The following is a 72089-nucleotide window of genomic DNA, read 5'->3' on the forward strand; positions in this document are numbered from 1 at the left end:
ATATATAAGGTGTTAGAGCGTTGCACCAAGTGCCTAGCCACTTTCACGAACGGCGGACCATGCGCCGGGTGCGCCATTCATGATCCTAACTTCATGATCATACGCGAATGTGTGCGCTGCCACACCAGGATCATGGGCCTGGATACCGCCTGTGCGGTTTGCGTGTTCGGGGGATCTTCATCTAGCTCGGGGTGGTACGTACCCACCTCCGACGAGGAACTAGACTCCCGGCATCGGGAACCAAGCCCCCCCCCGACGAAGCGCAAACTCATAGCTCGAGTAGAAGGGCCCTGACGCCTCTAGATTGTAAGTTCAATGTAGGTGGGGTGCAAACTTTCGGGCCAGCCATGGTGGGGGTAGACTAACCATGCATATTCTCCCTATTCTCATCTTCCCCGTGCTCCCCCACCACTCTCCCAAAAATGTTTGTGCCTCGCCCTCCCGGGGTATAAAAACCCCGGGCAGATTCGAATTCGGACTCATTATTTCTTTTGCTTTAACTATTATTACTGCTGTCTGTACTTTTGCTAAATTCTTGATACATTTGTATTCGCTATCATACGTATTATATAAAAAATGTCTAAACCATAAAATCAGTGCTTCTATCATTCCATTCGCTACCCTTCTCAAACAAATTGATCATCACGAGCCTAGGAGACGTCCCGTTACTGCGCCACAGACAATTTTGTCCAGCATCTTCAAAGGTAAGTTCCAATATCATCTCCCGAATCGCTACCGACCCCGGGTTTACTAGGTGAACGCATAGTGCCCGAAACGGTTAAATTCCGAAAGCTCCGCGCTTTTATACTTCCTAACGCGAGACGTTACAGTAGTTGAGTTCGGAATTAAACTCTTTTCACTCCGACGGAGTTTTCCCTAGAATTCCCTATTCACTCCGTCTAGTAATTCTGTGTCCGGGAGCAAGTTAGAGAGTGAATAGGGAATATGGAAGAGCTGTGATAGCTAATTGCTATTCTATCCCCACTTCTAAAAGGAAAATAGGGGTAAGGATAAATAAGAAATATTGGCACTAATTGGGAGCTCCGTCTGACTAGTTTAAGCGGGAAAGAAGCAAAATTGACAAATGTTGGTTTCATTATTTTGGAATTAAATTTCAAACGTTTGTTTATATAAATCTAAGGGCCTGATAAAGTAGGTGAAATAAAATTTAAAATAATACAATATCGTGTATAGTTAAAAAATTAATCTTTTATTTCTTTTTAACAGTTGTTATGAATAATGAATTTAGTTCGTGTAGACTCTACCAATTTTAATTTAATTTATTTTGATAAAATAAAAATGGATGTCCTACTGCAAGAAAAAAGTAGTGAGTAGTTTATAAAATTATATTAAAAATTTATGGAGGGATAAAGTTGCTACTGGAATTTTTCATTTTCGCTGTACTACTAAATTATTGCAATTAATTGAAGGAAGACAGTTATCAAAATAAATTAAATTAAAATTGGTAGAGTCTACACGAACTATATTCATTATTCATAACAACTGTTAAAAAGAAATAAAAGATTAATTTTTTAACTATGCACGATATTGTATTATTTTAAATTTTATTTCACTTACTTTATCAGGCCCTTAGATTTATATAAACAAAAGTTTGAAATTTAATTCCAAAATAATGAAACCAACATTTGTCAATTTTGCTTCTTTCCCGCTTAAACTAGTCAGACGGAGCTCCCAATTAGTGCCAATATTTCTTATTTATCCTTACCCCTATTTTCCTGTTAGAAGTGGGGATAGAATAGCAATTAGCTATCACAGCTCTTCCATATTCCCTATTCACTCTCTAACTTGCTCCCGGACACAGAATTACTAGACGGAGTGAATAGGGAATTCTAGGGAAAGCTCCGTCGGAGTGAAAAGAGTTTAATTCCGAACTCAACTAGTATATTCAATTCTCGCCAACAAACTATACAGCGTAGTATCTTCCAACATGGCGGACTTGGCAACGCTGCTCCTCACCAAGGTTGCCAAGTCCGCCATCTTGAATAGTACACAGTGGGAAATTGAATTGAATCGTGTGTGCTTTTAACTATAGTGTAGTATATCATTTTCCATGTTAAATTACAGAGTGAAACTAGCCGAACCACACACGATTCAATTTCCCACTGTGTACTACGCTCTATAGTAAGTGAATTTTGATATAAGGAATGCAGACTGCACAAAGTATACTGCCAGCGGAAATACATCAGTAGCCATCTTAAATGCAGAACGTAATATATCAAAAATTATATATAGTATATTCACAGCCTGTCACCGTGAACGGCGTGAACGAAGACAAATGTTAGTATACGGAAAAATAAAGTGTAATAAAGAAATAAGGAGTAGTGACAGCTTTTATCTATCTGACAGCTGAAGTACTTATGGTATAAGTGAATGAATAAAATAAAAATGCTTTTCCTAAATTGATTTTTAAATTTTATAAAATGGTCAAATGTAGCCATTAATTAATTCGATTTGGTAATAAATACAAAAAATGCGTTTTATTATAACAAATGAGTTGAGGTAAAATAAACTCAATGTTTTTATATTAATCTGTTAACAAATGCACTTTTTTTATTTATTATTGAGTCCAATAAGTTAATGGTTATTAAAAAAAAAATTCCTTGTAATGAAAAAAAAATGAAAAAATTTTAATCTTCACCAAGACTCGAACACGAGCCCACCGCATGATAAACGGCAACCTTACCGCCTGCGCTACAGCGCTCACTTGATGTACCAAGAGCAAAACAGGCTTTTTAAAGACTGACTACAATTCTTTTATTAATTCGTCATAAATGATCAAGAATTAGCTGTAATAAGAAATACATTTATCTATATAGCATTATTGTACTAAATTTTTTGTTTTTAATTTGAAGCATACATTTTGCATGAAGATATGATAATTTAAGGGTAACCATTCAGTACTCTATATACAAAACTATTCATATGCTCAACTATCATAAATTAATTAAGTAATATTATAATATTTGTTATATGTAGTCGAATAACTATGATAAACGAGCATATGAATAGTTTTGTATTTAGAGTATTGCATGAACACCCTTAAAGTATCATATCTTCATGTAAAATGTATGCTTCAAATTAAAAACATAATAAATATAGTGCAATAATGTTGTGGAGATAAATGTATTTATTATTGCAGCTAATTCTTGATCGTTTATGACGAGTTAGTGAAAGAATTGTAGTCAGTCTTTAAAAGGCTGTTTTGCTCTTGGTACATCAAGTGAGCGCTGTAGCGCAGACGGTAAGGTTGCCGTTTGTCATGCGGTGGGCTCGTGTTCAAGTCTTGGTGAAGTTTAAAACTTTTTCATTTTTTTTTTTTTTCATTAAAAGGAATTTTTTTTTAATAACCATTAATTTATTGGACTCAATAATAAATAAAAAAATGCATTTGTTAACAGATTAATATAAAAACATTGAGTTTATTTTACCTCAACTCATTTGTTATAATAAAACGCATTTTCTGTATTTATTACCAAATCTAATTAATTAATGGCTACATTTGACCATTTTATCAATATTAAAAATCAATTTAGGAAAAGCATTTTTATTTGCTTTGAATTTTTAGGTAAACGCAGCACCACTTCACTCGGATGACACGTAAAAATGTCACGGTTACCGGTAGTCGCTCTTCTTCTGACGCCAATGTTGCCTGAAGTCCAAATCACACCTATGCTCTCCAGGCATAGTTGTGTTTGTACCGCTTCCCTTTAAATTTTCTATACTGCTGCTGGCTAGCGCTTATCTTCATTTTTGTTGCTAAAAGCTTGATTCTGGCATCACTGCCGTGTGGAACTATTTGTTTGCTAATAAAAGCAGAGGCTTAATTTTAAGAGATTGCAACATATACAGGGTCTTTTCCTAACGGCGGCATATAGGAGATTCATGTTAGTTGACTATAGCGCTCAGGATGATGGTATCTGAGAGCGCTGATTGGTCAATATCATGTAGTGCCAACATGAAATGGTCCGTTACCAATAGATGAATAAGAAAAATGAGACCCATCCGCCATTTTAGAGTGGAGAAGTGTTTACATGCTAGTTGTAGCAGAAAGAGGTGTGAAATGGAAAAATGTCAAATAGTGAGGTTACTAAAGTAAAAATAGAAAATAATGAATGGAAAGTAAGAATATTCGAACTTTCCATTCATTATTTTTCATTTTTACTTTAGTAACCTTACTATTTGACATTTTTCCATTTCACACCTCTTTCTGCTATAACTAGCATGTAAACACTTCTCCACTACAAAATGGCGAATGGGTCTCATTTTTCGTATTCATCTATTGGTAATAGACCATTTCATGTTGGCACTGCATGATATTGACCAATCAGCGCTCTCAGATACCATCATCCTGAGCGCTATAGTCAACTAACACGAATCTCCCATATGCCGCCGTTAGAAAAACACCCTGTAGTAATTAATATAGATACAATTGTAAAAAGAAAAGAAAAATTTTATTTTACATATATTAACTTTAAATAAAATCCCACAAAGTACTGTAAAATATCTAACATGTTATATTATATATCTAATCTGTCAGCTTCTTTATTTTAATATTCATCTCAATTATCACAGTTTGATCCTCAGCGATGACACAGTAACCACATTATGGTGAATCTACTCTTTTTTTTTAATGTTCGATCCACATAGCTTCATCCTCAGCAGTGATACAGTAAACAAACGTACATTACTATAATTTAATCTGAAACAAAATCCCACAAAGTACTATAAAACATCTTACATTTTATATTATATATCTATTCTGTCATTTTCTTTATTTATTATTGCATTTACCTAAATTGCTGACTCATTTATTTTAATATCTGTCTCAATTAACACAGTTTGATCCTCATCAGCGATGACACAGAAATAACATTATGGTGAATCTATTCTTTTTGTTTTAATGTTCAATTCACATAGCTCCATTCTCAGCATTGACATAGTAAACACTTTACAATAATTTAATCTGAAACAAAATCCCAAAAAGTACTATATAAAATCTTACATTTGAAATTACAAATGTAATCTGTCAGCTTCTTTATTTGTATCGTATTTACCCAATGTGTTGACTTGTTTATTTTAATATTCATCTCAATTAACACAGTTTGATCCTCAGCGATAACACAGTAACCATAATATGGTGAATCTATTCCTTTCATTTTAATGTTCAATCCACATAGCTCCATCCTCAGTAGTGACATAGTAAACACATTACTATAATTTAATCTGAAATAAAATCCCAGAAAGTACTATAAAATATCTTACATTTTATATTATATATCTAATTTGTCAGCTTCTTTATTTATTATTGTATTTACCCAGTTTTTTCACTCATTTATTTTATTATCCGTCTCAATTAACATAGTTTGAATCTCAACGATGACACAATAACCACATTATGTTTAGTCTATTCCTTTATTTTAATTTTGAAAATCCGCATAGCTCCATCCTCAGCACAGTGACATAGTAAACACATTACTATAATTTAATCTGAAATAAAATCCCACAAAGTACCACAAAATATTTATATCTTACATTTTATATTATAAAATTTATTGTTATACTTATCTAAAATGTTCAGTCCTTTATATACTTTTAAAAATTATTTTTATGTACATTTTACAAATTTCGTCACTTTATTTATTCACTTATACCATCAGTATATCAGCTGTCAGTAAGATTAAAACTGTCACTTTATTTCTTTATATTACTTTATAACTTGCGGTATGTATATTGTATGTACGATACAATAATACTAACATTTGTCTTGGCTCACGGACCATGCATTATGTATTTTGAAATTAGTAATTAGAAATATCTATATTGCGGTCCCTCTACAGTCTCTACCCTCTGACGTATTTCCGCCGACCAGTAGTACAGTTGGGTGCAGAAATCTTGTGTCGGGCGAGGGGAAGTAGGAATCAGAGGGGTGAAGGGATTTCTAGGGAGTTTGTCGGTAGCTGTCAAATGGCGCGATTAACCCTCAATTTTGGATCGTAAACAAAAATAATACTTTCGGAAAACGATTACGAAAAAGAAGGAAGGATTTTAATACATAACAGAGAAGACAAAATATATCAGATGAATATAAAGTAATAACGAAAAATGAAAATTATTGTGAATTTATAAGGAAATATACTTTGTGGTTATTTTATTTCTGTTACAGGCTAAATCCTATTCTTCAAGAGTTTAAATCGCAGGAAAGAAATACTTAAAGACCAATGAATGAAAAAGGACTAATTTACAAAGCATTTCTGTGTGGCCCAGTAGTTTCAATAATTGTGACATAATGTTGTAATAGTGAATGTGTAAGCGATTACCGCGATTACTGTCTATACAAAGAAATTTTATTATAAAACAATAATGATGTATGATAATGTTTTGATTCCTATTATTACAAAATAAAGCTAGTTCAATTAAAATTTATTATTTTAATTTCTTCCTTATCCCCACAAATTCTATACGTACATAGTAATTACATATTCTTGTAGAACCTATCTTTAAGCTACTCTAACTAAATTGCAACTACTTTAAATCTGCAGGTCATAACTATTTACTTCAATAATTTGTATTATTCAATGTGAGATAAATTGTATAAAGTTTCTACTAATTTCTTATTCATTCGTCACATGCTTCCACATCTCGTATGACATTTATTTGCCTTGATTGCTCCTTCTTCTTCTAGATTTGAACACATATACCAATAATTCTCTAGATATTTTCAAATATGCTCAGATATGCTTATTCTGCTGTCTAATTGTTTCTATAATAATTAGGATGATTGGTAAACTATTGCTGTATTAAATTTGAAAAATGGACACTGGACTTATTGTACTTAAATATGTTTGGCACTTCATCCACATGATATCTTTTCCTTCCATTTGAGAGGATATTGTCGACCAATACGTTTATGTATACTGCTGAGTTCATCTTGTTTTTAGCTTCAAATTATATTTTCAAGCTATATATTTTGGATATCCATTCCCAATATGCAATACTTATTTTATTATTCCTATTTGTTCATGAAACTTATCTGTTAAAACCTTAATTTATCCAGTCGCCATGTATATCCTATCATTTTCAGATGATTGACATATCTTTCTATCAATCCTGACAACATTGTAATAAGAGTAATGAAATAAGAGTATTCTATATTCAAAATGTATATTCAAACACGTTGCTGGAAAACTACTTGAAGCTAAAAAATAAGATGAACTCAGTATTATACACATAACTTTTAAGGAACTTTATCTATTTAAGTATTATGAGAATATATTTCACAGAAGAGAGGCCCACTTTAAATAGCATCATTCAAATGCCCATTTTCCAAATTTAATAAGACAATGGTTTAACAATGATTCCAATATTTATAAAATTAATTACAAGTCAGCATTATCATCTTATCTGCGTGTATTTAAAAATGATAATAAAATTATTGTTATGTGTTGAAAACTAGAAGAAGAAGGAACAATCAAGACAAATAAATGTTATACGAGATGAGGAAGCATGTGACGGATCAATAAGAAATTAGCAGAAATTTTACACAATTTGTCTCACATTGAATAATAAAGATCATTGAAGTAAATAGTTATGACCTGCAGATTTAAAATAGTTGCAATTTAGTTAGAGTAGCTCAAAGATAGGTTCTACAAGAATATATAATTACTATGTACGTATAGAATTTGAGTGTGGTTAAGTTAGAAATTAAAATAATACATTTTATTTGAACTAGCTTTAATTTATAATAATAGGAATCAAAACATTATCATACATTATTATTATTTTGTAATAAAATTTCTTTGTATACACAGCAATCGCTTACATATTCACTATTATAACATTATGTCACAATTATTGAAATGGTTAGGCCACAGAGAAATGCTTCATAAATTAGTCCTTTTCATTCATTGTTGCTTAAGTATTTCTTTCCTGTGATTTAAACATTTAAACTCATGAAGAATAGGATTTAGCCTGTAACAGAAATAAAATAACCACAAAGTATATTTCCTTATAAATTCACAATAATTTTAACTTTTTGTTATTAATTTATACTCATCTGATATATTTTGTCTTCTCTGTTATGTATTAAAATCCTTCCTTCTTTTCCGCAATCGTTTTGCGAAAATATTATTTTTGTTTACGATCCAAAATTGAGGGTTAATCGCGCCATTTGACAGCTACGGACAAACTCCCTAGAAATCCCTTCGCCCCTCAGATTCCTACTTCCCCTCGCCTGACGCAAGATTTCTGCACCCAACTGTATCAGCAGCGACTATAGCGTAGTACCCAAAATAGTACTACGCTATAGGATATGTCGCTTTTGGGTACTACGGTACTACGATAGTACCGAAAGTACTACACTTGGCAACCTTGGTGTAGATTGGTGGGTAGAGGGTAAAATGCAAGCGAGCAGCATATGCCGACGGGAGTGAAGCAAGGTGGTGGGGGAAAATGGCTGGCCGCCATCTATGATTGTTGATATATATATTATATATAGCACATAATAACGTATATATATCATATATATATGTTATATTCTAGATTCCACAATCCCGTGAACCAAACCAAACCATTCCATTGTGGACTCAACAATCCCGTGACCGAAGACAAAACCATTCATTAACGTGCGATATCAGCGAAATCGTATTTGTTAAAATATCTTCGAAATAGACAGAACTAAACTGCGGGAGAAAAACGGAACGATGAAACAATTTAAACTTCCAAACCTTTTTCCTACTTTGATTCCGGTGTATGTGCATCCCAGTTGCCGCCAATTGTTAATTATTTATAATTATTTCATTTTCTGATCTGCAATTTGAAACATTCAAATGTAACAATGTACAGTATTTCATATTTAATCTTTAAAAATAAAAATAGAAAAATATACTTCACTTACTTTTACCTGCTGGCTCAACCATATTTCTTTAAAATTGTAGGATTTAGCAGTTTGAGAGTAACAAAGTAATAAAGCACGTAATGAACAATGGATTACCAGAAACATACCGGACCATGAACCACAAAGTTCCGTGATATTAATTTTGTCTTCAGTCACGGGATTGTGGAGTCCAAAATATAACATATATATATGTTATTATGTGCTATATTTATCAACAATCATAGATGGCGGCCAGCCATTTTACCCCCATCCCTCGGCTTCACATTTATAGAACGAAACAAGCCATATGCTCCCTCCAGGTACTTCGTACCTCCATGGTAAAATGCCATAATATTTTCCTATAGCAAATTTAAGGAACTTTGGGTGAGTAGTTTATATTATGCAGCACATGCCCTCTACCGTCTCATCAACTATAAAATAATATGATATAGTAATGTTCATCCTTCCTTAAACATTTATGTACTGTATGAGGTTAATTTGGAGATTATGAAATCATATATTTTTTCTTTCAGTTACAAAATGTTGACTGTATAATAGTTTTGAAATGCAAACTATTCTTATTTTTTATTGAAATTAAATAAAACTTATTCAGAAAACATACAAACACATTTTTATTATGCATGTCTACACAATTTAGTGGATACATTGACGTGTTTAATATTATCCTTTACTAAGGAGCGAACTCATAAATAGGTAAAACTTGTATGCATGTTTAAACAAATGTTTGTATTCCTTTTTTAGTGTTTCTTCGTCTTCAATAAAATAATTTTTTTTTCATAAATTACGTAATGCTTTACTATTATTTTTTATGATACCATATAATCGTTTACAAATTCCCCTTTTCATATTACACAATTTTAATGTTTTCTACACTAAAGCTGAAGATATTTTTGATGAAGAATAATAGTTATAGCCTTTCTAAACACTCGCCTTTGAAAACCTTATAATTTCAGCATCACTTATCTACACCCAGATTTTAACAGTCTAATCTCACTAGTGTTATAGCTGTTACTTATTGTATTTTAAAGTTGCTTTTTATATTCCTCTTTTTTATAATATGAAAAGTAATTAATACACTTTATTTTAATAAATATTTACACAGACGTGCCAAATCTCATTTTCCTCATTTTTAAAAATGGTCGGAGACGATTCTTGTAAATCTTATTGTGTTGTAAACGAACCTGATTTTGAAATTACTCCAGTACATCAGATTTTTTTTTAATTTTTAGCTTAAATAGTACAAAATGGCTTTTTTCGCCATTTTCATTATTTTACTTCAGAGAACGAATTTTGTTTAAATTCCACAATTAAACCATATAGTATTAGTAGACATGCTAGGCCGGTTCTGGCCCCCCCCCCACTCCTGTCCACTCGGCTGAGCCTGGTTGCGAGGTAGTGGGGGGAGCCAAGAAGTGCTAAGCGGTGGTGGTGGGGGAAATCGGAGGCTCCACGTGAGCTCGCAGCAAGTATGGGCGAGAGGGTTGCGAGGGTGCGGGAGGATACTTGCAGCATTTTGACATCACACCCCCACTCCTCTGACGTCAGGTCTCAGTTAGTAAAAGCAATTTCCTAGATGGTAAAACAGATTCTCCCTGCGTTTTTTTTTTGCTCGCGTAACCTTGAATCTTTGCAGCATGCTACTACCCCGTTGAACCCCCTTTACCCTAAATGTAGCTGAGTATGTTACTTTTTTCCATAGCTCAGCAATTTTTGAACTAATATATAATAGCATGCACAAACACACAATTGATTCAAAGCATACTTGGTGCAATGTACTGTTCCGTTTTCTCGGTTAAATAAATCCGAGGATAGGGGCCAGGGGACGCGTCAGTTTAACACAAATTTTTCGAAAGATCGTAATCAAAACGATGGTTCCTACATTCGTGGACTTTCAAGGGTTTCGATTGAAAGATAATTCTTTTATAGTGAAAGAGTTTGCAGTTTTGCGCGATAAAAAAGTGTTTCACATTTTATTTTCACCACCATTTCCATATTCTTGGTTAAATGAGGCAGAGATAAAACAAGCAAAGTAAGTGAAATTGTTTAATTAAAACAGAAGCTTTTTACTGTAATATTTTTATTTTTACTTCTAGCTGGTTATATTATAACCATCACGGCTTAAATTGGACAGATGGCTATTCACCGTATTATAGGTATAAAGATGTTATAAGGAAATATGTGATAAATGAAGAAGAACAACAAGAGATATTCGTGAAAGGACTAGAAAAAAGGAATTGGCTTAGTGGTATCTCTGATTATACAATAAGTAATGCAGATGAATGCGAGTGGGGAGATTTCAAATTGAAAGACAGCAAAGACAAGTTGGATCTTTCTATGTGCATGAATCATGAAGGTTTATGTGCATTGAAAAATGTTTATTTTATGAAATGTATGTATGAAAGAGAAATGTACAATAAATAAGAAACAAAATAAAATTACGTTTCAGTTATTTAAGCAGATTCCTACAACAGTCTTTTTGAAACGATTTTTAACACGTGTTTAAATTGAAGAATAAGCATATCGAGTTTCTACAGTAATTCTATTTTAAAACTAATTTTTACATACACACACATACACGCACACACACACACATACCAATTGATGACTAAGTATATTAAATTTCATCTCAATATGTGAATTATAAAAAGATGTATCATGGATGAAATGTTTCACTCATTCCACTATAATCGGACTCGAATCAATCTTCCTCTTCTCCCATTTTTCGCATCAATTTTACATTCTCAAAATGTATACCGAACTTCGAAAAAAGTTTAGCTTAATTAAAACTGAGCACGAGTACTCTACATGGGTACGTGAATGTCGTGACCGTATCCAGGAGCTGAGGAACGATAATCGGAATGCATCAGTGGGTACACGACAGAAACATTTTGCTGAAATCGCGAACATCAAGTGCCTTCTGCTTCGTGCATCAAAGGATAAAAGCTCCATTAAATTTGGTTCTGGTTCTCATAATGCGGGAGAACATATCTGGGAGGAGCTCGAATCAGCGTTTAATAGCCGAATATGTAGTGGTATGGTGATAAATAGTAGTTACATAGAACCACGCAGCTTTCTATTAGATGCAGAAGAAATTGTGTACACCCGTGTAAACCAAGTATTTGATAGTGTAAATAGTGTTAAGATAAACTGTGTATTTAATGGACAATTTGTTTCTAAGGACATTAGTGATGATAAGCATGTATGTACAAAGAATAGCGTATTGTATAAAACTGATAATTTTAAGGAATGGTATAGGCTAAATATTGTAGAGATTTTACTAAAAGAGTTGAGTGAGTTTCAAGAACGTGATAGTGGTTGGGCTCTGGAGAAAATTCTGAGTTTAATAGTTAATATTAATCATTACAATCCACTACATGCTGGATGCAGAATTGAGCTTCCAGCCGCTATTTTACATAAAAAAGCTGTGATAAACATAGACAATGAAGATAGCGCATGTTTCGCATGGGCTGTGACAGTGGCACTATTTCCAGCAATTCCACCTGCCAAATCCTACCGAATATCCTCCTATCCACATTATCGGTCTGTTTTAGATGTAGGAAGTATAACGTTTCCGACCACTCTAAAACAAATTCCGAAATTTGAGGTGGATAATGACATTTCAGTTAATGTCTTTACCATGGAGGAGGTAGAGGAGGAACATGATTGTAAAGCCAAAGTGAACATTGTACCGCTTCAGATAACAAAGATGAAACGTTCTAGGCATGTTAACCTCCTCCTCATTATGGATGACCAGGGAACTCCACACTTTCTTTGTATAAGAAATCTTCCAAGGTTGATAAGCAGCCAAATAAGTAAAAGAGAACACAGTGCTCATATTTGTGATCGGTAAGTAAGAATTATACTAGAGATATTAATATTTTATAAAAAAATACTAATAATATCAATAATTCATTTCAGCTGTTTACACTATTTCCGTACTGCAGATAAGCTACAGTCGCATGAGAGGGATTGTGTGCAGCTTAATGACAACCTGCACGTAATTCTACCAAGGAAAGCTGAAGACTGCTGGGTATCTTTTAAAAACCAGAAGAACAGTGAAAGAGTGCCGTTTGTCGTCTATGCAGACTTTGAATGTTTACTAGAGAAAATTAACAATAGTAGTAATAGTAGTAAAAATAGTTACGATTATCAGAAACATGTACCTTTTAGTGTAGGGTATTATTTAAAAAGTGCTCGCAATGCGTCACTCTCATGTTATAATTCACATCGAGGTGCTAATTGCATCGAATGGTTCGTATGCGAGCTCGAGAGCATTGCACGCATCGTCAGCGAAAAATTGAAGACTGTAATACCGATGAATACTCTTAGTGATGTTGAAATTTCGCGGCACTACAGTGAACCTAATTGTCACATTTGTGAAAAACCGTTTCTTCCAAATCAAGTGCGTATTCGCGATCATGATCACCTAACTGGTAGATATAGAGGACCGGCTCATAATAATTGCAACTTAAACTTTAAAGACTCGCATGTTATTCCCGTAATATTCCATAATTTATCCGGCTATGATTCACATTTTATTTTTGAGGCGATCGTGAATACGCTTGAGGGATCGGTAAATTTGCTGCCTGTAAATAAGGAAAAATACACTTCATTTAGTAAATATCTGCGAAAGTATAATATACAGCTAAGATTCATCGATTCGTTCAAATTTATGGCATCCAGTTTGGATAAATTGAGTTCATATCTGAATAGATCTCAGCTGAAAAATTTAGAGTCACAATTTTCGGAATTAAGTATTGAACAGTTCAGCCTGCTTACGAGAAAAGGTATTTTTCCTTACGATTATGTGGATAACATTACTCGCTTGGAAGAAACGGTTTTACCTGCACGAGAGTTGTTCTACAATAGACTGTCCGATAGCGATATCACGGAAGAAGCATATAATCATGCCAAAGAGGTATGGGCCAAATTCTCTGTGACAACACTCGGGGAGTACAGCGATCTTTATTTAAAGACCGATGTCCTATTGTTGGCCGATGTTTTCGAGAGTTTTCGCGATAGCTGCATGAAAAATTATAGTTTAGATCCTGCTCACTATTATACGCTTCCAGGCTTCACTTGGGACGCGATGCTCAAGCATACGGGAATCCGTCTGGAACTCTTCACCGATGTGGACATGTTGCTTTTTATTGAACGCGGTATACGCGGTGGTTTGAGCCAGTGCTCCCACCGCTATGAGAGGGCCAACAATCAGTACATGCGAAACTACGATCCGGCGGAACCGTCGAAATACTTGATGTATTACGACGTTAATAATCTATATGGATGGGCAATGTGTCAACCGTTGCCAACCCACGGTTTCCAATGGATCGATGACGCTGCCAATCTCGACATCCTTAATGTGTCCGAGGATTCGTCCGAAGGCTATATTTTGGAGGTGAACTTGGAATATCCACGCGAGCTTCACGACAAACACTCCGATCTACCATTCTGCCCGGTGCGTGAGAAGCCGCCAGGTTCACACCAGGAGAAACTGCTCGCAACCGTCGACGATAAGACGCGTTATGTGATACACTACCGTGCTCTACAGCAGTGTATACGTAACGGTATCGTCTTAAAACGCATTTATCGCGGTTTAAAGTTCCGGCAGTCCACCTGGCTGAAGGCGTATATCGAATTAAATACACGCTTGCGGACAGCCTCGAAAAACGATTTCGAGAAGAATCTCTTCAAGCTAATGAACAATGCAGTATTTGGTAAGACTATGGAAAATGTTAGGAATAGAGTTGACGTGAGGCTCGTAACCAAGTGGGAGGGAAGATACGGGGCGGAAGCGTTGATTTCCAAACCGAATTTTCACAGTCGTGCGATATTTAAAGAGAATTTGGTCGCTATTCAATTGTCGAAATTATCCGCGAAGTTTGATAAGCCCGTGTACGTAGGCATGAGCATTTTAGATATTTCAAAGACCTGTCTGTATGAATTCCATTACGATTATATGCTTCCTACATTCGGCAGTAAATGTAAAGCGATGTATACCGACACGGACAGTCTAGTGTACAGTATCGAGTGTGACGATGTTTACTCGGTCATGAAACGTGATCTGGTCAAATTCGACACCAGCGATTACCCTCCTGATAATCGGTACGGCTTACCTCGAGTCAATAAAAAAGTGCCTGGGTTAATGAAGGATGAGAACAATGGAAAGATCATGACCGAGTTCGTTGGACTGAGAGCGAAAATGTATACCTTTAAGGTGCAGGACTGTACGAAAATTACCAAAAAGGCTAAGGGGGTCAAAGGTTATGTTATCGATAGAAACATAACTTTTGACGACTACAAGGATTGTTTGGATAATTTCACCGTACAGTCCCGTAACCAAAATTTAATTCGTTCGAAATTGCACAAGGTGTTTTCCACTACTCAGCGAAAAATTGCTCTCAGTCCGTATGACGATAAACGTCACATAACACCCGGTTCTGTAGCGACTCTACCTTGGGGACATTATAGGTTAAAAGAGTAGATTTTAATAGCTGTATTTATTGTATTATATTATATTACATAAATTATTATTATTATTATTACAAAACATTATTCTTATTTATCCACGAATTATGCGTTTTATCCATTCCTAACCATTTTACAAATACCTTATTCCCTTTCTTACGCAATATCTTCTCTACCAAGTATACATCAGGATTAGCTGTTTTTAAAAGTTCATATTCATAAAATCCACCATGTATGTCTGTACCACGAGAATCTCTAAGTAGATACGTGGCAGGATTTGTCCTTTGCACTTTTGTAATTTGAAATATTTCAGTAGTCCAGTTCGGTGTGTAACCTTTAGCAAACGCATTTTTGTATTTACTGATTCGCACGAAATCACCAGCCTTGAACTTGGTACGTCCAACGATCTTAATGTTGCTATATACAGTAGCAAGCAGATGCTCAGCATGCTCAGGTTTCACGTCAACGGGTCGCATTCGTATAGTACGATGTCTTCGCGCGTTATAATCATCTACCAGCTGTTGCAGTATATTTCGCCATTTGTCACTACCGTCCAGTGTAAAACGTTTCCACATTTCGGTTTTTAAGGTTCGATTCCAACGCTCGACTATTGACGCTTTTAACGTGCTGTACGTGGAGTAATGATTTATTCCACGTTTTTTCATGAGCAGTTGAAACTCGTTGTTGTAAAATTCTTTACCATTATCAGTTTGCAAATTTTTGGGACATCTTCCACTCTTTAAAATTTTTCCCATAGCTGTGGTCACTTCCTTACCACTTTTTGTCTTAAGCGCTACTGCCCAACCATACTTCGATAAGGTATCAATCACTGTCAGAATATAGTGATGACCAGTATCAACATAATAACGCATATCAACAAGGTCAGCCTGCCAGAGATCATCGAAACCACGTATTATGACTTTTCGTCGTGGAAAATTTCTTCTCGCAGGGACATGTAACTCTTGCACCAGTTGTTTCTTTTCTTCACTCACGATTTTCCCTGATTCGCTTTTTACAACCTTTCCCCCATGCACATATAATTTCTGTTTCTTTTTTTCACTCATGATTCTTTTTCTTTCGAAAGCAATCGATTATCATGAGTATAAAATGTATGATGCATCCTAAACATTCACTTTTTGGATCCATCATTAATCTTGCTGTTTATTTGCAAAAGTTTTGCCTCAATCTCCTGTATTTTTTTATTTATTCTTTCTTCAATTTTCTCCTCCAATTTAGCTAAACTGTGTTGCAAGAACTTTATATTCACAGCACATGTATTATTATCAGAATCAATAGTTAAATTTACTATTTTTTTATTATTCAAATCCAGTGCTCTTTTAGTCACATTTATTGTACCAATATTAAATTCTTTCCTTACGTTAAAACCACTACCAAATTTGTTAATTGACATATTGACGTGTAGTACGCAACTGAAGAAAATGTTTATAAACTGTACCCTTTTATAGAATAAGATCCTCTTCACGCAACTCTTCTATTATTGACTGTATTTCATTATGGTGGTTTGTATGACCTGCGGTGGTTGATGCAATTAAAAGTCGCAATCGATCAACTAATTCATTAGGATCGTTCCAATGTATATAGTTTACAGACTCATCAGTAACACGCATAAATCCACTACCAGCTATCACTCGTTGTGATGGTACTTTATTGTAAATTAGTGGTTGAATAATTTTCTTATACTTTGGACCCTTATTCCCTTGAACCTGTTGGTAACTATCATTTGCTCTTTTATATGATTTAGTTTGTTCAAGGATTTGCTTATATATGATCTTGTCATCAATGGTGTAGAGCTTTCTATCAGGCTCTTTCATGAAGATTAATTCAAAAAGCCCTCTCGTACCAATATAGCGCTTTTTATCAATTAAAATATCACCTTCATGACTAATATCAAATGTACATCTTCCCATCACATATTGGTTCCTTTCATCTAATGTAACTCCAAAACCGTGATCGATTTCATCTTTATTACCGAAAAGGAGCAAATGCATATAATGACGTGCAATAGGTGGAAATGATCTCCAATCTATGGAATGATTTATTTGTTTTTTGAGCAATCCTAAGGTTTCCTGTCTTGATGTTGAATGTGATGATGATGTAGACTCTTGTCCTGGCTCTGAATGTAATGATGCAGATTCTTGTCCAGGCTCTGAATGTAATGATGTAGATTCTGGCATTGATTTCATTGGTAATATTGATTTATCAAAAGTAGATTTTTCATCATTATCATCATAGATCATCAATGATTTATTTGTAAGAGTACCGTCATTGTTATGCAATTTCTTTTTTTTCTTGATAATATACTCATTGGGGGTTGAAGTATGATAACGTTTCCGCTTCTTGTCATGATTTAGATCAATGTTTAAGTCATAAGATTCTTCATTGCTATTATCTGTTTGCATAACTAGTTTTTTCAGTGGATCAACTATTGGTTTAAAAGTTTCATTCAATCTACTTTCCACCATTGATCTTTCCGATTTCAGTGCGCGATGTTTTTCACGAATCACCTCACTCGTTTCAGCAATCTTCTTAAGTAGTGACTTTTCATCCATTTTTTTATAAACTTTTAATTGTTTAAGCAGTCAATGTGCTAGTTCAATCGATCTTTAAAGCTGTTCAATCAACTAGTTTAGCAGTTCGACCGACAGGTTCAGCGATTCAACCGACCGGTTTAGCGGTTCGACCGACCGGTTCAACGGTCCACCTGACCGGTTTAGCGGTTCAACCGATCTGTTTAGCGGTTCAACTGACCTGTTTAGCGGTTCAACCGACCTGTTTAGCGGTCCAATCGAGCTGTTCAGCGGTTCGATTGACCGGTTTAGCGGTTCGACCGACCGGTTCAGCGGTTCAATCGAGCTGTTTAGCGGTTCAACCGACCTGTTTAGCGGTTCAATTGAGCTGTTCAGCGGTTCAACCGACCTGTTTAGCGGTTCAATCGAGCTGTTCAGCGGTTCGATTGACCGGTTTAGCGGTTCGACCGACCGGTTCAGCGGTTCAATCGAGCTGTTTAGCGGTTCAACCGACCTGTTTAGCGGTTCAACCGACCGGTACAGCGGTTCAACCGACCTGTTCAGCGGTTCAACCGACCTGTTCAGCTGTTCGACCGACCGGTTCAGCGGTTCAAATGACCGGTTCAGCGGTTCACCTGACCGGTTCAGCGGTTCGACCGACCGGTTCAGCGGTTCAACCGACCTGTTCAGCTGTTCGATCGACCGGTTCAGCGGTTCAAATGACCGGTTCAGCGGTTCACCTGACCGGTTCAGCGGTTCGACCGACCGGTTCAGCGGTTCGTCTGACCGGTTCAGCGGTTCGACCGACCGGTTCAGCGGTTCAAATGACCGGTTCAGCGGTTCGACCAACCGGTTCAGCTGTTCAATCGACCAGTTCAGCGGTTTAATCGACCGGTTTAGCGGTTCGACCAACCTGTTTAGCGATTCAATTAACCCGTTTATCTCTATAACTGATTTGCTTAATAATGTATTTACACTGTTCAATGCTCTACGTTAGACTAACACTTTTCAGCACTGATATGATGCTTTATGCTATTCGATGGTTGCATATTCATCGAAACCCTTCCGATATCGACCATTTTGCATACCACTGTCCTTATCAATTACTAAAAATCCATAATCTTCCTGCCAACACTTTGAACACAATTCGCAAAATTTTTCAAATGTCATATCAGTGTTTACATGATCTTTGTAAACATGCTTCAAGTTAGTCCCATCCTGCTTAAAAATGATTATCATATTTGCATTGTCACGAATCAGATGTTTTGGGATCTTGGCATAGGTCTGACAAAGATAGAAGCAATCGATGCTCGAGTGCCGACCCATTGAAAAGTAGTCTCTTATATTGTCCTGCTTATCGCTTGCCACATCATCAAATATAAAGATTGAATTTGGTAATGCATCTGTCACACTTATAACCTCACTATTATTTGAAAATTGATGATAACCAATTCCCTCCATATCTGTCAATAGCTGTTCCAAGTAACGGTACTTCGGTTGCTGTAACGATTTCGAGTAAACGTACAGGTTGTCAAATCTTACACCGTGAGGACTCTCAATAAGACTTAGCAATACGTTTGTTTTCCCACAATTTGAGGGTCCGCAAACTATACAGCGTATAGTTGACGGTAGCAAAGTTCCATGACGTTTCATATCACTAACGGTGGCAGTGTGATAATTGGTATTAGAGATATTGATACTTAATGGCTGCTTTACGAAATGCATTCTCGAACGACTGTGAGGTTAAATCTTAATTGCACGAGCTATTTATAGGCATGAAATCAGAGAATTGAATCAGTTTTCATTATGCCTGCATTTGTGTTGGATGTTACAAGTTTGGAGGAGTTAAGCAGTGATGAATTGGAATACGTACCGAAAATTGTACTTTTAAAGTACTTTTCACACAGTATTGACAGATATTGGAATAAATTACCCAAGCATATTCGTGCAGATCCTGAGGTTCAAAAATATCGCTATTGTTTACAACATTTCAATCTACCTAATACTACTCATGCGGATGGACTACCACCGTTGATAAAAGATTGTTATACATGTCGTGCGTTGGATGTGGATCATTTCTCAATAAAACAATAAACAAACTACCGATTGAGCTTCATTTACCGGGATACAATTACTGTGGACCAGGAACTCGACTTCAAGAACGATTAGCACGCGGTGATCGAGGTGTGAACCAGCTGGACGAAGCCTGTCTGGAACACGATATCGCATATTCGCAATACAAAGACCTATCGCAGCGTCATCAAGCTGATAAAGTGCTCGCAAAACGTGCACGTAGACGTATCACAGCTGGTGACGCAACCTTGGGTGAGCGTGCTGCAGCAACAGCTGTCTGGGCGTCTATGAACGCAAAGCGTAAACTTGGTTTAGGATTACAAACAGATATGGTGAGGAAAGCAGCAGTGAGAAAAACTGGAAATAGTGCTGTAAAAAAACGTAAAATTCGAGTGCCTAAAAAACGGGGCGGCTTGTTGCCTCTGCTCCCACTGCTAGGTGCGGTTGGAGCACTAGCAGGTGGAGCATCAGGTATAGCGAAAGCTGTAAACGATGCCAAAGCTGCGAAAAAACAGTTGGAAGAAATGCAGCGTCACAATCGTATGATAGAAGCAACTGCAAGAGACGGACGGGGGCTGTATCTCGCACCGTACAAACGAAGCGGAGGAGGCGTAGCAAAAAAATCAATGTCAAAGAAGCGAACAAAAAAGTAACTGTACACGGTCTACCAAGATCTGGTGCTACAAGTAATATTCAATTATCTCACGTATGTCATGATATGCCAAATTTCCGTGGAGTCTTTATGCGTACAAGTCTACCACGAAACGGTCCATGGTCTAATGAATGTGCAATCGTTAACCTTGACGATTCTAATGGTCCAGGCACTCACTGGGTTGCCTACGTTAAATGCAATAATCTTGTAAAATATTTCGATTCTTTCGGTAATCTGAAACCACCGACTGAACTTGTTCGGTACTTCGGTCCGCTTAGTACAATTTATTACAATCATGACCAATATCAGTCGTATGATACGAGCATTTGTGGTCAGTTGTGTGTTAAATTTCTAAGAGAACAGACAAAATGTCTTTAACATTTACGCTATCAGGACACGGTCATGTGTTGGAATCAAATTTTTTCCCTCCGATTAATCTAGACGACGGTCACTATGAACTGGGGCTCGTAGATTTTCAAAGTTTCTACTCGATCGCCAATGTAGATGAGACGAATAATAATTTTTACTTTGGTAAAAATAAACTAATAACCATACCTACAGGCTGTTATGAGTTGAGTGCGATAAATGAATACTTGCGTATGCGGATGGAGTTACCTTATGATGATAATGTTATTATTCTGCGCGCCAACAATAACACACTGAAAAGTGAAATAATGTGTAAATATTCTATTGATTTTACAAAAATTAATAATATTGGTTCTCTGCTAGGATTTTCGTCAGACCGCGTAATCCTACCAAACACTTGGGCTGAATCAGACGAGCCTGTGAACATTTTAAAAGTAAATATTCTACGTATCGAATGTAACATTACCGCTGGTGCATATACGAACGGTAGACCACGACATGTCATCCACGAATTTTTCCCAAGCGTTCCACCAGGCTATAAAATCTCGGAAACACCGAAGAACGTCATTTACTTGCCAGTCATTGCAAGGGTAATCGATCGTCTCACATTACGTATTCTCGATCAAGACAATCGTCCTGTAAATTTTGGAAAGGAGGAAATCACCATACGATTACACATTAGAAGATGTTGATTTATAAGAATACCGACGATTATAAACCAACATTACTCGATGAACCAATCAGTCAATTAGCTGCATCAGAGCTGAATACATCAGTTCAGAGTGAAATAGGGAAAAACGTGATCGGTGACAAAAAAGTTTTGACAAGAAAAAATATAAATTTTTTACACTCATTGGGTCTGACTGTGAAGAAAAGAAATAATGGATCCATTGAACGTTACCGCACAGCCTGCGTACGACAACCGCATCACTAAATTGGAAATACATGCTTACAATCCGTATGCGAATGCATCATTGGGAAATAGCGATGAAATTCGTATCCCAATACAACAGCAAGATTTGATTCTTTTGCCCAGTGGTAGTTACCTCTACATAGAGGGGAAGCTGATTGAAGGTACTCGTGCTGCTACTACACCTTTGACGGATAAAGTTATGCTCGACGCTAATTCCATGGCATTTCTGTTTGATGAAATTCGTTATGAATTGAACGGTATTGAGATTGATCGGTGCAAAAACGTTGGTATCACCACCAGTATGAAGAATCTCGTATCTTTAAGCAGTGAAGAGAGTATGAGTCTACGTCATTCTGGCTGGTTCGTTGCCACTCAAGAGCGTGAAAATGTTGCTGACACATTCAGCTTTTGCGTACCCCTGCATATGCTGTTGGGATTCTGCGAAGATTACAAACGTGTCGTTATCAATGCACGCCATGAGCTCGTTCTGATACGAGCGCGTAATGATATAAATTCAATATTTTCTTCGAATCAGTTTACCGATTCTGGGATTGAACTGCATCGAGTGCAATGGAGAATGCCTCACGTAACTTTAAATGAATTTACCAAACTACAATTTCTACGCATTATCGAGCAGAATAAAAATCTCACCATGGCTTTTCGTTCCTGGGAGCTCTACGAATATCCCCTTTTACCACAAACACAGCGACATACATGGGCTGTTAAAGCAGCTACACAATTGGAGAAGCCTCGATACGTGATACTGGCGTTTAGAAAGAATAAGAAGAACGATCAATATTCGAATGTACTTAAATTTAGCGATTGCGATGTACGTGATGTTAAAGTCTATTTAAATTCTGAATTTTATCCGTACGATCGTCTCGATACTGATTTCACGAAATCTCGCTACTCCGTACTCTATGATATGTATGTAAAATTTTTCCACTCATATTATGCTGGTGAAAAACTGTCGAAACCAATGCTCGATTACCTAAACTTCTTGCAATACGGTCCGCTCTTTGTAATTGATTGTTCACATCAGAACGAGTCAGTGAAAACCGGCACGGTCGATGTTAAGATTGAAATCGAGTGTTGGAAAAATATTCCGAGTAATACTACAGCCTATTGTTTAATTATACATGATAAAATTATAGACTATAATCCGCTTACGAATATTGTTAGAAATGTAAGTTAGATATGTAAGGTTAGAAAAAAAAATAAAGCACTTTTTAATAAATATATATAAAGCATTTTATTCACTCATTTATTATGCAAAACACTTATTGTTTAATCTTAAATTCTAAATTATTATAATTCCCGCCTAAGTATTTCATGATTAAAATATTTTGTGATGCTGCATTTATCAGCTCCGTAAACTGATCCTGCGATTCGAGTAAGGCAACCATCCGGGCAGGGAGATAAAACCAATCCTCCGTTGATAGTTTCGCTATTATCCTCATTCCATATTTAGTCTTTATTTTCATCATTTCAATTATTTCATATTCTTTATTTTCCTCGAGACTGTTTAATTTAACAAATGTCTTCTCAGGGATGAAAGCGAATGCATTAACTCCAGTTAAAAATGCCATTTTATGTAGACCCTATATTAGAGAAAACTATTATTATTATTATTATTGAAAAATTAAAACAATATTTGAATAATATATTCCTACCTTTCTTTAGCAATTGAGACTGAGGTATAAACTGATCTGAGTTTTCTTACTGGTTGTGGTTGATGCACTAACTAAAGTACTGATCGGAAGATTCTTGCTGGTTGTGCGGTCGATGCACTAGCTAAAGTTTGAACAGATTGAAGCTGGTTCAGTATTATTCGAATCCATTTATATAGAAAAAATTGTTGATGGAGGGGGTAAAATTCATTGATGGAAGGGGTAAATAATTTTTTGTTGAAAACGTGTGCAGATTTTTAACATGTCATTAACACTGATTAGTAAGATGATATACTGCTGATTAATCAAATTATGATTCTATTAAAAGAATATGCATGAATCATTCAAGCACATTTTGATGATCTTCAATGTGTTAGCGATCAACATATTTGTAAAGATCTATCATCTGGATAAAATATATATTAAAATTTCGTAAAAAAATATGATCTCGCTGAAGATCTCAATTTCACCCCCCACACGTATGACATATCGTTATACGGTAAGGTCCAGCGTGGAGCGTCTAAGAGGTACTTAATTTTCATCACGTGCTGATATTTAATACGACAAAGATATTTGTATATCTGAAGCACGCTTCTCTCTCGCTGAAATTTGATGCATCAAAAGTATTTGTACATCCAAAACATACATCGTTCATACAAATCTTTCTAATATGTATTATATTTAAGAATTAAACGACCTAGGCTTATTAATAAAATCATTCTTCTATTAAAAGCATGCGTATGATTGTATATCTGAAGCATCAAAAGTATTTGCACATCCGAAACATACATCGTTCATACAAATCTTTCTAATATATATCATATTTAAGAATTAAACGACATAGGCTTATTAATAAAATTATTCTTCTTCTTTTATTAAAAGCATGTGTATGTGTTATACCTTAAACGTTTCTGCCTTGAAACTCTATTACGTTGATTCTCACGATGATTTTGGTTTCATCGCTTAGCAAGATGATGATATGTGTTTGCTTATCTAAAGTAGGGTGTAATTCCATCAAACGAAATAAAATATGAATGATAAGTACACACACCTCCAACGTTTCTGTTGAAAGGGTGTCTTTTATTAAGGTAGTTGGTGGTGGAAATGTTTTAAATACTTGAGTAGCTCTAAACAGTTCATTAGATTTTTGTTTCATCCTCTGTTTTAACAGTTTAAAGTAAAGGAGACATTTTGAAGAAAAACTATTTCAATGGTTAATATTAAAGTTATATACAATTGTAGTGACAATATATTAAATGAAATTGAAAGGGATATGAACTTATTATTTGAATTACTATTTCAAATTAATACAAATATGCAACGTTGTGAGGAAATTATAAGTGATGATTGTAGCGAGGAATATATTGATGTTATTGAAATAATCGACGGTGAGAACGAGACAATGATTGAAGATGAAGTAACTGAAGTATTGACCGCAGATGATTCTGATGATGTTAATACTGTAATTCAAATAATTGACAGTGATAATAGTGATGATATTGAGCACAATTTTTCGATTTTTGCAAATAATAAAGTTACTGGAATAATCAACAGAGAGAATGACATGATAATTGAAGATGAAGTAAACGAAGTATTCAATGTAGATGATTCTAATGATGCTAATACTGTAATTGAAATAATTGACAGTGATAATAGTGATAATAGTGATGATTGTAGCGAGGAATGTATTGATGTTATTGAAATGATCAACGGTGAGAACGAGACAATGGTTGAAGATAAAGTAACTGAAGTATTGACCGCAGATGATTTTGATGATGCTAATACTGTAATTCAAATAATTAACAGTGATAATAGTGATGATATTGAGGACAATTTTTCGATTTATGAAAATAATAAAGTTACTGGAATAATCGACAGCGAGAATGACATGATAATTGAAGATGAAGTAAACGAAGTATTCAATGTAGATGATTCTGATGATGCTGATACTGTAATTGAAATAATTGACAGTGATAATAGTGATGATATTGAGGACAATTTCTCGATTTTTGAAAATAATAAAGTTACTGGAATAATCGACAGCGAGAATGTCATGATAACTGAAGATGAAGTAAACGAATAGGTGTATATTTATAGCATTCTAGCCTTTACGTAGTAATATTGAATGCATATGAAGATTGTATGTACTTTTCAGTTAACACTGACATCTGTCAAGAACGCTTTAAAAAGGTCTTATAGCAGGAATTACTATCTCATAGTTACGAAGTTTCGAATTAAAAATATCATTTTAAAATAGAGTAGTCTTTTTAAAAAAAGCATGTTATATGTGTGAACCAGCAGCTTTATTACCGTGGCTTCAAGCACTGAAAGGAGAAGATTGGGTCAAGAAAAACGAGATGTAATTGTTGAACTATTATCTTCTGAAAATATATAACTTAAAAAAATGTAACATTGTACATTTATATTATCAACATTTTAATCAATGTATATTTCAATAATACCATTTTATAATTAACTGTTATTACAATAAAAACATATATAATAAGGTTTATTTTTGTTTTGTTGATTTATAAAATTGTGTTTGTGCATGCTATTATATATTAGTTCAAAAATTGCTGAGCTATGGAAAAAAGTAACATACTCAGCTACATTTAGGGTAAAGGGGGTTCAACGGGGTAGTAGCATGCTGCAAAGATTCAAGGTTACGCGAGCAAAAAAAAAACGCAGGGAGAATCTGTTTTACCATCTAGGAAATTGCTTTTACTAACTGAGACCTGACGTCAGAGGAGTGGGGGTGTGATGTCAAAATGCTGCAAGTATCCTCCCGCACCCCCGCAACCCTCTCGCCCATACTTGCTGCGAGCTCACGTGGAGCCTCCGATTTCCCCCACCACCACCGCTTAGCACTTCTTGGCTCCCCCCACTACCTCGCAACCAGGCTCAGCCGAGTGGACAGGAGTGGGGGGGGGGGGGGGGCCAGAACCGGCCTAGCATGTCTACTAGTATTATTCGTTAGCTTTAAAATCCATTTTCAAAACTTATTATACTAGCAGGATGCGATGCAATAGTGGTAATTTACAAAAAGAAAATTTGTTCTCTAAAATAAAAATCATAAACTGAGGAAAACAGCCGTTTTTCAGCCATTTAACTGATATTTCAAAACACCTGATGTGATAGAGAAATTTCAAAGCCACATTCATATTCAGTAAAAAAATGGAAGAATTGCCCCCCCCCCCCTCCTTCCCGTCCATTCTTGAAACTGAGAAAATTGAATTTTCCAGGTCTGTGTTATTGTTGAAGATATAAAGTCGTAGCAAACTATACATATTACTATAATAGCATAGATACCACACATGCTACCATAGGAGTTGTTGAATTGTTCTCATCTTTTCACACCGTTCAGAAAATACTTGTGAAATTTCCTTTATGGCTGCTGGTAAAAATTCCTCCATTTCCTTATCTCATTCTTGTATGACAATTCCAAATATTTTCTTCTTTTATATATAAGTTGAACTTCCTGTAATCATTAAACACGGTATGAGGATCTTAATTGCAGCTTCGAAACTCGACATATAATAATAATATGAAAAATACATTAGAATATTACAAATAATATCAAATCAACAGACCTATTAAAGACACTATCTCAACTAGACCTAAGACTGTATGATGAAATTTTTCTAATTAAATAGTCAAGAGTACTTTCGATATGTAAAGTATTAGTGTTAATCAAGCATATAAACACAATATATAACATGCTATTGTTAGACAATATGTCAAAAATTACTAAGTTGATCTTTCACTCTTTGTCGAAGGGTATGGAAATTATTCTGTGGGAGATTTCCATTCTATGTAAACTTCAGATCAATAAAAAATTGAAGATGGCTTACAATAAATAAATGATTAAATCTGTAAAATAAACAAAATACATCCACAAAGCATACAAAAGATTTATTCTTGAATATGCACTTATTATATACAAAAGATATACTTATCTAAAAGTATTTTTGTTATATTCTTTGTGCATATGCCATATGGCATCAATATGTATAGTGAATGACAGGCCATTTCTCTTTGGTTTTCTTACAGAGATGGTTATTATACTTTTAATTCTTTTATGCCTCAAACTTTCTATATTACTTATTATAATCTTTTAATTTCAGCTGTAAGTATCAATGCACACACATTTACATGAAAACATTTTTGGATTACTTGTGTTCGTAAGTTTCTTCTACTCGCACGCATGCGCACAAAATACATTATAATATAGTCTACTCATCGAAAGCTCCATCCCTAGAAAGTAACTATAAAATTTTATGGCACTTTACCCTCTACCGATTGGTGTAGATAATAGTAGGCGAGTTCTGAAATTGGTTCTACTCACTTGGTCGAAGCTTTCCCTAGAATTCCCTATTAGCTCGGTCTAGTAATTCTGTGTTCGGACCAACTAGGACCAAGCGAATAGAGGTGAGTGAGCTAAGAATCCTAATGCAAATTGCCTAACAGGGCAAATGTGCAGGCTATAATCCATTTCCTTGACTGATACCACTGATATTTTACCAATCTTTAGAGAATCGTAATAGGATGATTAACTTATAAATAAATTAGAAACGTTATTAATATTCAAAATTTTAAATGGTCCCTGTTCTTGTATTTCAAAATCCCACTTTGTCAAAATTCAGTAAAGGGGACAGGCTTTTGGAAGGGGTATGATAAAAAAGAGTAAGCTCACTCACCTCTATTCGCTTGATCCTAGTTGGTCCGAACACAGAATTACTAGACCGAGCTAATAGGGAATTCTAGGGAAAGCTTCGACCAAGTGAGTAGAGCCAATTTCCGAACTCGCCTAGTGTAAGAAAATCTACTCTAAAGTGTAACTGTACATAAGTTGAGTTCGGAATTAAACTCTTTTCACTCCGACGGAGCTTTCCCTAGAATTCCCTATTCACTCCGTCTAGTAATTCTGTGTCCGGGAGCAAGTTAGAGAGTGAATAGGGAATATGGAAGAGCTGTGATAGCTAATTGCTATTCTATCCCCACTTCTAAAAGGAAAATAGGGGTAAGGATAAATAAGAAATATTGGCACTAATTGGGAGCTCCGTCTGACTAGTTTAAGCGGGAAAGAAGCAAAATTGACAAATGTTGGTTTCATTATTTTGGAATTAAATTTCAAACGTTTGTTTATATAAATCTAAGGGCCTGATAAAGTAGGTGAAATAAAATTTAAAATAATACAATATCGTGTATAGTTAAAAAATTAATCTTTTATTTCTTTTTAACAGTTGTTATGAATAATGAATTTAGTTCGTGTAGACTCTACCAATTTTAATTTAATTTATTTTGATAAAATAAAAATGGATGTCCTACTGCAAGAAAAAAGTAGTGAGTAGTTTATAAAATTATATTAAAAATATATGGAGGGATAAAGTTGCTACTGGAATTTTTCATTTTAGCTGTACTACTAAATTATTGCAATTAATTGAAAGAAGACAGTTATCAAAATAAATTAAATTAAAATTGGTAGAGTCTACACGAACTATATTTATTATTCATAACAACTGTTAAAAAGAAATAAAAGATTAATTTTTTAACTATACACGATATTGTATTATTTTAAGTTTTATTTCACCTACTTTATCAGGCCCTTAGATTTATATAAACAAACGTTTGAAATTTAATTCCAAAATAATGAAACCAACATTTGTCAATTTTGCTTCTTTCCCGCTTAAACTAGTCAGACGGAGCTCCCAATTAGTGCCAATATTTCTTATTTATCCTTACCCCTATTTTCCTTTTAGAAGTGGGGATAGAATAGCAATTAGCTATCACAGCTCTTCCATATTCCCTATTCACTCTCTAACTTGCTCCCGGACACAGAATTACTAGACGGAGTGAATAGGGAATTCTAGGGAAAGCTCCGTCGGAGTGAAAAGAGTTTAATTCCGAACTCAACAATAGTAAACAGCATATCGCACGTCACTTCCGGAAAAGAAAACGGTAAAGTGTAGAAAAGTGTACACTTTCTGTAAAAAGTGTGGAAAGTGTAGGCAACGAAAACAGACCTTTTTTTGTGTGCTTGGTGCTTGCCCTCCCTATTCAACTGTTTCTGTTGCAAAAAAGGCCATTTCTGGCAACTCTGCTTCCACTCTCCATCCATTCAATCTCTCTTTCGTTCGCCGTGAATTCAATCATTAGAGAATTAGATTGCAAATTTTGAAGGTTTCATCATGGACGCTATAAGAGAAAAGGCTCTTCAAGATTATCGTAAAAAACTTCTAGAACATAAAGAAGTTGAATCACGTTTAAAAGAAAGTGAGAGATTAATTAATATTTGCCTCTTATAACCTATAAAACTAATCATTATTATTTGAAATTTTATAAAATTAATAATTTTATAGTGAGGGAACATCTGAAAGATCTTACAAAGCAATATGATAAGTCTGAAAATGATTTAAAGGCATTACAAAGCGTAGGACAGGTAATTTGTATAATATTGTATTTAAAATTTTTAATTTATTCCTCACACTAATAATTATCTATTATAGATTGTGGGAGAAGTTCTAAAACAATTGTCAGAAGAAAAATGTAAGTAATTATTTAGGTATATGTGTATTTTAAAATATTTGTGCATTTTTGTCTTTAGTTATAGTAAAAGCAACCAATGGTCCTCGCTATGTTGTTGGTTGTCGCCGGCAACTTGATAAACATAAGTTAAAGTCTGGAACTCGTGTTGCTCTTGATATGACTACTCTTACAATTATGCGTTACTTACCACGAGAGGTAATTAAAATTTGTTTATTATATCAAATATAAACTTTAACTGTACAAAATTTGACTTTTATCAGGTAGACCCATTAGTATATAATATGTCACATGAAGATCCAGGTGATGTAACTTATAGTGCTATTGGCGGTTTAAGTGAACAAATACGTGAATTGAGGGAGGTTATAGAGTTACCTCTACTTAATCCAGAGCTTTTTCAACGAGTTGGAATTACACCACCTAAAGGATGTCTTTTATATGGTCCTCCTGGAACAGGGAAAACTTTACTTGCTAGAGCAGTGGCAAGTCAATTAGATGCTAACTTTTTAAAAGTTGTTTCCAGCGCAATAGTTGATAAATATATAGGAGAGTCAGCCAGACTTATTAGAGAGATGTTTAATTATGCTAGAGATCATCAACCTTGTATTATTTTTATGGATGAGATAGATGCTATAGGAAAGTTATTATTAATACAAATTGTGATAATTTTTATAATTATTTAAAAGTATATTATTTTTAATTTTAGGTGGACGCAGGTTTTCTGAAGGCACAAGTGCTGATAGAGAGATTCAAAGGACCTTAATGGAATTGTTAAATCAAATGGATGGGTTTGATTCATTAGGTCAAGTTAAAATGATAATGGCTACAAACAGACCAGATACATTAGATCCAGCATTGCTCAGACCAGGAAGACTGGATAGAAAAATAGAAATACCTTTGCCTAATGAGCAGGCAAGATTAGAAATTTTAAAAATACATGCTCGACCTATTGCAAAGCATGGTGACATTGGTAAATTAGTTATTTTAACTTTATAATCTATTATTTACTAATACAGAGGAGTTAGTTAATTTATTATGAAGAGATAAAGTCTAAACTACTATCACAAAAAACTGTTTCAAAGAAAACTTATTTGACTTAGAAAGGGGCACAATATGGTGACATTGATTTGACCTTCATAAGTGATTCAAAGGTTATATGTTGGTTATCTTAAATATTTGAAAAAAAAAACATTTTTTTTATATTCTTATAACTGACCTTAGGAACTTTTATAATCGTTTGTTTTATGTTTTCTCTTTATCCAATCATTCGTGAGATTTTTTTATTTGAAGCTGCAAGTATATATGGATTTGGTTGAAATAGCGTGCCCCTGACTGTTATGCAGAATCGCTCATCTATGTATAATTTCAAATCGGACTGTACTATGAGTGGCTCCTAGTAAAACTTACAAGACAAAATTTTAACTTGCAGATTTTGTCAGGACTCGCCCTAAGGCCCTTTGTACAATTACAAAACAGATGTCTCGTGTGCAATATAATAAATAAAAATTTAAAAATGGCAAATTGTGATTGGCACTTTTTCCGATTTTTGCTTTCTCTTTTGTACATCAGATACCTGATTTTTAATCATACTACAGGCTTTAAAAATGGCTGGATGGAATGAATAAATGAAAAAAGTTTTTGACAGCTCTCTAAATGAGCTACAAGAATATGTAATAAGAAAATGGAGGGTTCCACTTAAAAAACTAATAATGAGCTTCATATAACCTTCAAATGACCAAGTCAATGATTGTATTGTGTTACTTTTGAAGTCAAACAAATTTTATTTGAAATATTTTTTTATATTGATAATGGTGTAGGCGTTATCTCTTTGTAACAGGTTAATTGATAAACCTTATACATTTTACAGATTATGAAGCAGTAGTAAAGTTGTCAGATGGATTTAATGGTGCAGATTTACGAAATGTTTGTACAGAAGCTGGATTATTTGCTATAAGATTAGAAAGGGAATATGTAATTCAAGAAGATTTTATGAAAGCTGTAAGAAAAGTGTCTGATAATAAGAAACTTGAATCTAAATTAGACTATAAGCCTGTTTAAAAATCCATTTATTCTTGTAATTCATTTATATACTCTGGTTTAACAAAAACGCTTTATATATATACATAATTCATGTATTTCAAAGTAGAGACAGTATAACACTTAAATGTATGAAATTTATAATAATACAAACTTTTCTATCTTGAAATTCTTAATTTTTTTTTTTCAAAATATTCTTTTAGATTATCATACTTTTTAATGTAAAGCCTCAAAAATAGGTCTTCTTTCAACTTTTTAGGCATATATTCTTCCCATGCACGATTTAATGAATCTAGTTTGGAGCTGAAATTATTATTTGGTTCAAAAACATTATTTATAAATTTGTAAAAAATTACACTGTTAGCAGTGAATATCCATAATTTACTTTCATCTAAGAAACATTCTAATGGTTCTGTTACAATCTTTAGTGTTTGAACATATTCAACTGCACAAGGACTGACTGAGCTGTTTGATATCTTATATACTAATATTGTTGAGCTCTTGAAAAAACTTATCACAACCAAAGATGATGTTTCATTAAGAAAGCATAATCTCATATGTTTTACTGGTAACATATTTATAGGCTCATTTAAGTTATTCTCTACAAAGCTTTTATTAAGTTCTTGAAGTTCTTCATTTGAGATTCTTTCTTCAAATCTAACTGTTAATAATTCTTTTCCATGTGTGTAATCCCATAATATAAAGCAGCCATCACCACCAACAGAAATTAAAATTTGTTTATCATGTGGCAATATTGAAATATTTGTCACAAATTGAGTGTGTCCCAGACAATATACTTCAATATTATAACTGTTAGGAAACTTGGAGACTCTGATTTTTCCATTTCTGTCAGTTGTTATAATATGATTTTCATCACTTGTTATTAAGAAATCAAGTATAATTGATAAATGTCCAAGAAGTAGTTTTCCATCTTGCAACGAATCAAGCAGAAAAAATAAATATACATCACCAGTTTTATCAGCTATAATTATATCATTATTTGATAAAAATTTTATTTTTCTTGCTGCTCTTTTCAATAATCTTGTTGATGCAAGTTTTTTTGTTTTTAATTCATAAAGAAATAATTGCTTCCCGCTTTTACAAATAACTAAGTACTCTCTTTTACAAGAAAGTGCCATAATTGGCATACAACTTTCAGAATCATTAAATGGATTACTGTGCAAATCACAATTTTGATCAATTTGTGGTGTTGGTAGTATTATTAAATTTTTCACATGGTTATCCAAATTATAAATTATAATATTATCATTATTGCCAAAAATAATGGTGGAGTCAAATACCAAGAAATTCATTATTACGTTCACCGTTTTTTTCTTTATGAGCTTCAGAACATTGGATGCTTACGTTCAGTGATCTGATGCGGGTTAGGGTTAGACCCAGTTTCAGAGCTGCAACTTTCGAAAAAACTCTAGATGGATCCGAGTTTAGTGAGGACTGAGGAGGCTTCCGCGAGTGGATCTGATCGGATCCGGGTTAAAGGGGATTAAGGTAGGACGTACTCAGACGTGATCGAAATTCAAAACAGCATTGGTAAAATTTCAATAAGCAAATAAAGGTAAACTTAGTTATAAACTTTTATTATTAACATTTTATCACGTAGTTTTTTAATTTCATCAGGTAAAAATAAAAAATTAAGAAGAATTAAATTATATTTAAAATGATAACCTTAATCTTCTTTTTATTGTATTTAAATGGCAATAAATTTTCTGTATATTTGCAATTAATTACTAAATTTTTTCAGAAATAAAGATGGATCAATACTACGCTCACAATAGATATGTAGGTATGTAAAGTTTAAATGTAGTACAGAATACTAAAATAGTAAAGTATTCAGTTTTATTAATTATACTTTAATTTCCTGCACAACCCAAAACATTGGAGTGAAAAAAGTGTATTTGCATTAATTATTAAATCTTAATTTCATTATACTTTATTAAAAGGAAATATTTTAATTAATACTTTCTTTTTTTTGACAGATCTGAATAAATATTCCTGGACAATTGGAAGCACAAAATTGTTGTTGGAACATATAAGGAAAAATAAAAATATAATACAAAATAAAAATATTGGTAAAAATAAATTATGGGAGGTAATTGCTGCAGAATTAGGTAAAAAAGGATATTTAGTTAATGGCAAGCAGTGTTCAAATAAATGGAAATCCTTTAACTTGTTGGTAAAACCTATTGCTATTGGTCACTTGTCCGTTTTTGACACTTCAATCACGTCGGAATACGTCCTACCTTAACTCCTTTAACCCAGACCCGATCAGATCCACACGCGGAAGCCTCCTCACCAAATCCGGGTTAATCTAGGGTTTTTTTCGAAAGTTGTATTACTGCGACTGTAGTAAACCCTAACCCGGATCAGATCACTGAACGTAAACATCATTTAATAGTTTTCGGTTCTTAAGCTTAATAGTTTAGATACAACACTCTTTTCTGCGGATTGAATCATTTGGATTGGATTGGATTGGCATCTAGTCACAGTCACGCAACTTACAACAAAAAATAACTAGATTCCCTATAATCCGGTGTGTCTACATATTTCTTTCTGGTCGGATTGGATCGGATCGGATTAAGATGGCGGCGTCCATAGGACGTTTACGATAATAGTTGAGTTCGGAATTAAACTCTTTTCACTCCGACGGAGCTTTCCCTAGAATTCCCTATTCACTCCGTCTAGTAATTCTGTGTCCGGGAGCAAGTTAGAGAGTGAATAGAGAATATGGAAGAGCTGTGATAGCTAATTGCTATTCTATCCCCACTTCTAAAAGGAAAATAGGGATAAGGATAAATAAGAAATATTGGCACTAATTGGGAGCTCCGTCTGACTAGATTAAGCGGGAAAGAAGCAAAATTGACAAATGTTGGTTTCATTATTTTGGAATTAAATTTCAAACGTTTGTTTATATAAATCTAAGGGCCTGATAAAGTAAGTGAAATAAGATTTAAAATAATACAATATCGTGTATAGTTAAAAAATTAATCTTTTATTTCTTTTTAACAGTTGTTATGAATAATGAATTTAGTTCGTGTAGACTCTACCAATTTTAATTTAATTTATTTTGATAAAATAAAAATGGATGTCCTACTGCAAGAAAAAGTAGTGAGTAGTTTATAAAATTATATTAAAAATATATGGAGGGATAAAGTTGCTACTGGAATTTTTCATTTTAGCTGTACTACTAAATTATTGCAATTAATTGAAAGAAGACAGTTATCAAAATAAATTAAATTAAAATTGGTAGAGTCTACACGAACTATATTCATTATTCATAACAACTGTTAAAAAGAAATAAAAGATTAATTTTTTAACTATACACGATATTGTATTATTTTAAATTTTATTTCACTTACTTTATCAGGCCCTTAGATTTATATAAACAAACGTTTGAAATTTAATTCCAAAATAATGAAACCAACATTTGTCAATTTTGCTTCTTTCCCGCTTAAACTAGTCAGACGGAGCTCCCAATTAGTGCCAATATTTCTTATTTATCCTTACCCCTATTTTCCTTTTAGAAGTGGGGATAGAATAGCAATTAGCTATCACAGCTCTTCCATATTTCCTATTCACTCTCTAACTTGCTCCCGGACACAGAATTACTAGACGGAGTGAATAGGGAATTCTAGGGAAAGCTCCGTCGGAGTGAAAAGAGTTTAATTCCGAACTCAACTATTTGTATCTGATTGATAATCGGATTCATTTGGCCACAGTACTGCAATCCATATAAATTAAGGCACAAAAGTAACTAGAATAATCCGATTTGGTAAAATGTGTCTTATGTGAACACCGGCGATCCAGACTCATAATCCAATTGTCTTTTATGCCTTCCATTTCCGTACATGTATTACGGAAAATAAATTTTGTGAATTACTGAAATAAAATGGATTGTAATGAGAAAAGCATGTATTTTTATAAATTGCTATTACAATATGTCAACATCATTTTAGAGGTATTAAAACATAAATTTGTTATTTTAGATGAATCTACATCAGCTGAAAGATTTCAGTGGACCTCTCAAACAACAAAATTATTAATTCACGAAATTAGAAAAAATATTCCTTTAATTAATACCAATAAAATGATAGAGAAGAAAACATGGAAATTAATTTCTGCTAATTTTAAAGAGAAAGGTTACAGCATCAGCGATGATCAATGCAGTATGAAGTGGAAGAATTTAAAACAAAAATACAGATCCATTCATGATGCTAGGAATGAAAGTGGAGGACCTCCTGTTTATTGGGAATATCTTGATTTAATCAAAGATTTACTTGATCCTCTACCAGAAATATCTCCAATTTCTGTTGCATCTAACCTCAAAGGTTTTAGATTGAATAAATCACATACAATTTCAGAATAGGAGTCTGATAGAATTAATGATGAAAATGAACCACCTATACCAAACAAAATAAAACATGATAAAGCTAAAGTTCGAAAACAGAGAATATCACCATATGAAAAATTGTTAGAACAAAATGAAGCTCAGCATAAAGAAAGAATGAAAATGCAAGAAAAGTTCTTAAGTTTAATGGAAAATTATTTGGATAAAAAAAACACTTAATTATGGTAAAAGGTAGTTTTTGTTTAATTAACCTAAAAAGAGACTGATAAATTAAGTTTCAAATATTTTAATTATTATAAGATACGACTGTTATATTAAGGACGTTCACCGAAAAATCGATTTTCTATAGATTTTGTTAATACTTTACACAGGAGTTAATAATAGTATTATCTATCTATAGTTAAAATTTTAGAGTTCTCAGTGGTTTAGTAATTAAGATATTTAGCTTCAAAGTTAAGTTATTTAACATATAAAGGATAGGCGAGGCATAAATTTCAAAGATTCTTCAAACGATTGCAAAGCAGCTTTTCTATATATTTTGCTGAAAAACTAATATTTGACGCGTGACTATACTAGAAATGACATATTGAAAGATTAGGTTGACTAGCAGTACAGTTATTTTATAAAATTAATCCAAATATGGCATGTAGTATTACGGCAAAACGTATCGCAGGGTGGAAGGTACAGACGTGGCAACGCTGTAAGTTATAAAACAAGAAATCAGCGAAGTGCCCTGTTTATGGCCGCGTTCGTTTATTACTGCCAGCTACTGGCTGGATTACGAGTTGTGACGTAATTGCAGTAGTTAAAGTATGTTGTGGAAAACGTTCGAATATTACTGCGGCTACTGTCAGCTTTAGTTGAGATTTGTAAAAACGAACGCTGTTTTAAGTAGCTGAAGCAACAAGCATTTGTAACACACGTAAACATCAAAACGTAAGCTATAATGGATAAAATTAGTTGTTCTTTAGCAATAAAAAGTTTAGTTGAGGAAATAATGATACAGTCTGATACTGATAGTGATTCAGATACTGAATTAATATATAATTATTTAAGAATCATATCACAGTCAAAACTTATTCCACATGTAACCTGCAAAAATTACGTATCAAAAATTGTTCTCGCTTATTCTGATGTTGAATTTAAAAGTCATTTCAGGTAAAAATGAAATTGAGATGATATATAATTATCGTATAAATTTGATGTGTTTAAATGAGGTTTTAAATTCACATTATGTAGAATAGAACGAAGTACATTTGTATTCATTTTGGAACTACTTACACCATATCTGGAAAAGAATTGTAAGAGGTATGGTCGTCTACAAATATCTCCTGAGCAACAATTATTAATAGCAATATGGATGTTGGCGACACCCAGTTCATTTAGGTAAGTGTACAATAATAGGTGAAACACTAATTATATCAATTATTTTATTTTTAATATGGTATTTAAGGTGTGTTAGTGACAGATTTGGGGTTAGCAAGTCAACATCATGGCATTGTACCATGCGAGTTGTTATAGCACTATATAAAAAAGTGAATTTATTTATTAAGTGGCCATCTGCTAATGAAGGTATGAAAACAATGGAAGCTACGCAAAGAAAATATGGATTCCCAGGTGTGTTGGGAGCCATAGATGGTACCCATGTTAAAATTGTAAAGCCTGAAGAACATCCAGAAGCTTATATCAATAGGAAAGGCTACTATTCCATTCAATTACAGGTATTTTAAAAATAATAAAATAATATTAATTAATAACGTATTTAATACTTATTTAAATAACTTCACATTGATTATTAAATGTGTACAGTTTATCACAGGTAGTATGCGATCATGAACTTAAATTTATAAATTGCTATGCTGGACAAGTTGGCTCGGTTCATGATATGAGGGTTTTTAAATTATCAAACTTTTCCAATTTATTAAATGAAGAAAATTTTCCAAATAATTCACATCTTCTAGGTGATGCTGCGTATACTATAAATAAGTATATTTTGACACCGTTTAAAGATTATGGAAATTTAAATGGCTCAGAAGTAGCATACAACAATCGACATTCATCAGCTCGTATGATGATAGAAAGAGCTATAGGATTATTAAAAATAAGATTTCGAAGTATTCTTGATAAATTAAGAATGACAAGAACAAAATTAATATCAAAATATATCATAGCATGCTGCATCATGCACAATATTTGTATACTTCAAAGAGATCATATGGAAATACCTGTAATTGTAAATAATATAATTCATTCCAATACTTCTGAAAGAAACCAAGATGTACAAAATGCACTAAAGCAAGAAGGTTTGAGGAAAAGAGAGAACATAACCAATTTGTTTAGAACTTAATTTTAATGTTTTAAAATATATTATTGTATTGAAGGATTATTAATAAACTTCCTTAATGTTTGCACAGCTACTTAATTCTTATAAAATTATTAACACAGTCTTAATAAAAAGCCTCATTGTTATATAACATAAACCGTGTATTAAAATATGAAAAATGAAACTTAATAAACTAATAAAAAGCAAATAGTAGAATCAGTATCACATTTAACCTTTTCTTAAATATTCGGCTAGTAAAATTAAAAATAACACCGAACAAATTAGTAAGAAACAAAACAGAACAGTTATCACAATTAACCTTGTTTTAAATATTGAGCTAGTAAATTTTCAACATTTTTTAATGTATCCATTTTTTCTTTGTGCTGAGTTTCATTAAGTTTTCTTCTTAATCGCTTTTCATTTAACGATTCTTCTAAAAATTTATTAATTGTCATTCCACTTTTCCTTTTTCTACCTCTGTTCGGAATATTTTTATTTTGATCTTCCTCATTTTCAGTATTATCAGAATTTGTTTCATTTTCTATATTTGAGCCAGCAACGGACAAAGGTTCTGTCTATGGCCTTTTATTAAATATCGCATCTAACATCTATAACAAAAATAATACATTTTGCAATACATATATCTTTTAAATCATCACTTGAGAAAAGAAATATCAGATATTCTTAAATATTCATTTAATTCAACATACTTCAAAATAGTTCCACTCTTTTCTATTATTACCACTTTTATTATTATAATCCTTAATAAGTTTATATCTTCTTTTTAAAGCTTGCATTTTTATATTGCATTTTACAGGTGCAATATTATAACCTTTCTCTTGTAACTTGGCGGATACAGTTTCCCAACATTTTTTAACTGAAGTTTTCCCACTCGAAAAATTTTCCTCTTCATTTTTATATATTTCTATGAGAGCTATCGTCTCATTATGCGACCATATATAATGATTTGCAAATAATTAAAATTACATTTTATATAAATCTGTAGTTTATATAAATTCACATAGATATTATCCTTACCATTCTTAATATTGATAGCGCTATTTCATTATTTTCAGATATTTCTGAAGGCTCCACAATGTCTTCTAAAGGCCCTGCAGTTTCATTATCTTAAAATATTTTTAAAAATATAACAAATTACATACTATTATTTGATAATAGAAATATTTAAAAATGTTACCATTTATAATGTCACACGGAACATCAGTTAAAATCCCTTCCCCTGCATAATTTATAGCGTTTTGCAATAATTTTTGTGCAAATATTGCATCTATACAGTAAAAAATAGTAAACACAAGAACTTATACTGTGCATATATATAAGTTAGAAGATAATTAAGATTTGCTTTTAATTATATACACTGCCGGTCAAAAGTTTAAGACCACTTGAGAAATTTGGCTCAAAAACAGTTACCTCTTTAAATACCCATAACTTTTCAATGAGAAAAGATAGCAGAAAATTCAAAACACCATAAGAAAGGTGATGAAATTCTACATATGATGGAATTACTTTCATTCGCCAGAAGCTTATAATTTACGAATATCCATTAAATGAAATAGGTGTAAAATTTTTAATTTTTAATTTTTTGTTTCGCAAATTCAACTGCTTCTACCACTTACAAGAATTGTGGTACGTATCTGAAACTTTGGTGACATAAAGCTCAAAGTTTTAGCTTTAATTTGAGCCATCAAACGTAACGATATTCATCGTATTTCCTTATTTTCATAACGTTTTTCTGAGTAATGTCGAGAAAAATTGTTGACCGAAAAACAACTGCCCAAGCATTCAAGACAATTTCAGATCGAAGAATCCGTCGGTATTAACGACTTATTCTACTTATTCCATATTGCACTTTTATTCAATTAACACAAAGCACTATTCAATTTTAGATTAAATCAACAAATGTAGAGTAATAATTAACCAAATATATTTTATTAATTCGAAGATTTACAATTAACATATTACTTTTAATTGAATAAAAGTGCAATATGGAATAAGTAGAATAAGTCGTTAATACCGACGGATTCTTCGATCTGAAATTGTCTTAAATGCTTGGGCAGTTGTTTTTCGGTCAACAATTTTTCTCGACATTACTCAGAAAAACGTTATGAAAATAAGGAAATACGATGAATATCGTTACGTTTGATGGCTCAAATTAAAGCTAAAACTTTGAGCTTTATGTCACCAAAGTTTCAGATACGTACCACAATTCTTGTAAGTGGTAGAAGCAGTTGAATTTGCGAAACAAAAAATTAAAAATTAAAAATTTTACACCTATTTCATTTAATGGATATTCGTAAATTATAAGCTTCTGGCGAATGAAAGTAATTCCATCATATGTAGAATTTCATCACCTTTCTTATGGTGTTTTGAATTTTCTGCTATCTTTTCTCATTGAAAAGTTATGGGCATTTAAAGAGGTAACTGTTTTTGAGCCAAATTTCTCAAGTGGTCTTAAACTTTTGACCGGCAGTGTACATATATATAGAATTATTTTACCACATTGTGCTTTCAGTTGATCTTCTTTTGTAACTTCTATTGTGTATGTAATATTAGTGGACACATCCAATAATGATTATTCAACCATGGGGGCTGCCATATTGCTTTTCACCAATTACTGTAACTACACTACCTTTTCAGCCGCAGTAGCCAAAGTAGTTTTTTTTACTATATCCATGACGTCACTAACAATTCGCAGTTACAGCTAAAGCTTACTGTAAGTTGAAAAGAACGGTGTGTCCAGTAACTGGCGCTACTGTTGAGTAGCTGGCAGTAATAAACGAACGCAGCCTATATCACGTTTGAATATTTAGCGTATATAATTGATGACTTTTAGCATATAATGTTTGGTGTTTTAGATCACTATATTAAGAGCTATAAACATGATTATTTATTTATTGTTATAAATTAATATTACATCAAGATTTCTTGAAAAAAAGTTTTATTTCCAACTGCAATAATTTGAAAATATGTGCATTTTAAACAACGGGCATCATCTACACAGCAAATACATACTAATAGAAAATACAAAATTAAATAAACAATAATAAGATTTGTTTAATTTATTATTGATACAAAAATATCTTTATAAGATAATCGAATAAATATTCTCGCAGAACAAATCAACATTTTCACAACAAAAAAGTAATACCACAATCTTAGATTCTTAATGATTTTTATAAAACAAATATAATTTTAAAGCAGACTAATTTTTCAGTGATATTTGTAAATTATCAGCAAGGCATTTATTTATTTTATTTAAAACACTGCGGTTGTTACTGACACAAGGTTTTCCATTGATAATCTCAGAAAATAATTTAACTATTTGCGCCTCGCCTTCAGTTTCATATATTTCTATGAGTTTCTCACTTGTCATATCAGCTTTAGCCATTATCGCAATGATGCCCGAAGAAACTATGGTTTTGAAGAGTCTTAATTTTTGCGAAGAAGCTTTAATTTTACACGATTCGTTTATTTTTATTACGCATTCTTGTAGCGTTTTCGATGTAGAAATAAGATCATTTTCAATATCAAAATGAAGTACAATCTCCTGTAAAACGGTCACGTCGAATTCCGCATCGTGAAAATGGCTATCGTCATCTTCGTATATGTCACATTTTATGAATTCTTCGTACAATGACAAAAGTCTAAATTTACCTGGTCCTTTGCGATGAGGTAATATTTTTCTCAAAATAGGTAAAGAATCAGCAAATCCTGCGATAAATTTGTATTCATTGTACATTTTACAACTAGAAATAAGTCTAAGAAGACGAGGTATATCAAAAGAAGCGTTATGGGCCACTAACAAGCAATCTTTCTTCCAATAACTTAAAAATTGATGAAATGACACTATCGCTTCTTTTTGAGAACATGTTTGTAATAATTTATCATGCAAATATAAATTATAATTCATAACGTGCAATCCATTAATTTTAGTTGCTTCTAAGTCAATTTCTTGCTGAGGCAGAATGTATACGTTAAAAGTTCTTTCCCCTGAAATAGCAGATATTTGTAAAATATCACAATCGATCCGCAGACTAGATGTTTCTAAATCGAAATATACTATTATACTATTATCTGCTGAAATTTTATTTACTACTTTCTCCTTCTCGAGAGTATGATTGATACCACAATTTGAAAGATATTGAACTCCTTCTAACTTTTCAGCATTTTTTCGCAGCGCTTCTCTTTTAACTTTTAATTCAATTCTTCGCAGTTTCTTTAATCTAGTGGAATCAAGAAATGCCCCTAGCTTTCTCTTTCTATCAATTCCATTCATATAGGTGGCTGTATGTGGCCCGCCTAATAAATTCATTTTTTCTCTAATATTAATAATACTTTTATCTCCATTATTTTTGGTACAAACCGCGCTTGCTACTCGATAATCGCACGCAGCACTTCTGCTTAAACAAATATTTTTAGGGGCCTTATGGGCAATCATATTATTAATACTTTTATTGCCTTGACTCGACGCTGCCACAGAAAATTTTTGTGCATTATTCGCATACATATCGAATAAAACTTTCAAATCATTATACAATGCTTCATCGGTGAGTTTTACCATCTGCTTCGATAAATTATTTCGACGATTACACCACTCTGTACAGTTTTCATGTTGACCGTATAAATGACCTGGTATCATTCTTAAAACGCTAGCCAATTGAGAACTGTTCCCTTTATTTTGTGCAATAGCGTAATTAAAACACTTCTTTATATGAGGTATAACACCTTTTCGCATAATCTCTTTACGGGTTTTACCAATAATGTACAATTCATTTGAAAAGTTTTTTGATAGATGATTCTTGTCCGCTAATTTATGAAAAGTTGCATCTTTGTTTGTTTTTCGAACGGATGCTATCATAGAGCTGTCCTCATCTCCTATAATGACTTTAACATTTAAATGATTTTCTTTTAAAATAAGACTGTTTGTTATAAGAGCGACGCCAGCATCGGCTTCCATTGATTTTGCGCTTCCCTTAAAATTTAAGCGACAATCGTGATCTTTTTTTTCAATACCAGCGTCGCATTTAGAACATTTACGATTTCGCGTGGTAAAGTCTAGGATCTTCTTAGACAAAAATCCGATAATCGTCGCGTAGCCATTCAAGCTGTCGTAGCTCTTTCCATTACTACACTTAGTCCAACCCATGTCATACGACACTATAATATTTACGATATTTCCCAATGCAGTATCAAAATCTTCATTTGGAGCATTTTCATCGATTGGTTGATGAGCGTTCAAGGGACTTTGAGGAATATGAAGGGTTCGGAGTCTATCAAGGTAAGGATATATATCGACTACAACATCAGGTGGCCTAGAATAAAAGAATAAGAATGCTGTCAAACCATATTACAGTAAAAAACTTTTGTCTTTTCATTTATAAAAATCAAATTTCTAAAATATATTTCATTATCTTAATATAACTTAAAATTACTATCATTATATCGTCGGATACATTTCGAATCTGAAAATACACAAGTGCTGAAATATTATTCTTAAATTTTAACTGATTTCTGTGTTAAAATATAGTCATATGTAAAACAATATATCGTATAGATAATTACAAACTTATGATCATGTTAAAAAAAATAATCACATATTTTACATATTCTGTAGTAACCTGATATTTATGCTATACGGTAATCCATTTATGAATGCATAAAGAATGTTAAAAACAAATATTTACATTTCCTTGCATATTTTCTCTACGTTGTTCAAAACTAAATGTCTCTCTTCTGCAGCAGCTCGTTTACAACTATCTTTTGCTTCTTCTTCAATAAATTTTCCAATAACCTTTTCATATCGTATATACAAATCTGATGACATAATTGGAGTATTTGCGCACGCAAGTATTTTTTGCAATCCTGTGCTACCAGTGCCACTATGGATAGAACCTGTAATAAAAGTATCAACATGTATACACTCGACAAAATGGATATAGTTTTTCTATCATTTATGTTACTTATTAACAACAATTCTTACCCATAATAAAACCTAGGTTATGTTCTGCGTAGCTTTTTCCGTCAATCTTAACAGTTTTACCTGTAGGTACTTTTACTTCTATTTGACAATCTTTACAAACAATAGTTAACACCGAATAAAGTCCAGCTCTTTCTTCAGAGATTATATTGTTCAAATCAAGGATATTTTTACATTTGCTACACTTCAAGTTCTTGGCAAGCTCTGTAATTGTGACGACACGTTGTCCTTGGCAAACTGTTGGACGAACCGAAGAATCGGGCTCAATTATATTTTTCGCTTCATTCATTAAATTAACACATTTAGTCTCCTTATCCACCACCTTTCTTTTCGCAAATCTCCCATTTCGTCGACGAAATTGTTGATCTGACATTCTTACTGTTGTTTTGCATAAGCTCATATCAGGAGGTTATGCTCACACACGTCGCAATGCAATGCAACTCACTTCAACTCGCCTGACCCAACCGTTCGAAGAGCAGCGATGCCAAATCACATATGTTTTGAATCGGAACGTGTAATTGGTCAAACGAGGTAAAGTAACTGTAAAAATTTTTTAGCAGGTAGGGGGGTACTATGTACAAAAATACTATGACGTGCGAGAAAAACTTTTGACTACGACCTTACCCGGTGAACGTCCTTAATACAAAGTTTAATTTAATACTTATGTGATAATAAGTATATAAATAAGAATTATTTAATTTGTTTTAATTATGTTTAATATCTTTTGTATCACTATCGTTTAATATATATTATAATTTCATTGTTCATAAAACAAGTAATATTAAATTATAATTCTATATTGTAATACTTATAGTTTTCAGTTACAAATAAAATAATTACACTGTTCATATAATGAGGTAAATGTATTGTTTTATTTTCCTTTTACATTAAAAAATATGTATGTTATACATAAAGAGTGTTGCATTAATTAAAACGAAACCCAGATTACAATTTGAAGAATGCAGTTCTAAATATTTTTGTTAAGAATTCTCCATTAATTATATCGTATAGAACTAATTTGTGTAAAATAATTTTTCTTTTGTCAATAAATATAAAACTGTTTTCACAAATATAAATATGTATTATATAGAACAAATATATACTATAGCTTATTATCAAGTGAGAGATAACATCCATTTTCTCTGTACCATCATCAAAATCAAAGCTACAATAATCATCATTATCTTCTGTTTCTTGAGGAATAAAAGGTTCATCATCCTTGTCGATGCATATATTGTGCAGAATACAACAAGAAAGTATAACAAGGGGAATCATATCTGTTCGATACATGTATACATATTTTAATTTACGGAACCTTGCTTTTAACAATCCAAAGGCCCTTTCAATAGTCATACGGGTACTAGATAATTTTTTGTTAAAATTTTGTTGGATATCTGTTAAATGCCCATTGTCAGAAAATGGCTTCAATAAATAACGCTCACAAGGATATGCTGAGTCTTCTAGTAAATGAGTATTAAAAGGAAAGTATTTTTGAACATCGTGATTAATTTGTTCTTTGATATCGCTTAAACGCCATACTCTAGCTTCATGGACACTTCCACACATCCCAGTAAAAACATCTATGAACCTCATTTCATGGTCACAAATACCTTGAAGCTGGATAGAGTGAAACCCTTTTCTGTTAAACGGCCGTATTCATAGTCGGTCCTTAAGGAGCTCCTTAGATTAAGGACGCCTTATTCACTAGGCAAGGAATGAACCAATCACAATGGGAATAGCGATGACTCTTTCATTGTGATTGGTTGATTGTTTTATGCTACAGTCGGCTCAATACTACTTTAGTATACTTTAATTAGATATAGATATAATTTTTTGCTTCCTTATTTTAAGGAAGGTCTGAGGCTTCCTTGAGGATGTGATTCCTTTACTTACAACTTTTTATGCCGTTTGGTTGGCTGCATTGGTATATAGGCATAATTTGCTATAGTATATTACTGTTATACAGTGTGTGTCATAGCTGACAGCCACTGACAGCTGTCAAATGGTGCGGTTAACCTTTATTTTCGAATCGTAAACAAGAATAATATTTTCGGAAAACGATTGCGGAAAAGAAGAAAGGATTTTAGTAAATTACAGAGAAAGAAAAATATATCAAATGAGTATTAATTAATATAAAAACATAAAAATTATTGTAAATTTTTAAGGAAATATACTTTTTGATTATTTTTTTTTTGTTACAGGTGAAATTCTGTTCCTGATGAGTTTCAATTAAGGAAAAAAGTACTTATAGACCAATAAATGAAAAAGCATTAAATTATAAAGCATTTCTGTGTAGTCCAGCCATTTCAATAATTTAGACATAATGTTATAACAGTGAATGTGTAAGCGATTGGTGTCAGCGTTGCCAAGTCCGCCATGTTGGAAGATACTACGCTGTATAGTTTTTTTGGCGAGAATTGAATATACCACGCAAAATGTATAGTAAGTGTGATTCACAGAGAAGAAACGAAGTATAGTGTTTTAGGTATAATAAGCTCTCAGTGCTTTCGGACTTGTTTTGGCCATTAATCTTGCGTCGCGGCGTTGTGTAGTTAGAATCAGAGGGGCGAGGGGATTTCTAGGGAGTTTGTACGTAGCTGTCAAATGGCGCGATTAACCCTCAATTTTATATCATCAACAAAAATAATATTTTCGGAAAACGATTGTGGAAAAGAAGGAAGGATTTTAATAAATAACAGAGAAGACAAAATATATCAGATGAGTATAAATTAATAAAACAAATGAAAATTATTGTGAATTTTTAAGAAAATATACTTTGTGGTTATTTTTTTTTGTTACAGTTGAAATCCGGTTATGATGACTTTCAATTAAGGAAAAAAGTAATTACAGACCAATAAATGAAAAAGTATTAATACATTAAGCATTTCTGTACGGCCCAGTCATTTCAATAATTGTGACTTAATGTTATAATAGTGAATGTGTAAGCGATTAGTGCATATACAACAAACTCTTATTGTAAATTTAATAATCTTGTATGATAATGTTTTAATTGCTATTATTTTAAATTAAAGCTAGTTTAATTAACATTTTTATTTCATCCCTTTCTCAAAATTCTAAACACATGGTAATTACCTATTCTTGTAGTAGTCATATATTCGTTAAATTACAGACAAAATTACAACTGTTTTATATTTGTAAAGCATAGCTGTTTGTTGCAATGATTTTTATTATTCAATGTGAGACAAATCGCATTTTGTTTAGGCAAATGTCTTATTTATCCGCCACATCCTTCCATATCTTACGTAACATTTATTTGCCTTGTTAGTTCTTTCTTTTAGTTTTCAAAATATACGATTAATTTTTTGCTATTTTTATATACACTCAGATATAGCTATTCTATTCACTAATTAATCTTATAAATGTCAAGATGATTGGTAAACCATTGTTCTATTAAAGTTGAAGAATGGACACTTGAATTATTTTACTTATAATGTTTGGCATCTCTTCCGTAGGATATCTTCTCTTTAAATTTGAGAGGATGTTGATCTCCAATACATTTAAGGATACTGCTGAATTTATCTTGCTTTTAGCTTCAAATAATTCACATTTGGATATCCTTCCTCAATATATAATACATATTTTGTTAGTCCTATTTGTTTGTGAAATTTATCTGTTCTAAAACCTTAATTAATCCAGTTACTAGATATATAATATATCATTTTCAAAGAATTGATATCTTTCTATCAATCTTAACAATATCATAATAGATGTAATGAAATATGTATTCTATATTCAAAATAGATATCCATGCGTGTAGTTGGAAAACTATTTAAAGCTGAAAACAAGATGAACTCAGCAGTATACATTGTAACGTCGTATTTCGCGGCCTGGCCAAATAAGTGCTTTCACTAAGGTTATTACCTAAAAACGAAAAGTATCACTTATGGGCCTTGGTTTGCCAGGGGATAGGCAGTGACCAGAACCGACGCACAAGGCACACGGAGGGAGTTATTGGCCGGGTAATCAAATAAGCAAATGATTAGTTTCTAAAAATACAGCTTTACTTTAATTATTACGGATCAGCAAACGTTCTCATAGATACAATAGGGTATTCCCTACGTTGTATTAAAATGACAATAGTTAATTTTATAAACTTGTTATTTATATTAAATACACCATAATGAAAAGGAGATCACGTACAATAAACCGTTTACAAGGTGTTGGGCGCCAGCTTGCTAAATCCGCTAATATGACCCTCCGCGGCTAACCGGCTTGAGACTCGTCTCATGCGTGAACCAAGACGCTTTGTAAATTTTACTTAAAATAACGGGGAAACGGCTAGGGCAAGGATATTCGAACGGGCTCGCGTCGGGAAAACTTCGAGAAGGCTCTGGATCGCCTTTCTCCGATGAGGGACTACACCCCGTCCTACAACGTATTCCTAGAATACAGGGAATCCCTACGCGATTCGCGACCCGTCCATTAGCCCACTGCTCTTAAACCGCTCCCGAAAACGTAACAATTAATAAAAAGGAGCAATATCCAAATTAATTAATTAGAAAATACCTGATATACGCTCAATACAAATATAAGAAGAATCATACGAGTAATAATGATGGACGAAACTCAAGGAAAGAGGAGTATAAGATTAAGGAAACCTGACTTCGCAAGTTCGAAGTCAGCTTTACCTGGAATCAACTATATATGCAGACAAAATGGGGATCCATGCAGGGGCCTTTATAAGGACTACCACGTGCTAGACGGTTCTTCCCAAGTTCTGCTTTCCTTCCATGCTTCCTGTATCGGGTCCATTTACCATGCTACACCTTTTTTCCTTAATAACCAGGGAATCCTTTCAGTGAAATCGCTATGGCGCACTATTACAAGTAGAGAAGAAATAGAAAATACTAAACAGGGGGGTACCCTTAACGACTCAACAAGACACAACTACGGCACACAACCGGCTACGTAGGGCCCAAAAATGCGAGTCTCGTCCGGCAATTATGGCACGCGAGACAATGTACTCTACGCATGCGCGGATCTATTTTCTTATCGACCGCGATTAAGATTAATACGCATGATTGTCGCTAAGCCTGGCAGGTGATGTTCCCCCTCCCGTTTACCGGACTAACTGAAAAGATGAAATACATATAAGTGACGAACATTATACTTCGTCACAACATATACCTTTTAAAGAACTTTATCTTCACAAATATTATCAGAACATATCTCGCAGAAAAGTTGCTAAATTTTAATAGCATCATTCAAATGTCCATTTTACAAATTAAACAAGATAATGGTTTAACAATCATTTCAACAATTACAAAAATAATTGCAGATCAGCAGTATTATTAGATCTGTGTGTATGTATAAATGATTAGAAAATTAATGTTATATGATATAGACTGGAAGAAAATAGTGCAATGGAGCCAAATAAATGTCGCATAAGATATGGAAGGATGTGGCGGATAAATAAGACATTTGCCTAAACAAAATGCGATTTGTCTCACATTGAATAATAAAAATCATTGCAACAAATAGCTATGCTTTACAAATACAAAACAGTTGTAATTTTGTATGTAATTTAACGAATATATGACTACTACAAGAATAGGTAATTACCATGTGTGTTTAGAATTTTGAGAAAGGGATGAAATAAAAATATGTTAATTAAACTAACTTTAATTTAAAATAATAGCAATTAAAACATTGTCATACAAGATTATTAAATTTACAATAAGAGTTTGTTGTATATGCACTAATCGCTTACACATTCACTACTATAACATTAAGTCACAATTATTGAAATGACTGGGCCGTACAGAAATGCTTAATGTATTAATACTTTTTCATTTATTGGTCTGTAATTACTTTCTTCCTTAATTGAAAGTCATCATAACCGGATTTCAACTGTAACAAAAAAAAATAACCACAAAGTATATTTTCTTAAAAATTCACAATAATTTTCATTTTTTTTATTAATTTATACTCATCTGATATATTTTGTCTTCTCTGTTATTTATTAAAATCCTTCCTTCTTTTCCACAATCGTTTTCCGAAAATATTATTTTTGTTGATGATACAAAATTGAGGGTTAATCGCGCCATTCGACAGCTACGGACAAACTCCCTAGAAATCCCCTCGCCCCTCTGATTCTAACTTCCCCTCGCCAAGACTCAAGATTAATGGCCAAAACGTAGTATCCCGCAAGGACAGAAACTATAGCGTAGGATCCCGCAGGGAACAGAAACTGTAGCGTAGTATCCTAAGGATACTACGCTATAGGAAAATTATACTACGGTGGTAGTATATTTATACTACACTTGGCAACGCTGATTGGTGTATATACAACCAAGTTTTATTGTAAATTAGTAATGATGTACGTTAATGTTTTGATTGCTACTTTTATAAATTAAAACTAGTTCAAGTAACCTAATATTTATATTTCTTCCCTTATTCCAAATTCTATATACACATAGTACGTAATTGCATATTCTCATATTAGTCATACAGGGTCTTTTCCTAACAGCGGAGCATAGGAGATTCGTGTTACTTGACTATAGCACTCGGAATGATGGAATCTGAGAGCGCTGATTGGTCAATATTGCGTAGTACCAACATATAATAAACCGTTACCAATAGTTGGATACGAAAAATGAGATTCATCCGCCATTTTGGTGTGGAGAAATGTTTACATGCTGATCGTAGCAGAAAGAGGTGTAAAATGGAAAAATGTTAAATGTTGTCGTTACTAAAGTAAAAATTGAATACTTTGAATGAAAATGAAGAATATTCGTACTTTCTATTCATTATTTTTAATTTTTACTTTAGTAACCTTACCATTTGACATTTCTCCATTTTACAACTCTTTCTGCTAGGGATTAGCATGTAAACATTCTCCACACCTATATGGCGGATGAATCTCATTTTTTGTATCCAACTATTGGTAACGGCCTATTATATGTTGGTACTACGCAATATTGACCAATCAGCGCTCTCAGATTCCATCATTCCGAGTGCTATAGTCAACTAACACGAATCTCCTATGCTCCGCTGTTAGGAAAAGACCCTGTATATATGGGGCATTCCAGGTCAAATCACCGAGTCGCGGACCCGACCATTTTTTATTTTCTTGGAAATTTATTGTTTTGAAGTAATCACAAAAAAAACTCTTATGCAAATTTTTAGAACTTTTCAATAAACTTTAAGAAAGTTATGAATTTTTGAAAATCTCAGAATCTTTAACGTTTTCGAGTCTTCAAATGCTTGTAACTTTTTGAAAAATAAAGATATTTACATGATCGAAACGCCATTTTTCTCATCTTAAATTGAAGTTTCTCCGAGAAAATTGAAGTAAATGTAACTTTTTTTATCTATGATTTTTTTCCACTCTAATCAAAAATTTATGTTTTCGACGACAAACATCATTTTTTATATTTTTGAAATAATTATATAAAAATTCTATGGCTTAAAACCTAACATTTAAGCCTATCGTTAGCATGGAACGATTTTTGCTTCTATTTTTTTTTCGATAAAAACAAAAAATCGTTCATTTTTATAGAATCATCATTTTTCAATTTTTTGAAAAAAATCTCTAAAATACTCTGATTAAATACATGAGTTTTCAGCCTAGTCTGATCGTGGAACGATTTTTTTTTCTATTTTATTTCTTTAATTGAAACATCAAATTATTTTTATAACTTAAAGTATCATTATTATTAAACACATAAAAACTTTTCAAATGTAATCTATGCACTTAAATTTTTATGATTTTTCAATTTGAATCATCTATATTTTTTTTTAATAATTTGTTTATTATAAATAAGAAAGCAGATTGAGAATTACATTCATCATCAGAAGATGTGATAGGAATTTGTAATTGAAAAGCGTATATGTGAATATTTATTTAGAAACATGAAAAGGATTTATTTATTGGAAAAAGTACATTATTTGTTAATTATATTTTGTCACACGCTTAAAAAGTTTACATATTTTCGATTCTGAGGAAGTTGAAAAATCTTTTACTATTAACGTACCATTCTCAGTAGGTATGATACAGTGTAATTTTTGTGTACCAATTATAGGTTTTATGCTTGAATAACGACTTTTTAATTTTTCTGCTGCATTATAGTAATTCTTTACAGATGAAAACTTAATTGTTATGTTTGGTAAATTAACAAGTTTTGAGGCCCATTCATATAATTCAAATGGAGTAAGTATTTGTTGATCTATTGGCAACTGCAGACTTGTCCGAGCAGCCATTCTTTTTAGAGTACCTCCTATGCCATCACAAGGTCCTTTGCCATGAGCAGTCGCGAAGTAATGCCATTCTGCTGATATTCCAAAATCCATTTTATGGAAGTAAATATTTGCAAAATTTTTAAACTGCTGTGGTGCTCCGTCAGAAAAATAATATATTTTCGAAATACTTGTTCGTATTGTCTTCAGAAAATCGGTTATTATTTGTAGATAAACATGTACAGCAATTGAATCATGATTATTACAGTCGGATATTATAACTATACTCCTATGCGTAAGTTCACCACTATTTTTATAATAAATAACAGTAGGAAAGACGGTGGCTTGGTTGTTATTCCAATGAAAGCCCGCTGCGGCATTTTGCACCACGAATGCATAATTTTCTGCAAAGTCGCATATTACAATTAATTCATCCATTTTTAAGGACTCCTTCAATGATTTCAAAAAGCTAGATTGTTCCTTTGCAATGTATGAGTGAGGTAACATAGCTTTGAGTTTATCACAGAAATGTTGGGCAAAATCATATGAAGACTTAACAGTAGTTTCAAGAGTTGCTCTCGGATCCGATACCCAGTGCTTATATGTAATGTTTTCAATAGCATTATTTTCGAATATATTAATTAAAAAATCACACAACGTGTTAGTTCCTGGACATTTACTGCATTTGCCAAAATAACATTTAGAAGATGGAAAATCACAGAGAATCATATTTAAACAATCAGTATAATGATTTAAAGACTGACTAAGAGTTTTGGTTAGTAACTTTAAGCTAGCACCTAAAAAAATAAGATATTTTAACATTAAAATGAATCATGAATTATAATTAACATTGATCATTAATTACCAAATATCATCAGTTTTATATTCTGGTGTACTGCACAAACGCAAACAGTATGCGTTCCACTAGCGCCTGCAAGAACGCAATGTTGTGGACGCAAAGAGGCAAATTTGGAAAATCCTATTTTATCTTCTGGATATTGCTTTCGGTAGCATTGGTATAGCTCACTCAGATTCGATAAAATCAATCGTTTTTGAACATGATTCCGTATACCATCTTCACTCCGAATTGAAACATAGTCCTTTAAACCTGGCATGTTACTACTGATTTCATCGTTTTTATAAAAGGTTTTAATTTTTAATACTAAACTATCATGAAGTGGCTTTCCTAATTTGGAACATAATGACAGAATTAATTGGATACGTTTCATGAACAAAATCAACATTAACTATACTGATTGAAATTTTAATTAACTAAATTAGAATCTGGTGCTGAAAGTATGCCTTTAGAAACGCTTAATCGTTTGCTTACAGACACCATATATTCTGTAGCATCCATAATTTTACACACCTTCTTTAAACTCCATTCATTGGGTAATAATGTTAAAATTTGTATTTTTTCACTTCGGATTGTATTCTTATCATGAAATTTCTCTTTCAATCTTCCAATCAAATTTTTTAAATCTTCACTATAACTTTCACATATTGATTGATTACTACCAGTAATTTTTAAAGTAGATTTAAGATAATGGTACGCTTTATCCACTTTATGACGTAAATAATACGTGCTATATAGCCTTTTGGATTGAATTGGAGACTGTTTTAATAAATTCATTGCTTTGTTTATTGTAGGTAGTTCTATCTCCACATCCACTTGAGGTGCAATAGTTTGTTGAGATAGTAATTCTTCATTATCGCCTAATGGACACATTTCTAAATGTAAAATATATCATATATGAATTTTTGTTATTGCAAATACGAAACACAATAAATAACTAACGTATACTATTTGTGTTATAAAAATTGTATTGTCTTCAAACATACCTAGCAAATTAATCTTGTCATGGTCTTCAAAATTCACATTATGCTCACCATCATTATTAAAAATATCACTATCCGTAATATCGTTTTTAATATTAACTGGTTTATTGGCAATAACTGATTTTGCTTTCATTCGACATTTAGTACATAAATAATAAGAGCCTTTTATTCCCAATGCTTTCTCTACATCTTGAGTAACTAATCGTACGCCTTTTTTTATAAGATGATATTTTATATTATATGGATTAAAACAGCGTCCAAATCTCGAATGTGATTCCATCCTTATGATTTATAGAAAATAATTGTAGTCGCAAAATTCCCAAAGAAAGTATTAACTTTTATCACTATTTATTTTTACTCAAAAAAGCTTTAATTAACCTCAGCCGTTAGAAATGTTTGAGTCACAAAAATGTTAGTTATGGCCGGAACAATCAATTCAAGGTTGAGCAATTGGCATTACCATGGTAACGAGGGGTACTAACCTCTGAAAAGAAATATCACTATACTCATCAAAAATATTTACGTTGGTAATATTATTGTAAAAAATTAGGCTCTGTATATGTGACGAAGACTGATTATAGTTTAAATACACTTTCCTAAATTACATTATTAGGTGCTTCTAAAGACTTAAAGATATTGTAAGGTTAAACTTGAGTCTTGACTACAGCAATAAAGGTTTGCGAGATCGATACCAAATGGTGTTAGGTGATATAAAGAGCCAAGGGCTACATGGAAGCGCCCTCTTTCGTTGCTAGCGGTAAAGCTGTGAAGCTGTATATATACAAAGTACGTAAGGTGGCTGACTGAGCAAATCGACTTATCGCAGTATTGGGATCTGAACTGTCATGGCGTCAAAACCAATATGGCCGGCGCAAAACTGAAAGATACCACGTGTAGTGCAATACCAGTTTGAATAAATACTAACAGAGTATAGTGTATGAAATGTTTCTTATGGGCCATTCCACGTCAAAACAGACAGATTTCGGAGTACAACACCGATTTTTTTTTAAAAATATGTGTTAATATATAAGAAAATACAAGACTTTTGGCGCTAGTTTGAGTCAAAAATCTTTTTTCGTTTCGGAGATACGAGCTGTCAAAGTTTGCAGTTTTACTGTTTTTGGTAAAAACACGTAATCTTTGAAAATTTATATCTCCTAAACGAATAAAGATAGAAGACTCTGGCTGGAACGAGTGTACTCAGAAAGAATCATACTTTATTAGAAAAATATAAAAAAAGACAGTTTGTTTTAATTGGTTAAAACTATTAACAATTAAAATAAACATTTGAATTAACAAATGTGTTGTCATGCTCTGACAATTATAAAAAAAGATCAGGAATGTTCCTTGGAATGTCCTCTACAAAGAAAAAAATTAAAACGCGTATACTCTCTTGGTGTTCATAGTGAAAAAAAAAATTTTATCACGACGCGCTCGGCCAGAAGCGTCGTTCGAGCGGCTTAAACCGGTGAAGCGCATGCGTAACTGAGCGCGACTAGTCTCTACGGTAGTGTGCCATTTGTCCCTAAAAATTCAGATGTAGTTATGGCTACTCTATAAAATATGTGAATGTGACGAAAAATTAGCGGAAGTAATGCTTGATGCGCAGTAAATGTGCGCAAATAACCTACTGTTGACATAATAAATTCTGTCAAATTAATAAAATTAAAACAAGGTTAAGAAAAGGATTTAAATGAGAAGAGAAAATGTATAAAAATATAAAGCAGTAATATAGGAAGGTTTACTATCGAATATAATTAAGATACGTATATAACAATTTTTATATTTTTAGCAGCTATAAATATATGTTTAAAAATACGTTACTTTTTGATTACTTTTTTGATTTCAGATAAAAATATTAAAATGATGCACTGGTAAATGGTGATGAGATATGTGAAATATATATGGAAAATTAACGAATGACAGGATATATGTTCAAAATGCAATATTGCTTTACGTACTGGATATTTCACAAATTTTCTACACATTGGGTATTATAGTTTTAACTGTCTAAATGAGCTGGTCTTTTCGTAGAAAGTATAACAAGTATATATATCCATAATATACATATGGATTACTTTCAATTATAATAAGCAAAAAAGGCTTCTAAATAAGATTTGTTTATTTACATGGTTTAATTTTTACAGCATTGTAAGATATGCAAGACATGAATGAAAAGGGATGCAGAATTTTATGAAGAATGAGAAAATTATTTTAATAGCACGCTTCTTCATACAGTGACATTAGTCTCCATAACTATATTTAGAAAATATAACTAAGGCGAATAGAAGAAAACAGGGATAAGATAAGCAAAACTATCAATCATTAAATTAACAATTGTTGTATAGAATGCGTAGCAATATGCCTTGGACCTTAATCAAGAGTAGTGAGAGACGTTTCTTCTTACATTTTTACAAAAATCATTATATTATAGCATAGTTTCAGTGCTTTTAGAATAAATTTATTACCTGTCGTTATTATTTTAAGCTTAAGATTATATGCTATTGAAAGGAATATGAAAGTCAGTTTAATTTTTTTAAACGTGATGTCCCATTTTTCATATTACAGATTTGACTTAACTCGTCTGTAGAACTTTATAAAACACTATGTAGTAGCTTACCATTTAATGATGTTTATTCGATATACTAAAAAAACGCATATTATCATTTAATTATATTTATAATATTTTGATTATAATGGATAAAATTTATATTTACAAAGAAAATTATAAATAAGACAACTTATAATGCTTTGCATTAAAAGGCAACAAATTCAATGTTACATTAACGTGTTTAGTGACGAATATCGATTAATTTTTGAAAACGCATAACATATATTATCAAGTAATCGTTTTGAACGAAAATAAATAAATAAAATGTTTTTACTCTATCTCATTGAAAAATAATTAAGTTTAGTTGACGTTCTTTAATAAATTATCCGATAATTTCTGCTAATAGCAAGTTTTCATAAAAAAAGGGTTTATTTCATTTTGCTTCTATTTTCTTCCTCGTTTGTTCATTAATCTATAAAGAATTTTCATTCGAAACCTATAATTGTTAACAATTTAAAAGATTATGAATATGCATATTTAATTTTGTTTGCAGCTAACATTACAAATCTTTTGTGGTTCCATTTTAATGACACTAAAATTTTAATATATTTTATTGGAAAATTTGTCAGATTTTTAAAAAATTTTTTAAAAAAAGTTTATGCATTATCATAAAATGTAACTTCGAAGCAGCGTAAAAATTCTTAATACTAGGTGGGCTATTTAATTCGCAAATTTGTTAACTTCTTTTGGATAATTGTATTTCATAAAGATGCATATTGTAATAAGCTCTACTAATTATTTTAAACAAATGCATTATCAGATAATGAAATTATTGTTATTGTAATTCTGTCTGCTGGTTTATTAAATACGTTGTTATTATTTTTTAATCCTTATTGTATGTTGTTGTGTTTTTGATTTCTCTCGTATATTTAAATATCACCTATTTTTATGTGATATTCGATCTCTTTTAAAATATATTTTAAAATTCTATATGTATTGAATAAATTAATGTAAAAATTATGGAATTTTATTATTTAAGATGTCCATATCTGTATTCATTGCGTTATAATTTTTGCATAATCAGGTATGGTGTTTTTTTATATTTTTCATATACATGTATAGCTTGAAGATTGTTATTGATAAATGTCGATCGCTTTGCAGTTATTCCATTATTAGTCTAACATTATTTTTTATAACCCCAGTTTTAATTATAAGCGATGGATAAAAAAAAGAAATTAATGCCTACTGTTTTGTATCCAGATGGATATATTTACTATAAAAAGCATACTTATACGAAAAATAATGGAAACCTAATAACGTAAGTAAATATGTAAACTACCATGGACTAAAATTATGTTTAAAATTATAGTATCAAATATATATATAGTAACCCTGATATTTTTATTATCTTTAAATATTGTATAAATTTAATATGTAAATTCAAATTTCTTCATAGATATCTTAGATGTGAAAATAAAAACTGTTCAGGTACTGCACAGATTATTCACGGTCGTGATTTTAAAAGTATGAAAAATCATAATCATCAGACTAATGATGATTTTAAAGAAAGCTCACGGTTTAGGAAAAAGCTACTAAAAGCAATGAGTACCGGCATAGGTACACCAAAAGAAATATACGATTCAGTTGCATTGAAGTAAGAAGAATAATATCTTGTTGTATCAGAGTATATATACTATTGTGTATTTTCAGAAATCCTACTGCAGCAGAAACTTTACCCTATAAAATAATGAGACGTACTATGAATAACTGGAAGAATAAACATGGTCTTAAAAATCCAAAGTGCTTAGGACAATGCGAATTGATTATGGGCACTAGAAAATGGCAAAAGCTATTGAAATTTAAATTAGATGGGAAACTACGCAAATTATCGTTTTTCCAATTTCAACACGATAATAATAACGCATCAATTGTTTTAACAGATAAATATTTGATTAAGAAACTAGAATGTTGTACAATTTTTTCAATAGATGCGACATTTGAAACAACTCTTTCAATAGAAAATGCCAGTCAACTCTTGACAATTATGGGAAAATATAAGGAAAAGGTTAATATGAAATGTTTTATTTATTTCATTTTTAATATTTTCAAATATTTCAAGAATTGTGTTTATACTTAATCATTTTTGTGACATTTTAGTTTATTCCGATAATATGGGCTTTAATGCCGAATAAATTTGGAAAGACGTACGTCCAAATTTTTGAATTTATAAAACAAAAAATAATGATTAATTTGGAACCTCTACAATGCATTTGTGACTTTGAAACTGGTCTACATAATGCTATTAGAACGGTATTCAAAAACTGCCATATAACTGGCTGTTACTTTCATTTTATACAAATATAACCGAAGAAGTATGCCGGTTTGCAAATGCAACTCCTTCTACAAGAAATTTTGTTTACGGGGAAAAGCTGCTTGCAGCAAAGCAACTATACAAATATGGACTGGTACCTCAAACTACATGCACAGAGTTTCATGTTAAAGGATTTTGCATTCAAATGTCTGGATTAGACTCTCCTCACATTATAAATGTGATTATAAAGGATAATGGATCTATTTCTGAAGCAAAATGCAGCTGCAAAGCAGGAGAAAGCGAAACTTGCAAGCATATTGTTGCTCTCTTACTTGCGTGTACGAGGTTAGTTTACTTCTCAATACAATAAGTTTAAATATTAATTCTTGAAAATGAAGTGATAACAGTAATAATGTATAATACATAATTATTAATGATAAATGAATTATTTTTTTTATTTGTAATTATTTAAAGGTTTGACATTGAAGAATTGGAACCAATATCCTCGACAGATGAACCTTGTACATGGAAAGCATCTCATTCTAAAGCCATTGAAATATACAAAGCTGCACCCCTTGAAGATCACGGTTGTTTTGAAATGATTAAAAATAAGATAATTTTAAATCAGCAACAGAAGGATGAGATTGAAAAAGAATTTGTAAAGCTATCATCATCAGCTTTCTCATTACACAAGTATTGATACATAGATTTTTAATATTTTTAACATTTTCTTGTATTTTTAAATTTCAAATCGACTTCAAAAACTTAAATCTACTTATAGCTATTTAAATCAATTAATTTACAATGGTACTATTTTTACATTCCTTTTTTATACACACTTCATAATTTCTAATTAATTGACAACATAACATACATTTCATATTTTTACAAATCTTTCTCTAAAATCAATTGTTTAATATTTTTAAAAAAATATTGTTTAAACTCTATTTAGTGTAACTTTACTTTTTGTGTTTAATGAAAAAGGTAGTACATTGTAACTTTAAAATCTACTAAACTAATAATGTATACATCTTATATAAAAAGAATAAAGAACGAAACGTAGAAAATATAAATTTAAAATACAGTTTTTTGAATCAAATTTATATACAGGCTTGGAAGAAGAAGTTCTCAACCACATCAAAAACAAGTCTCTGAAACAGTGGATGTAAACAAATTTCTTGCTATTTTTGAGAATCAATCGCAGTCAATACTTTTAGAAGAATTATCAAATGTTCCAATAACGAATTTACAAGAGTGCTGTAACACATTTTACAATAAATTATCCGCCAACTCTATTGAACTTTGTAGAAGAACATTCTGTTTTCGTGATGAATGGAAGAAAGAACGACAGTTTCGAGTAACTGGTTTAAGGTGCCATTCACTTTTTACGTATGAAACTAATAAGAAGAAAAAATTTACTAACTGGGAGAAAAAGGCAAAGAGTTGCTTTTTCCCTGTTCCACTATCAAATAAATATGTAATGCATGGACTTGAACAGGAACCAGTTGCTAGGAAGAAATATGCAGAAGATACTAACGTTGAAATTTTTGAATGTGGCCTTGTTATTAGCGAGAAAAACAAATGGTTAGGATATTCCCCGGATGGCATAATTTTTCGTAATAACAAGCCTGAAGCTTTACTTGAAATAAAGTGTCCTTTCAATGGAAAGACATCGAACATTAATCACATTTTGAATGATTTAAAGTATTTAAGTCGAGATGCTTTGAATAATTTTACATTAAAAGTAAACCACACTTATTACTATCAAATTCAACTAGGAATGGCATTATTAAATTTAAAAACAACAGTATTTGTAATTTTCGCTTCTTTTGATTTTACTTATCTTCCTATTACCGTTCAAATTGATATTAATTTTGTGAAAAATGTATTACAAATTTTAAAGCATGTATATTTTACAAGAATGTTACATTACGTTTGTAGTGAGGAAATACAATATATGAATAACGTAGATGAGGAAATGAAAGAGGAAGCATGTAAAAATGAGGCTTAGGTTTAAAGGAAAAAAAAGTTGTTTATACATATTTATAAAAAGTTTATAATGTTATATTTTGAATAAAAAATATTTAAGTATTTATAAATAGCTTATAATGTAACGTTTTGAATAAAAAAAATATGAAAATTAATATGTAAACAATTATGTAGCATATACACGAAATATAAATGTGGAATTATCTTTTGCGCATTACATTTATCGCATAAATTTGTCATCCTTTAATATTGGTGAGCCTAAATTAACAATGACACAAATAATAGTAAAAACTTGATTCCCTCTTGACAACAATCCTTTTGGGAATTTATCTCTTAAAATCTTGAACATTTTTAATCGAGCGTTGGATCGTTCTACGTGAACTCGTGCTTTTGCGATTTTCGCGTTTAATGATGCTTCCTGTTTATTTAATTTTTTGTTAGTACCTAAAAATGGAGGCCTCGTCAATCTAATTCCATTTTCTAAACAAATCTTATCAATTTTAAAACCCTTATCTACCATAACTGAGTCTCCTTTTTGAAGATTTTTAATGATGTCACTTTGCTCAAAAATTGCTTTATCTGAATCCTTCCCTCCATAAGGTTTGGATTTGTAGATAATATTTCCAGCAGGAGAAACTCTAGTCATAAATTTTATTGTATAATGCCCTTTGTAAGTTGAGTACGTTATTTTACGACAACACAAGTTTTTAGGACATTCTATTGGTATTTCCGTGCAATCTAAAACAACTCTAGTATTTTCAAATCCCTCAAAACATTTTGGCATATTTTTAGAAATTTCTTCTCTAGTTGGGAAATAAATCAACTTTTTTTAAAACAGCATACAGTTGATCAATCGTACATAAAATTAACCGGCGAATATAACTACCATCAACTAATTTACACAAAGCGCCTAAAACTGCGTAAGACAAATTATGTTTAAACATTATAAAAGTAAGTGCAACTCTTTCTCTCATATCAATAACAGAATCTTTTGTGCTAAAATATTGATTCATTAATTTTACAAGTAACTGAAAGATTTCAAAATTTTCAATCCCGGTTAATGACTTTAGATCCTTCTCAGTTTTAATTAAATCCCATACAGAAGACGGTGAAGTAAAAAGATCACCGCTAGTGACTTGAGTACCGAAATCACGATATTCCGGCTTTCTTTGGGCTTCTCCAAATTCATTCATTGGTTCTATACTTATTCTTCGTTCATTTTCTTCCATCCTGACATCATTTTCTTTTCCATCTTGAATTCCCTCATACTCTTCAGTTTCTATTTGACTCTCGCCGCATTTGACTTTCTTAGCTCTATTATTTAGTTTCTCGTTCACTTTTCTTTTGCAATTAAAAACCTCGAATTCTTCTTCTTTCACATCTTAATAAACTAATTTCTGCTAACTTTTTCTTTCTTTCAGCAGCTTTTCTATCCATCTCATTCTCAGGTAAAGTATATTTTGGGACGGCTGTCCGCAACAAATGCCTATGTTTTGCAGGCAATTCTGGCAAAAAATAGTCTTCACGATCAAAGTGCAAAGAACAAACAAGAGTTTTTGTTTTCCACTTTAACGGATCCAATTTCAAAAGTCTTTTCCATTCGTTGAACAAGTCAACTTTTTCAATTTGTCCAAACATATTTATTTTTTGAATATAATGTTTACCGGGCTTCGGAAAGGAATGAAATCTAATAGTTGGATGCTTTGCAGCATTTGATTTGCAGCCCATTACGCTGCAGTGATCGCGACTTTTTGTTAATCGGGGAGAAAATTGAGCCCCTAACACTCCAATTACCTTTTCCATTTTTATCAATGCGAATGTGAAATTACGCGTGAGCTGTAACGCCTGTAAGTTGTAACTCCAATTGACTTTTCAGGAAAGAAATAGTTTAACTAATGGCCACTAGAGGCGCTTTGGAGTTGGTCAGATCCCAATAGCTTTGTTTAAACTTAGTTTGTTTTCAAGAGATTTTCTGTACAGTTATATGAGATAATCGGACTTAATAATAATTTGATATTGTTGTACTAACCAAATCCATACTCTATACATCTATTCCCCCTAAATTCCTACAATATTCTCTACTATACGAAGAGTTTATTGTTTCACCAGCGACAAAATTTGATGATTACGAATGAGTATAAAGTTAATAGCACCAGAAAGTGATGGACACAATCATCTTAGTGTAATCGTCAATTATTATATTAGTACAACGCACGAGATTTTTACTCATAAGTATGTGGAAATTAATACCTTCATTTGGTGTATGTAAACAAATTGTTATTAATGTCACCCTTTCCGCGCGAGCATAAAGAAATTACTATTTTCTGTATCTAGAAGCCCTCAGCGGGAATATACCGATTCCAATGCATATAGGAACAATGTAATTAATTACATATGATTTTGTACTTTACTAGAAAAAAAAAATAGCCAGTTTCAAGCGATTTTTTTTCATACATGTCCACTACAATTTTGCTGCACTTTCGAAGGTCAGATATTGGGTCCAAAGAATAAGTTCATAGAAATTATAGTACACGCTGAACATACTTGGTTAAAAAAAGCATAGCAATTGCCATTTTCGATTTGGTAAACTACTTTGAAAACAGCAACTTTTCGTGCATTTGTGGTAGAAATATGTTTTTATTTTAATCGTTCAAGAAACCAAGTAATATTCATATTATCAAAAGAGGAAGTATAAGAATGACTAGAAGTATAACTTAAAGAATCTGTAACCACGAAAAACATATCTAATAACTATTAAAATTAATATTAGAATATGTAGATAGTGCTTTAAATAGTATGATTTCAGTTTTCAATTAAAGAAATAAAATAGAAAAAAAATCGTTCCACGATCAGACTAGGCTGAAAACTCGTGTATTTAATCAGAGTATTTTAGAGATTTTTTTCAAAAAATTGAAAAATGATAATTCTATAAAAATGAACGATTTTTTGTTTTTATCGAAAACAAAAAATAGAAGCAAAAATCGTTCCATGCTAGCGATAGGCTTAAATGTTAGGTTTTAAACCATAGAATTTTTATATAATTATTTAAAAAATATAAAAAATGATGTTTGTCGTCGAAATAATAAATTTTTGATTAGAGTGGAAAAAAATCATAGATAAAAAAAAGTTACATTTACTTCAATTTTCTCGGAGAAATTTCAATTCAAGATAAGAAAAATGGCTTCTCGATCATGTAAATATCTTTATTTTTCAAAAAGTTACAAGCATTTGAACACTCGGAAACGTTAAAGATTTTGAGATTTTCAAAAATTCATAACTTTCTTAAAGTTTATTGAAAAGTTCTAAAAATTTGCATAAGAGTTTTTTTTGTGATTACTTCAAAACAAAAAATTTCCAAGAAAATAAAAAATGGTCGGGTCCGCGACTCGGTGAATTGACGTGGAATGCCCCATATATAATATTACGTATTTTAAATATAAAAGAATATAAATAAGTTTCAATTTGTTTATTTAAATTATAAATTGGTTTCTTTTATTCTGCCTCTGATTCTCTACATGTCGCTTCTTCTCTGTTTTCTCTTCCTCCACATCTATCGATTGCTCCTGAAAACCAGCGACTCATAAACGATTTCATATGCTTCTCTTCTTGAACACCATATTTATTTATCAGTATATCTAATTAAAGAAAATTAAAGATTACTGATGCTTTTATGATAGGATATTAAAATATAAGAATGATACATTTTACAACTTTGGCAAATTGAGTATAATTTTATTTAAGTTACATACCCATAAGAAGTGCATACAATCTCGCTTTAATAAAATTTAATTTTTAACTTTTACCAAAAACAGAGAATTTCAATTGCACTTTCTTATCTAATACAAGACGTTCTCTTCAGAATTATTTCTACTATCCAAATTTATAAGATTGGCCAGAGTAAATCAGCTAACCTAAATAAAAATCATTAAAATAGAATCGTTTCTATCTGTTTAAAATTAAACAGATTATTTACCACAGCGTTTTGCTTATCTTCTTCATTCAATGATGCATCGAACATTTCAAAATCTTCTTCTGAGGTTATAGGCAATGTAATTCTTGCAGTTGCTCTTATACTCTGTATAGATCTGGAATTTTCTGTTTGCGGTAAATTGAGAAGAATATTATTTTTCAAATCTTGGAATTCTCTACGTATATCATACATTATACTATTTTTTAAATTGTTTAATTTTTTTGATAAAAAATCTTTTAGATTCTCGCAACACACATTACTAAAGGTGGACATAAATTCTGAAATGGAAGTGAACAACTAAATATATTTATATTATAATTTTTATATTATTGGATACCCGTAAATATTATACCACTATTCTTTGAAACATTGTTGTCAGATGTTTCTTGTAGAAACAAATTCTCTTGAGTTTGGGCTCCCATATATTTTCCATGATTATCAGTTGACCTATGAAATCTATTTTTTTTAGCAGGAAGTGCACACGAATCTTCTTCATTTGATATATAATTTTCTGCAGTATTTTAAAATACACACATGATTAACTTATGTATTGTAGCTCGTATTGGGGTAGAAAAATACCTTCTGCAAGGGTGAATGGTCTTTTTCTGGTTTCTAGTGAAAAATTACTGGCATCTAAATCATTGAAATCGGTCAAATTATACGATTCATTTTCTGAATTCTCATTGACTTCCATCTCATCATCATCAGATATCTCGCTTGACACGACTAATACGTTTTTGGAAAGACGGCCAATTCTGCGTAGTCCTTTTTGAAAATTATCTATACGAAAATCAATATTCTCAGTTGAATATAATATAATAAATTTGGGATTTAGAAAACTAACTTGATTCCTTTAATAATTTAACAGGATAATCTTTCCAAGTAGATTCGGGAATATTGTTTTCTCTGCTCCAGTCTAGTACAATTTTGTACATATTTTTCGGTGGATACTTGCATAACCACGTGCGCTTATTCTTTGTCAGCCATTCTTTTGGCACAAGGTCAACAGATTGTTTTTTATCTCCACGATTAAATTTATAGAATAACACAATGATATGTGTAATATCGTCTTGTAGTTCGGTGCTAATTTTGTAATAATACCAAAAATAATACTGCTGTAAGATATACGTTATTTTAAATTTTTACTTACAGATACATGGGCTTTTCCATATTATTGAAATCAGAATTATTTCTAAAAAATAATAAAAACCTTCTGCAGAGGCTGTTTATTATTTAATTAAATAATTGACAAAGAAATCGGCGAGAAGTTACATCAGATAACTTCATATGTTTTATACTTCATATATAGCGCTATCGCACGTTGTATCGATATATATATATATATATATATATATATATGTCGGAGATGATAGGTTGAGAAGTGATTGCTTGGGGGAATATAGTGGGAGGTAGTTGGGCTATGGTGGAGATAGCAGTAATATGTTGAGAAGAACGCGAGTGAGCGTTAGGTTCAACGAGATGTAAACAAATCGGAGTTAGTAATGTAAAGTGGGATAGTAAATAAACAAGACGTGGAAGGGAGGGTGGAAGTATGATGCAGAGTAAATTAAGTGACAGTTTCATGGTAGGAACCGGAAAAAACGGAAGTATTCGGGCAACGGTTAGAAAAATTTAAGTGTTCTCCGATATCAGAAGTGGGATTACCACAAATGAAAAAGGATGCAGTTGGGATTGTTAGGCAGAGGAAACGAAGAAAATGGGCGATGTATCGGTGGTGAAGAGCATAATGGATTTGTGAGTTGATCAGTAAGTAAGTGTTGAAAAAAAAAAGTAGAAGTTGTGTGAGATGCACCAATAGTTGTATCGTAGCCGTAGCCCGGTGCTCGTCTATTAGAGCCCGTGAGTGAGCGGTGGGCGAACGGACTATTGGTGAGGATAAAGAGGTTGAAAATTTTTTGGGTATCATGGATTTGATACTAGCAGGTCAATGGTATGACCGAAGTTTTTGTTGGGTATCATGGATTTGATACTAGCAGGTCAATGGTATGACCGAAAGTTTTTGTTGGGTATCATGGATTTGATACTAGCAGGTCAATGGTATGACCGAAAGTTTTTGTTGGGTATCATGGATTTGATACTAGCAGGTCAATGGTATGACCAAAAGTTTTTGTTGGGTATCATGGATTTGATACTAGCAGGTCAATAGTACGACCGAAAGATTGATGGGCATCATGGTTTTAATATCAAGTGGGTTGTTATTGTGATTGTGGAGCAACATCCGAGGACGGATGATTTGTCAGAATGGCCGTGTCGGAGATGATAGGTTGAGAAGTGATTGCTTGGGGGAATATAGTGGGAGGTAGTTGGGCTATGGTGGAGATAGCAGTAATATGTTGAGAAGAATGCGAGTGAGCGTTAGGTTCCACGAGATGTAAACAAATCAGAGTTAGTAATGTAAAGTGGGATAGTAAATAAACAAGACGTGGAAGGGAGGGTGGAAGTATGATGCAGAGTAAATTAAGTGACAGTTTCATGGTAGGAACCGGAAAAGACGGAAGTATTCGGGCAGCGGTTAGAAAAATTTAAGTGTTCTCCGATATATATATATATCGAGGATAAAATATATACTTACAATTACTCAAAGCCAATGACGGAAAGTGGAAACACGTCAAATGTGCATTTCGTTAAAGCGGTAGTGCTATGTGCATTTATTTTTTTCTACAAAATTAGTTTATCTACTTTTTCAATTTCTACTTAATAGGTTAATATCATTGAAAAATATAAATAAGAATAATGGAAAGCTTACAGGTATGGAAATATATTAAACTTTCCTATATCTTCTATTCGTCAATCCTTATAATTTAACCTTACTTATATATTTAACTTTTTATTTATTTGTAGAAAAACAAGAAATATTATTATACAAAAAAGTATCGAACTCTACAGAAAATATTATTTAATACATCTTCTTCTTCCTCCTCGACATCACCGTTAATGTCACAAAATTCGATGAATTTTGACAAAGATAATGATGCGTCTATGGCTACCATTGCAATTGGTTATGAAACAATCGAAGCAGGAACGTTGGATGAAAATAATTATTCAGTGGAAAATAGTAATGAATCTAGTAACAGCAATGATGATGAGCTCGATGAAGAAATGATTGAAGTTCCTCAGTCATCTTTCACATCTGAAGAAATGACTACTAAAATGAATCGAGTTGTCGAAGCAGAAGAAAATGTTAATGTTTCGTTTGAAGAGAAAATACGTAATTGGTCCATGAAACATATTAAAAGTATTAATAACGAGATGTTATCAGATTTAATGCGCATTTTAAAAACCGAACATCCGGAATTTCCAAAAACGGCAACTAAATTTTTAATTACCAAAAAATATAAAAATATCGCAACATCAATGTTAGATGCTGACAGATCTTTTGGTAGTTTTCTTTATTTTGGTTTAGAAAAGGTCCTCATAGCAATGATAAATCCAGTGACATATGTAAAGACACGATAGAACTTTTAGTGAATATTGATGGGGTGAGAATTTTTACAAATTCAAGGCAACAATTTTGGCCCATTCTTATATCAATACATAATAAGAAATTTACCGCAGAACCACGAATTTTAGGTATTTATCATGGCAGATCTAAACCGAAGTCTCCAACAACCTTTCTACATGAATTTAATCAAGAAATATTAATATTAGAAAACCAAAAGATCACAATAAGCAGCAAAATGTACAATGTAAAAATAATTGGATTTGTGTGTGATACGCCAGCGAGAGCATTTATTAAATGCATTAAATCACATGTAGCATTTTATGCTTGTGAAATGTGCATCGTAAAAGGTAGAACTGTAGAAAAAAACAAACGTATTTATACAAAAACAACATGTGAAGAACGCACTAAACAAACGTTTGAACTGAAATCTCAACCAGAGCATCACCTTTGCAACGAAACATCTCCTTTATTAATCATTCCTGGACTTGATCCCGTTAGATCAGTATTTCTAGACTCAATGCATCTTTTATTTTTGGGTGTAGCGAAAACATTGTTGATTTATTTGCTAGGTGGTCCAAAAACCGGTGGAATTGGATTACGAAACCGTATAAAATTATCAAATTTATTACTATCAATATCTGATCAGACTCCTTTAGAATTTCAAAGGAAAGTTCTTATCATCGCTCATGTAAAAGATTGGAAAGCAACACAATTTCGATTATTTCTATTATATTGTAGTGTATTAGTGCTTCGTCCTGTTCTCTCACTAAATAAATATAAGCACTTTTGTCTTTTATACGTAGCAACAAGAATATTAAATAGTCATAAATTAGCTGTTTTGCATGCAGAAAATGCCAAGAAGATGCTTATATTATTTTTTAGATTATTACCCAAATTTTATAATTCTAATACACAAAGTATCAATTTTCACAATTTAATCCACTTAGCAGATGACGTAATTCATTCAGGATGTTCCCTGAACTTGTTATCAGCATTTCCATTCGAAAATTTTTTAATGACGTTAAAAAAATTAGTTCGCTCTCCGAGAAATCTTTTAAGTCAAGTTGCGAATCGTCTTAGAGAAATAACATTGAATACAACTGAAACATCTTTAATAAAAATGAAACATACCAAAATAGTAATAAGTAAAAAAAAAGGATTCACAGTTATTGAAAGTGTTAAAATAAATGAAGCTATTATTACAAATAAATCTCCGAACAATGTGATCCAATTGAAAAGTGGGAAAATTATGGAGATACAGCAAATAATTCAATTACAAGATAGCATTAAAGTAGCAGAAAAAGTTATGATTAAGAGAACATTATATTTTAATCCGAAATCTGTATTTAATTATCTGTGCAAATCATCAAACGTAGGTTTATGGAAACTCACTAAAAGTAAATTAACTGTTACTTATCATGTTGAAGAGATTAAAATTAATGTGTGCTTTTAAAAATTGAGAATAAGTTATATTGTACAGAATTTCTTCATTGTTAATAATGTAAAAATAAAAATTAATAATACATTATATGTATAATAGTTCTCAAGAAAGTTTTATCTAATACTTTTACTTTCAATATGAGTTAAGATTGTTGTATATATTGTTGGTACACAGTGTAGTCGTTTTAAAAATAATACATGAAGTATAAAGCATATGAAATCGTTCATGAGTCGCTGGTTTTCAGGAGCAATTGATAAATGTGAAGGAAGAAAAAAAACAGAAGAATCGACATGTAGAGAATCAGAGGCACAATAAAAAACCAATTTATAATTTAAATAAACAAATTGAAACTTATTTATATTCTTATAGATCTAAAATACGTAATATTATATATATATTTATAAAAGGATAGATATTAGAACCGTCTGAAAGTGTTGTGTACATTAGTGTACATCGGTTTACATTAATTTTAGTACTTATATATCGTATTAATTTATGAGTTGTATATCGCCTTTTTAGAGATATATCAACAATTGATAATTCCTTATGTTTTGATATTTGAAAGGACTTTTCTTTTATTATGAAGAAAATAACATAGTTCCTTTACATTGAATTATTTTCAGTATACATAAAATAAGATATTATATTTTATTATTTTTGCACTGTCTTAAAGCTAATGTATGTAGAAATTCAAAGAATTTTTTAAATTTAGTGCACCTTGTTATAAAGGGATAACTTTTAGGACCATTAAAAAAAATCGCTTTTACGTACTTATATATTACACAGTAGTTCTAATACCCAAACGATAGGCCTAAGTAAAAATAGGACAGAAAAATTACTCTAATAATAATAATAGGTATTTGATTCATATTAGAAGGTCTTGGACCACAAATCCAAATTAAAATTTAGAAATTGAGAAAAGCGGACAAAATATATTTGATGAAATGTTAAAAATAAATGTAATTGTATTAAATTTTGATACTGGAGGGTTTTCGAGATCACTACAGATTACGAGTTCGAGCATATGATTTGAAATTTTTAAACGGCGGATTCTATATGGCAGATGAAATTTTAAGATTTAAAACAATGCTAATCCTTGGTTTTAGTTAAGGCTAGTTTTAACAATATAATATGGCGAGATGCAGCATAATTTTTAATTTTGTTTTTATAGTATTTTTGTGGTTTTGTATATTTTTATGTCTTTTTTGTATTTCTTAATTGGTTATGTTTATCACATTTGTTGTTCCGTTGTCCATGCCTGAGTGTCGCGTATGCTTCCGTGGGGGGCCCTGCCACCTAAATATGAGTGACGCTCGTCTTCAAGTTAATAGCATATTTAAGTGGATTCTTCAAAGAAATTTAATCGAATAAGCATTGAAATATAAATACAGAATATACAACATAAAAATATTCAAAATTGACGTGCACCTTAAAAAAAAGTACTACTCGACTAAATGAAGGATCTAGGATAACTA

General features: G+C 32.2%; 7 protein-coding genes across 8 annotated transcripts; 4 read left to right on the forward strand and 3 right to left on the reverse strand.

Annotated features, from left to right (window-relative positions):
• Window positions 1–14770: 14770 nt before the first annotated feature.
• On the forward strand, window positions 14771–15398 carry LOC136784146 (uncharacterized). The gene has a single exon (XM_066744662.1). The coding sequence runs from the start codon at window positions 14820–14822 to the stop codon at window positions 15396–15398; it is 579 nt and encodes a 192-aa protein (XP_066600759.1). The 5' UTR covers window positions 14771–14819.
• Window positions 15399–24899: 9501 nt separating this feature from the next.
• Window positions 24900–25667, forward strand: LOC136784147 (coiled-coil domain-containing protein 1-like). The gene has a single exon (XM_066744663.1). It carries the CDS (start codon window positions 24900–24902, stop codon window positions 25665–25667), a length of 768 nt encoding a protein of 255 aa, XP_066600760.1.
• Window positions 25668–29544: 3877 nt separating this feature from the next.
• On the forward strand, window positions 29545–32333 carry Rpt4 (Regulatory particle triple-A ATPase 4). Of its 2 annotated transcripts, none has more exons than XM_066744680.1 (7): window positions 29545–29857; window positions 29944–30023; window positions 30091–30130; window positions 30189–30325; window positions 30391–30767; window positions 30814–31097; window positions 31995–32333. In XM_066744680.1, the coding sequence occupies exons 1-7, from the start codon at window positions 29773–29775 to the stop codon at window positions 32183–32185; spliced, it is 1194 nt and encodes a 397-aa protein (XP_066600777.1). In that variant the 5' UTR covers window positions 29545–29772; the 3' UTR covers window positions 32186–32333. The 2 variants fall into 2 exon arrangements, with proteins under 2 accessions (XP_066600777.1, XP_066600778.1); XM_066744681.1 differs by having other exon boundaries at window positions 29546–29857; window positions 30391–30760; window positions 30831–31097.
• wuho (tRNA (guanine-N(7)-)-methyltransferase non-catalytic subunit wuho) lies at window positions 32182–33522 on the reverse strand. Its single transcript, XM_066744682.1, has one exon. The coding sequence runs from the start codon at window positions 33475–33477 to the stop codon at window positions 32323–32325; it is 1155 nt and encodes a 384-aa protein (XP_066600779.1). The 5' UTR covers window positions 33478–33522; the 3' UTR covers window positions 32182–32322.
• A 3777-nt stretch (window positions 33523–37299) lies between these two features.
• Window positions 37300–38938, forward strand: LOC136784134 (putative nuclease HARBI1). The gene is made up of 4 exons (XM_066744652.1): window positions 37300–37688; window positions 37770–37916; window positions 37984–38251; window positions 38350–38938. Exons 1-4 carry the CDS (start codon window positions 37477–37479, stop codon window positions 38875–38877), a joined length of 1155 nt encoding a protein of 384 aa, XP_066600749.1. The 5' UTR covers window positions 37300–37476; the 3' UTR covers window positions 38878–38938.
• A 13827-nt stretch (window positions 38939–52765) lies between these two features.
• On the reverse strand, window positions 52766–55169 carry LOC136784148 (uncharacterized). Its single transcript, XM_066744665.1, has 4 exons — window positions 54893–55169; window positions 54353–54781; window positions 53916–54236; window positions 52766–53847 (listed from the first exon to the last, which is right to left on the reverse strand). The coding sequence occupies exons 1-4, from the start codon at window positions 55167–55169 to the stop codon at window positions 52766–52768; spliced, it is 2109 nt and encodes a 702-aa protein (XP_066600762.1).
• Window positions 55170–61960: 6791 nt separating this feature from the next.
• LOC136784149 (uncharacterized) lies at window positions 61961–63378 on the reverse strand. Its single transcript, XM_066744666.1, has 3 exons — window positions 63146–63378; window positions 62611–63081; window positions 61961–62543 (listed from the first exon to the last, which is right to left on the reverse strand). The coding sequence occupies exons 1-3, from the start codon at window positions 63376–63378 to the stop codon at window positions 61961–61963; spliced, it is 1287 nt and encodes a 428-aa protein (XP_066600763.1).
• Between the last annotated feature and the right edge of the window lie 8711 nt (window positions 63379–72089).

Source organism: Prorops nasuta, unplaced genomic scaffold, assembly GCF_024137725.1.
Source record: "Prorops nasuta isolate Cenicafe-Biocafe unplaced genomic scaffold, Cenicafe_Pnas_1.2 PNAS00048, whole genome shotgun sequence".
Taxonomy (NCBI): domain Eukaryota; kingdom Metazoa; phylum Arthropoda; class Insecta; order Hymenoptera; family Bethylidae; genus Prorops; species Prorops nasuta.

Excerpts from the sequence above, each read along its gene's own strand:
- LOC136784134 (XM_066744652.1), top strand. The coding sequence starts at position 37,477 with ATGGATAAAATTAGTTGTTCTTTAGCAATAAAAAGTTTAGTTGAGGAA. Across the intron at positions 37,917-37,983 it reads GCGACACCCAGTTCATTTAG|GTGTGTTAGTGACAGATTTG; the intron begins GTAAGTGTACAA and ends ATGGTATTTAAG. Across the intron at positions 38,252-38,349 it reads ACTATTCCATTCAATTACAG|GTAGTATGCGATCATGAACT; the intron begins GTATTTTAAAAA and ends AGTTTATCACAG.
- LOC136784147 (XM_066744663.1), top strand. The coding sequence starts at position 24,900 with ATGCAACGTTGTGAGGAAATTATAAGTGATGATTGTAGCGAGGAATAT.
- LOC136784149 (XM_066744666.1), bottom strand. The coding sequence starts at position 63,378 with ATGTTTGGACAAATTGAAAAAGTTGACTTGTTCAACGAATGGAAAAGA. Across the intron at positions 63,082-63,145 it reads GCTGCTGAAAGAAAGAAAAA|AAAAGTGAACGAGAAACTAA; the intron begins GTTAGCAGAAAT and ends TAATTGCAAAAG. Across the intron at positions 62,544-62,610 it reads GATGGTAGTTATATTCGCCG|AGAAGAAATTTCTAAAAATA; the intron begins GTTAATTTTATG and ends TTTCCCAACTAG.
- wuho (XM_066744682.1), bottom strand. The coding sequence starts at position 33,477 with ATGAATTTCTTGGTATTTGACTCCACCATTATTTTTGGCAATAATGAT.
- LOC136784146 (XM_066744662.1), top strand. The coding sequence starts at position 14,820 with ATGAGCATTTTAGATATTTCAAAGACCTGTCTGTATGAATTCCATTAC.
- LOC136784148 (XM_066744665.1), bottom strand. The coding sequence starts at position 55,169 with ATGGAATCACATTCGAGATTTGGACGCTGTTTTAATCCATATAATATA. Across the intron at positions 54,782-54,892 it reads TGACAAGATTAATTTGCTAG|AAATGTGTCCATTAGGCGAT; the intron begins GTATGTTTGAAG and ends TTTTACATTTAG. Across the intron at positions 54,237-54,352 it reads ACGATTAAGCGTTTCTAAAG|GAAAGCCACTTCATGATAGT; the intron begins GCATACTTTCAG and ends GTTCCAAATTAG.
- Rpt4 (XM_066744680.1), top strand. The coding sequence starts at position 29,773 with ATGGACGCTATAAGAGAAAAGGCTCTTCAAGATTATCGTAAAAAACTT. Across the intron at positions 29,858-29,943 it reads TGAATCACGTTTAAAAGAAA|TGAGGGAACATCTGAAAGAT; the intron begins GTGAGAGATTAA and ends ATAATTTTATAG. Across the intron at positions 30,768-30,813 it reads GAGATAGATGCTATAGGAAA|TATATTATTTTTAATTTTAG; the intron begins GTTATTATTAAT and ends ATTATTTAAAAG.